This window comes from Strongylocentrotus purpuratus, unplaced genomic scaffold, assembly GCF_000002235.5.
Source record: "Strongylocentrotus purpuratus isolate Spur 01 unplaced genomic scaffold, Spur_5.0 spur5_scaffold_16, whole genome shotgun sequence".
In the NCBI taxonomy this organism is placed as follows: domain Eukaryota; kingdom Metazoa; phylum Echinodermata; class Echinoidea; order Camarodonta; family Strongylocentrotidae; genus Strongylocentrotus; species Strongylocentrotus purpuratus.
Genome location: NW_022145601.1, coordinates 4067587 through 4139675, shown reverse-complemented (window position 1 = coordinate 4139675; position 72089 = coordinate 4067587). Strand labels below are relative to the sequence as shown.

Below are 72089 nucleotides of genomic sequence, written 5' to 3'. Positions count from 1 at the left end.
GCAGTGAAGTAAAAAGTGTTTTAGCTTGTAACAAGTATGCACTTACGGCTGTTCTGTAATTGAATGCTCCGGAGTATAATATAACATAGTGTAGTATATGAACCGACAAGTTCTGAATTTATCTGAGTGATGATATAAATCACCGAGGCTGCAGGCCAAGGTTTGAATATATACAGTAATTGCCTGAGTGAAATTCTGAATTCGGAGAATAAACAATATGTATTAAATATTCATTATATACAATTATGAAAGGGCATTTCTAATCTGACGCCTGATTTTTTCTTGAGTTGACATCCCTCTTGATGAGTTTCATGTAGCCTTACACCCATGTGCGCTGCTAAGACAAAGTAAACAGTGGGTCCGTGCAGTCTAATGAACTTTTGTTTGCGATACTATGCAAAACAGGTTGTTATATTGGTCACTCATGCACATAAAACAAAATGTTGAGTGTCACATGATACTTTCTCATAAGATGCTGTCTAACAAATAACCAGTTTTATATTCCTAAAGACTTAAAGTCACCACTGTATGTCTTATTGTCTTTTAAGGATATGTAAAAACTAAAAAGGTCATGTTTATGCGAGATGACATGTATATGCATAAGCATTGTCGCTGCACGTAAACTATACTGAGCAGTGTAGCTGTATAGGAGTGCTGTCTTGCACCCTCCATAATGCAGTATTGATGTTAGCCAGTGATGTGATGCATATTGTGATGATGCCTGTGATGATATGGCTTTAGACTGCTCCCAATATCTTTCAGCTTCTCTGACATGCTAGTCTAACCACACAGTCAATAAACTATATTTGAAACTTGAACTTAAAGATAAACTTTAGTACTGGTAATGCGATTGCATTGTGAAAGAAAAGGTGTGGAAAGGATCAGAAACAGTTGATCATGTAGCATGTAAGTATTGCTGTGCACTGCAAGGTTCTGGAGTCATCAAAATCATAATAAATTTGACCGAGTCTTGGTAAAGTAACAAGCACTCACATAGAAAGCTATATATGGGACAACACACATGATGTCGGGGCTAGTACTACCTTGATTTCCTTGTCTTTCTATGCTCATTACTCAGCCAGTATACATTTTCTTCCAAAATTGTTTGGCACATGTCATTTATTTGTAATCTTGAACATTCAGTGTAAGTTTCGTTTGATTCTGTGAGAATTTTTTTTTTTTTTTTACCAGTACTGGAGCTTATCTTTAATGCCATAGAGCCTTGAGCCTAGGCTAACTCTGTCAGTCTCTGGCTGTGTTAGGAGCAGCTTCAGTATAGAGTCTATGGAACGCAGAAGACTGTGTAGTCTCACAGTTTCATAATTCAGACCCTCTGTTTCGGATCAAGGCCAACGAGACATCGTGCCTACAGACTAATGGCATCCCCCCATCCAGATGTCAGCACAAATTACGTCTGGATTGATCTCCAGACTTCCCAGAGTTAGATTATTCTCCACGCATCAAAAATAATCAAGTATCGGACATATCCCTGGGGCTATGTCTCCTCGTCAAGCAAGGAGTCACCCGTGCATGAATAAACCATCGTTCAGACTACCCGAATACATCATAACTACCTATACAAAAGTCATAGAGTAATACAATAAGTAATCCCTTTTTTGTGACGTAAAACACCATTACATTTATGTAATGAAACATATAGTGGAGCGCAATTTTGCGCATCATTTCAAATGAAAACTCGCTCAAAAAATATCAGGGTTCCATTCTAGTGTGAGTTGTATCATAAGAAAATTGTATTATGGAGCATGCATTATCGTGAGCCCTCCCTGATGATTGGCCAGATGCTACATGTCAACCGATCTCTTCAAAACTAGCGTTTCTTCACATGTCATATCTTTGTACGATGATGTTTTTCATTCTGCATGCACTCATCCCTATACATACCGGTAATAATAAGAATAATAATATGTCATGTTTACCCAGGGTAGCCTCATTCATACTGTTCTTCCTGAGGGCCCTGCAATCATATATTTTTTTTGTACGTTTCTTTACGTAAGTTGTGTTCACAGGACTGCAGTCTGAACGGACTGTGTCGCGGAGATGGATTGGAGGGGGAGGGGGGGGGGGGGGGGGGGGGGAGGGGGGGGGGGGAGGGGTTGATGATGGTCTGTTAGAAATTCATAGCGGCTCATAGCGATGATGGAAAGGGTAATTGGTTCTGACGAGAATTATGATTTGAATGAGGTTGCATTTTGAAATGTGGCATAGTCTTTGAATGTGTGGGCGATGCAAAGACAGAAGGAAATGCAGTTGATGAATCGCGTCTTTTACTGCATCTATGTTGTATAACTCCATGTGCATTGTATGGGAGTTATGGAGATGAGTGAACGTTGTAGTAAACACTTTTGAGCAGGCTGTGAAGGGCATGTTTTAAACTGAAGCTCTTTAAGCAATAGATTCAATTGATTTCTAAAAGCCAGTAAGTAATTAGCAGATTATTTTAGAACTAGAAATTGTCTTAAATGCTTCTTCTTGAAAATGCAACTTAGAGCAGAGAAAGTATTACGCTTTTTTATCGCCCTGTGTGTGGGTGGAATTGAATTTTGTCTAAGAAGGGGGGTATTGTAAGGAGAATTCAATTACCCTGAATATAAATGTAAATGAGGATTAAGTTCAACTATGCTTAATTTTAATAGTCCACTGATTCAAGGGGCGCCAAGTGTCTCATTCATTATATCATATAATTACTATAATTCTATAACATTTAATGACAAAAGGGCAACAAGATTCTGACATTTCAAGCAATTTATTTTGTATGGGAGTGAACTCTCATCAAGGCTTAACTTCACGGTTACTTCACAAAAGTGTACCGGTACTCCTAAACAAATATCGTAAAATTGTAATCCCTTGAGCATTTTGAAGTGCAATAGGGATTACCATTGCGCTTCTGATGTAATATTTATAATGTAAAAAATTATTTCAAATGAGAAGCAATAACCTCAACCTGTACACTTCCAAATGTGTTTAATGCACAGCCATCATAAGTCCTTTCTTTGAAAGAAAGAATTACATTTCGTCGTCTCGTAAACCCTGGTCGTTAACAAGCAAACCACATGCTGGTATGCGAGGTATGAGAGCTTTTTTAAATGTGTTTTCACATTAGCAAGCTAACGTAACCGAAAGTTATGGGCAACCGGCTTCCCAACCAGCTTTCAATTCGTGATCTAGAAAAATACCCTGAATGCCTACAGCAGGATTTTGAAAAACTACCCTTTTTCTTGAAAATGGATGTACATGTATTTTTAACCCCCTAACGCGACACCGCGTGGACCGCGTCCTACAAAAAACATCCCTCTATATGCGTTTTCTTGGTCACGCATGCTCACAGTATTTGTATTTGACTGAGACCCCTGGGAGAACATTCTAGTTCCATTCACAATCATCCAAACCTTCCAGGATGCTGTCTACTGGAAGATTGCTAACAACTGATGATATAGGAAACTTTGTGCAAATTATCTCCAAAGATTGTAAGATTTGTCTACCTCGATCCTTCGTTTCATTTCTGTGGCAGCAGATCGAGTCATACATGTGTAATAAAACTATTACACATTATGCCACACTTTGATATCTGATATTTCTGGTGGCCGAAAAAAGGCAACAAAAAGATACTAATATATAATAATGATAAATACAGAATATACCCCCAATAAAACAAAAACAAACAAAATAAAACTAAACCTAATTAAAAGAATAACACCTTACTAAATTGTATTGCTTGACAGGACTTGTTGACAGAGTATAATTTTCAGTTTTATTTCAAATTTCTTAACATGGCTTTTTTCCTTTCAGTTCCTTGCTTAAAAGCATTAAAAAACGTTTTTCTCAATATTTTGAAAGAGCTCAAAATATTTTGTCCTGTTGACATGATGGCTTGTGGCATGTGGCTGTGTAAGCTGAAAGCAAGCGGGATTTAGTGATTGTCAAGAGGGAAGACAACAGGGTGAAGAGAGTGAGATAAGAAGGTGATGGCTAGGTCTGTATCCCCAGAGATGTATTGCAAGCAGGCCTGATAAAAACCTGATTTAAATTGGTTTCCCAATTGTTTTATTTTTCCAGAATTTTTCCCGATTTTTTTTCTTCTTCCTGATTTAAAAACCCCCCCAAAAATCTAGACAATTTTTTTTCTTTCCTATTTTATCCTGATTTTTCCGATTTCCCTCTTACTTTCTCTATTCTTCCCTATTTTGCCCTATTTTCCCCCAATTTTCTAACTCGAAAGGGGGGAATGTTGTTAGATGTCATTTTTGCCCCACGAATCTTCTTCTTTTTTTTTTACTCGAGGGGGGCGTGGTTGAGGGGAAAACAAAAAACCTATTTTTTTTTTAGTGCTCACTATCACCCCTGATTGCAAGTCAATAGGTGTGTTTCCATTAGCCCTTACCAACAATCTCAATCTTTGACTTTAGAGCGTAAACCTGTAAAAGGTTGAACTTTTGATCATAATCACCCTGCAAAACTGGCTCTAGAGTCTAGACTGACCGAGTCTTGGACATTCTGGATAATGAAATTGTATGGTTGGTGTGATAATTGTCTGATGTAAGGCTGGAAGACAACAAGTTGAAGAGGGTAAGATGCAAGGTCTGTATCCCCGAGAGATGTAACTAAAATCAATACCGTAGGTGCATTACCATTAGCTCAAACAAGCTTGATCTTTGAGCATTAGATTTAATAGAAAAGCTTGAGCGTTATTGATCAGTATGATCGCACAATTATCTGTTGATACCTGGAATTACTTTTGTTTGCAGTTGTACGATATCCCAAAAGCTATTAAGCACTTGTGTGTCTTCTTATTAGTTTAAACTAGCTATTGTATAGCTTTAGCTTCATCTAGCTGTGATTGTGTGGATTTTCCATGATCAACATTTCAAAAACTTGTGTAGTGAAGACAGACCTCCATAGAATCACAGGATCGATGCAGGCAGGCTTTGGTGTTGGTGTTGCATAGAGGCTTGTAAAGGTCAAGGTTATCTGTGTACCTATGACGTGTTTGCATAGTCCAGGCTCCTAGGAGTGTTGCACAATCAAGAGAAGTGCCTGGATGATCTCATCAAAGACACTGCTGACAGTTCAGGCAAGGGGATGAGTAACAAAGCAGTAATTGGTGAAAAAGAAGGAATTCACTAAATTAGTTTCATTATAAATCTCTTATCTTATCCACTACTTAAGCATCACATTAACATTTACACTTACAGGTACAATGATAAGTTTATTGTTATGATTCTATTTAGTGTATTATTTTATCATTGTACAATCCACCTCTCAGGCTGGGATGTATATTTCTTGTATAAATAAACCATTAATTTTAGAATTACTGTAGGCAGTAATTAAACAAGATGAACACTTTCTGTGGAGTACAATAATAGTTTGAGTTGTACACTGCACTTTTCAGCTTTGATATCTTAGGCAGATAATTTCATTTATAGTGTAATTTCTCTATATTCTCCACTTTAAACAAAAGTAATATTGTTATCTTTTTAGTCTGACTTCTTCAACATCTAATGAAGATAGCATCCAATTGAAGCCAGAAGGGTGTTAGCAGGGGAAAAAATACATGGGGGCTCAGGGCGAAGTAGCCCCCGAAATGCCAAAAAGAGCCCCCGAAAGTCATAAATGAGCCCCCCCCCCCCCCCCCAAAAAAAAAAAAAAATTGCATAGAGTTCAATGCAAAACAAAATAAAGAGTGATATTTTCATGCAAGCAAGCTTGAAAAGTAGCCCCCAAAATGTTTAAAGTATTTTTCCCTGGGTTTTAGTTCTGTGTTATATTGCATGAGTAAATGCCCTTCTGGTTCCAAACAAATAATAAAATGTAGTGTAAGAGTATGGTGTATGTGCTGCTTGCTTTGATATTTCCCTTTCCTTGGACACCATCTCTGTAGACATTGAAAGTGCAGTGCTGCCATCTAGTGGTCTAGAGGAAGACAGTTTACAATTTCATTTTGGAGAATAGTCTGTGCATTTGCTTGTATGATCGATGATAATGGCATTAGCCAATTCAACTACAATATGTATATCATTTGAAATGAAAGACGACATGGGATTGGTTTTTATGTGAAGGATGATAAATACCTAACAAGAATTTTGATATGGACTGGTTGTATTGATGCAGTAGTGTGTTCCATGACAGGTCTGCAGTGTGTTCTATATTTTGAAGGAGAATGCAGACTTGTGAATATGATTTAAATGAGTAATGATTTTAAATGTTTTGCTTTGCATTCCATAATAAGATGCATGATGCATAGCTACCATCTCTACCTGTATTACCAGTGCAAAACTTATTAGTACATATTATGACAGTGAATCTCTGTGCACGACAGATGAAATTATTCATGAAAATTGCTTCTATGCAAATGAAGCAGCACTCAATTCTATCCAACAACTGAGATGGTTATAGCGCCATCTCTTGTCCAACATAGAGATCTGTTATAAAATCTCTAAAATGCCCTTGTCTACCGTACTTGAACTCCATCTGGTAAATTGCAGCTGTTTGTAGACATTCATTGCCATGAGCCGTTTTAACCATTACACTCGGTTAAAGTCGGTTATTGACTCTAACATTTACTAGATCCATGTACCTTTATAAACCCTATTCATGTAGGAGGTAGAAGAGGAGTAAATCCAGATTAAGGCAGGAATAATAGTCGGGGACCCTAATACTATCAGCATCTCACGATCCGCATTTGATGCAGATTTTTTGATCCACTTCAAGACAAGGATTGAATCCGTGTATAACTTAATAGTCTGGACCGGAAATTGATTCTGCGTAATATGAAGGCTATCCACACAACTCAATAGTTTGCTGTATGTTTTACAACAAGTTAGCGGAAAATATTCAGACAGGATGGGATTATTAGGCATGCCATGTGCATAATCCTGGAAACAAATGCACATGACAGATGTGATCAAATCTAGCTGCTTTAAATATGAAAAGTTGCATGATTTTAGGTGCGAATCAATCGGGTATAGCTATCGCTCCAGTCTAAGTTTGGACTCTATTCTCTTCAGCAGTGAATATGAAAGTAATATTGCATGCCTGAGTACAATCTAGCCTAACCAGGTTCCAATGTCGAACCAGAGACCTGCAAAGTCAGGTGGGGATAGTGAACTGGGCTCCCCTAAGGGTCGAAGGTCGAAGCATAATCTGGTGAAGGATGAGATGCAATGCCAAGGGCAGCATTTGACATTATTTGTGGGAGTTTGTTGGCCTGATGTATTACACTCTCTCCCATCCTCTCTCACTCTCTTACTCTCTCTCTCTCTCTCTCTTTCTATCTCAACTCTTCCTCACTTTCTTACACCTCCCTCCCTTTCTCTTTTGTTTCATCTTCACTTCTCTCTCTCTCCCCTCTCTCTCTCTGTCTCCCTCTGTCTCTCTATCTCTCTCTCTCTTTCTCTCTATCTCTCTCTCTGTCTCTCTCTTTTCCTGTATATATCGTCTACCAGTATGTATTGAAGACCAAAAGGGTATTTAACTCTAGGTATGAGTTAAACCCTTCTGGATCTCAGCAGACAATATCAGCATTATGGTATGTTCATCCCTTATACCATGGTCCAACATGTGGTTATACATCTATTTACCGGTAAGGTTCCAGTATTATACATTTGGATTATTCCATGAATAGCAATTTAATTGGTGATGTGACGCTATACTCTTTCTGTAGAAATGTATGACGTCTTTAATATTAACAGAAGTCAACAGAGGAAGATCATTTCTCGGACCAGTAGGTGTAAAAATGGGGAATAAGCTGTTCCTGATTAATTTGAATGCAATTTTATGCCACACTATTCCTATATTCCGAGGAACGCGATATGACTTCTAATGAGGCACTTGACCTGTACTGTTCTGAGACCTTGAGAAATAAAAGATGTTTAAGATCATGGAGGTATATGTGCCCCCCCCCAAAAAAAAAAATAAATAAATAAATAAAAATAAAAAATAAATAAATAAATAAATAAATAAAAAAAAAAAAAAAAAAATATGAACAAATAGGGAAAACAGAAGTAACAAGAAGAGAAATAGCATTGATCTACAGGCTGACGGCTTACTAGTATATTTTTTTGTTGCTACATGTACATGTATTTACAGATCATTTGGACATGTACCCCCCCCCCCCCTTTTCAAAGAATCCTGGATCTGCCCCAATAGATCTCTACATTATATATAGTACATCCTACATTGATCATCTCATTTCACGATGACTACACAAAGTCCGCCTCATAGATCATCCTAAATGAGACATTTATCCCCTCTTATTCTGAGATAGATCTATAGCAGATTTCAGTATTCGTTGCAGTTTTTCCAAACTGACACTTTTATCCTCTCTTATTCAGAGAAATTTATATTGATGTCTGAATTACAAGCACTTGTAGTCCATCCATATTGAGGCATTTACCTTCAGGTATTGTGAGAAATCAGAAAATGTAGTATTTATTTTTTGTCCGGTGCTGGTGAAGTTAACCTTTCTCCTTTACATGATATCTTAGCATGGAAAGTGGGGCGGTTCACAACGATTTACCCTTTTTTGTTGTTGTGTACTGTACGTTACTTGAGATCAAAGTACACTCTGGTACCTGGTACCATGCACCAGGGATATACATACCGTACATGTAGAGGTTGTTATTGATCACTGTCTCTGAAATCAACACTTCCAAGAAAAAGTGAAGGTATTTTTTCATGTAGACGACTTTGGTTCCTTGGTATATCTGTATGTGTTTTTCACATCTTGCCCGCTCATTCAACGTTGATGCTTGCGGGAAATGAGAAATAGAAATAAGAAGTCTGATTAAGTTATTGATCACTGGCCTTGAAATCAACACTTACTTCACGAAAAAGAGAAGGTATGTTTTTCATGTAGACGACTTTGGTTCCTGGGTATTTGTGTGAGTTGTTCACATCTTGCCTGCTCATTCAATGTTGTTGGTTGCAGGAAATAAGAGATAACAATAGGAAGTCTGAATCCAGCTATTAAGGTAAGAATTTGCTTGTTCTTCTTTCGTTTGGAACTGTATTTTTGATCTACAGAACATATACTGATGTAAGTGTATCTTTCAGACCATGAAGACTTTGTGTGATCAGAAAAGCATTGTAGTAAGGTTACTAAATGCGCTTGTAGCGTTTTCACACTAGAAGAACTGCATGTCCCCCAAGCCTGATCAAGAAAAGTTGTACATGTATACTTTACAGTTAACAACAAAATTATTCATACCTTTACCAAGTTTTGTAACGTTTTTAGTATGTGAAAAATTCATTTGTCTTCATTTGTGTTTCTTTAGAATGTGACATACTAAACCTTACATCTAAAAAGTATTCAACAAAGGCCCTAATCCAACTAGTGCACTTTTCATTCTTTAGATACAAAAAACACAACATCAAATTGACAAGGTCTTTGAATTATGCACAATTTACACAAATTGAGTTTCAATAGCAAATGTTAAAAAGAACTTGCAATATTTGTTCCCCTTTAGTTCACGGATGAATGGATGAGTGTGGGATAATGTACATTTGAACCTTCCATCTGAGACAGAGTTCCATTCCCTAGCCATTTGTAGAGACAGAGACAAATCGACCCACTCTTTAACTCATTTCTTGAATGATAGAGGAAGCTCCATGGCAACCGTTTCGACCCACGCGAATTCCTTTTCTTAAGCTTCGATGGATTACGATTAAAGTTCACTTGAAAGAGTATTTGTTTGACTCGATCTCTCAGCCAGTTGGCTACATTTCTTTGTCTCGCCATGTTGCGGTAATTTTCTCTTCATAAGCCAGTGCATGTTCATGAAGCATCTCTGATTTGCCCACTGTTTCCTATCAAGTTTCTTCAAAATCACTGGTGATTGTGTAGGCTGTTGTGGTGTCTAGTTTTCGGAAGTGGTTGGTAAACGTAGCTGGAGTGGAAAGCCAGTGATTTGTTTTTGAGGGAGAAATCATCCAAATAGTTGTGAGTATATTCTAATTGTGCTTTTGTATGAGATATACAGATGCAAGGTGTGTATCTCTCCCAGAATACAATGGTAATTTGTCCTAATTTGCCACTTTATTGAGATTATTACAGTATGTACCTATCTACTGAGAACTAGTAGGGCCTCAATTTCTTTGTTGTTTTTTAAAGATCGTTATGCATGATATGGGCCTATTTGATAAAATAAGACATTTTAGGGGACCGCATGCAGGAAGAATTAGGTAGCATGTGTGCTAGGCTTTCACTATGAACATGACTGACAAAGAAAGCGGACAAAATATACAGTTCCTCAGGTAGACAAAGGAACATCCCTTCACTACTATTATGTAAAAAGGTGAATATGCATGTGACACCTGTTCTACACATTTTTACATAATAGCAGTGAAGTTCCTTTGTCTACCTGAGGAACTGTATATTTTGTCCGCTTTCTTTGTCAGTCATGTTCATAGTGTTTGTTTTTCATGTCAAACCCTGCCTCATGTCAATACCTGTGAAATAAAGCTTGGAGCAAATATCAGTGTAGACTATATAGTAAGTTGTTGGCGGAACACCTTGAGTATTTTACTCCTATCATGCCTCTTGATCATCCTTTATCTTCTCTCTCAATGTAACTGAATGTCAGCTGCATCCTGTATGTTGTTAATACTTGTCCCTATCACTAGTCATTGTAACAATTATTCATTATTATTATTATTGTTGTTGTTGTTGTCTTTGTTGTTGTTGTCTTTGTTGTTGTTGTTATTATTATTGTTATTATCATTCTGCATGCAACATTCAAAAAGAAAATCAGCAAGATAGCACACAATAAAGAACTGAATGTTGACCATCATTCCCAGGTTGCCTGGGAGATGGAAAAAAGTATAACTGATTACTTTACTTTTTATTGTACTAGCATCTTTGTTCTTGTATATAAAGATATTGGTATAAAAAGCATTGTCTATTTCCTCATGGCAATATATCCATGTATCTTATACACAAAGCTCTTTTAGAACAATTTTAAAGTAGATTTGATATCGCCTGTGGCTCCTACAATTAATTTCACTGTCTCTTGCTCTAGTTTCTTTCGTTCTCTCATACTTGTTTAGTAATAATAATGATAAAGACATTTATAATGCCCAACATATCCACCCAGAGGGTGCTCAAGGCGCTTACAATAAGCTACACATCAATTCTTTCTTCACTCTTTTCCTCGCTTTCACTGCTCTCCTGTTCTTCCTCTCTCTTTTACTCCATAGCTATCTGTTTTCTGGCATGTCTGTTGTACTTGTGGTCATGAGTTATCTGAATTTCTTCTTCTTCTTCTTCTTCTTCTTCTTCTTCTTCTTCTTCTTCTCTGTCTCTCTACCAATTCCTATATTTCTCTCCCCCATCTCTGTCTTCACCCTTGATATATCCCCCCCCCTCCCCCTCTCATTTCCATCTTCTCTTCACCATTATCTGTCTCTCCTATTATTTGTCTCTTTCTCTATCTCTCCCCATCCCTGTCTCTGTTTCCTTTAAAACCACCCTCTCTCTCTCTCTCTCTCTCTCTCACGAGCTACATGCAGTTCTATCATTTTTTGCTCTCTCTCTAGCTCCTTATTAACCTCAATACCTCCTTCTTTTTCTCTGTCTTTTTCTCTGTATTTCTACTTGTATTTCTCACTTTCTTTCTGAACATGTAAATATACCCCCTCCCTTTCCCTCTGCATCTCTCTCTATGTATATCTAGGTCTATGTCTTTCCTTCAATAACCCCTCACTGAGACTTCAACTGCCCTTCAGTCATAAATTACATGCTGCTAATGGGCCCACTGCTGACATATTGTCAGAGCTGCGTGCATCCTTTCAATACGTAATCAGGCGGTTTGGTGAGATCAGCCATAAATCACTGTGAAAACGGAGCAAATATTTTATACCATAAGAAGGTTGGGAAGTTGAAGAGCATGGTGTTGTAACAAATCGATATGCCTTGTGAGTTGATAGTGTACCTTCCCATATCGACACATATATCCTGTTTTTTTTTTTTTTTTTTTTTTTTTAATTTGGATGATTTTGAAGAGAGGAAGAAGACAAGTGTATGATTGGAGCATGATAAGGAAAAAAAATATGTCAAAGGGAAGGTAACTAGAACAAGATTTTACATGTGCAAGAGTTGAAGATGTTGAATTAACTCCAAAGGAGAAAAAAGTAGGGAGAGAGAGAGAGAGAGAGAGAGAGAGAGAGAGTGTGAGATGGAGATGGTGTACAGTGGAGGTATATTTTATGATGTCCAATGCTTGTAACTAACAGATGGTCAGTTTAATTTACCTGTTTATGTATACCGGTACACATAATGAGAGAGAAAGAAAGACAGAGAGAAAGAGAGACAAAAGAAGGAAAAGGAGGGGGGGAGGAACTTAGGAAGGAGATGAGAATTATATAAATGTAGAAAGAAAGGGAGGGACATGGGGAAAGACTGATAAATAGAGAGAGAGAGAGAGAAAGAGAGAGAGAGAGAGAGAGTTGGAGACAGAGAGAAAGAGAGAAAAGGTAAAGGAAAGAGATAGGAGGATAGGTACTCGACATTTCTTGCCGGGGTTTGTTATGATACCAGGCTCGCACTCTACATGTAGCTTCCCTTGGTTTGCATTTACTCCAGCACTTCACTAGAGTCTTTAACATCACTTTACTGGATTGATCCATTTCTCCCAGGGGGTAAACTCAGTCTAACCAGCTATCCTGAGGGAAATCATCTTGCAAATAGTACCGCCATCTCTCCTTCAACTCGACCAAATCAACACGTTTGTTTGATTTCAACCACTAAATGCATGACCCCATAGTTCAGACAATGCGATAAAGGGACCCTCAGGTTGATACCTCACATGGTTAGCAGGTAAAGATCATTAAAATCCTGATTGGAGACACATCTTCAGCTGCTTGTATCCCCGCTAAACAATGTATCGTCTCGTTTCTCTCTCCCTGTGCAGATGGTGAAGTATGAGCGCTCATCTCTCAGCGGTGGAGATGACGTTTTTGAAGAGGATCCCTCATCACAGACACACGCAGCCAACAACGGCTCGGCGGCAAATGCCACCAACAATTCCTCGGCCACTCACACTCCGACAGGAAAAATGGAGGTAGCTTCAAACGCCCCTCCCGAGGTCCGCTTCAAGCACCTGAAGGGGAAGGGGGTTAATGAAACCAAATGGAAGGGGCAGTCGGTGAGCGTCAAACTATGGTGGGAAAGGAGCACGTTAGAAAGGATACTTCTTGTTGTATGTCTTCTTCTCTTACTCACAGTCGTCATCGTCGCCATCGTCCTGGCAACCACAAGAAAACAAGGTTAGTTCATCTTTATTTCCTCGTTTTTCATTTAAAGGGAGCTGTCAATAATTTAAGTGAGTAATCTAATTTGCATACTAATGATGGTTATTTCTGAACCTGCGTACAAGCAAGTCAAAGGCGAACAATAAATACATCCCTTATATGTATACTCGGCAGCAATCACTGATACAGAATTCACTCGAGAAAAAAAGATTATACCATTAAACCTAAAACCCTAACCCTAAACCCGACCTTTATTTTTAAAACTCTGTTCCACCCTCATCGTTTCTCTATTCTTTGAAGTTTAAAGCTCAAACCAAGTATCACACAGCAATCATTTTGGCAATATTGCATACAACTCCCAGTGATTGTAACTTTGCCATCATTGTTAACTACCTTGGCAACATCACTCAACAGCCGATCAAATCAAGGTTTTCATAAAAGTATACCAACAACTGTAAGTTTTATGCAACTGGGCCCAGATCAACACAATATTAACAAACTTTGACATAAAAATGCCATTATCAGCTACTGGTAATTTGTTTTTGTTTAGCTGTGATTTGATATGTCACATTTGAAACATAATCTTGGACATGCTCCTACTTAGAATTATGTTTTTGAAATCATCAGTCTTTTAAAGATGGTTGGTATAAACCCTTTCAAAGCGTTAACTTAATTCCTCATTTTTGGGGAAATCTTTCAATCATAATGTGTAAACAAGTCTAAGGAAATGTAATTATCTCATTTACTAAATCATGTAGGGCTGACCACTGTAATATACCTTTAAAGGTAATTTAACACACGTGCAAGCCATTGATAATATAAAAGACATTTCAAAAGCTACTTTTTGTGATGAACATAATATCTGTGGTAGATATCTGACCAAAGGCCTTGTTTTCCATATATTTTTGACCCATTTCCATTAATTCATTACCCCTGTTCAGAAGACTGTCAATCGCTTTTAAAGATTGATGTTGTGTGTCCTACAGACCTTTAATACTTAATCAGCCATCAATCTCTCTCCAAGCTCTCGGAGCTTGCAATATAGGTTTCATATTCTTAGAGGAAAATTTGTTATTATTAATTAAACCAATTAGAGCCCTTTGGTTATGAAATCATATTTCTTGTATGCAATCTTTTTCCATTTCTCTTTTGGCTTTTGCATTTGCTTGCACAGATTTCTCGAAAAATATCTCATACCAATAGCTTTCAAAGGGTCTACTTTATATATTTAATTCTGTTGTTATTAATCAACTCAACTAGTACCTTTGGTTGGGATTCCCATCTTTTTTTTTGAATCTTTTTGCTTGCCGTGCTCTTCATGTTTTTGTTTGTTTGTTTGTTTGTTTGTTGTTGTTGTTTTGTTGTTGTTGTTTTTTTTTTTTTGGGGGGGGGGGGCCTTGCCTTGCCCAGACTTCTAGAAAATTATTTCATGACTTTTAAAGGATCATTCTTCAATCAATCCTGTTAATTATACAACCTTATAAGCATTACAAATCAGTATTGGTTGAAAAGGGATAGGGGTGGGGGGTGGGGGGTGGGGGGGGGGGGGCTGGTGGAGCTGATTTGTGCAACACTTGTGAGTCTCATACCAAAGTTTGAGTATGGGACTATTGTCTATTGAGAGCAAGAAAGGCGTTGACTTCTATACATGATTCTACCTAGTATACTCAGCGGATAATATAACTAGCGTACTGGTTGCAAGAAATATGATTTATGTAACCTAAAGGGGAAACTTGATTATTGAAGTAGAAATCTTGCTCTCAGTTTTCCCCAATTAATCATGAACCAAAGAACATCCCTATTAATAAAGATCTGCTCTTCAAGTTACTGGAATTAAAGGGTTTGCTTGCACAAGCATACTTACCCAAGCATATTTTCATCAAGAACCCCAAAATGTTCTACATCCATTTACTATATATATATATGTTTGTTTTAATATTATTTTCAATTCAATCTATTGTTCCAATTCCTTAGCCGAGAAATGTGTTGGATTTTTTTTTTTTTTTTTGGGGGGGGGGCTGTTTTCAATTTTTCCATCAGAAAATAGAAGAAAAAAGTGTAGTTTTGTAGGAAATACCAAAGAACTATGGAGAAAATAGCAAACAATTTCATTTTTGGCATGTGAAAAACAACCAGGGTCTGGAACATTAAGGGGGTCAGTGTACTTTGCCAAACATAAACCCTTCTTGTTCTTGACATGAGGGTACCTGGCTTGGAAGTGCTTTCTGTTGTCATGTTAATGCTAGCTCTTACAGATGGAGAGGGCCTTGTTTGTTTGTGTACGTCAGAAAGTATAAGATTCTTATTCAATTTCTCTGCCATCAGCATCCACGATGACGTCAGTGCTTTAAACTCCAAATGTCAACTGGGTCTGTTTAATTTTAGCTATTTCTGGGCATTTTGATTAGAAGAAATAAAATAATCTTAGATCTGAGCTTCCGTTGTTGTATTGACATAGTTTCAATCCACCCCTAATATCCAGTACTGAGAACAGATTATACTAGACTTAGATTTGAACTTAGGAAAGGACAGTTCCACTTTAAAGGAACCAGTCAGCAGGTGGGGAGCTAGCTGTGACCCACATTTGTGAGACGGCATTAAGTAAATATCTAGAAATACAGGGAATATGCTAACAAATTCTCTACTATACCGGGCATTATGATTGGAAGTAAACATATATATTGAAGCATTGCCTAATGGAATTGGGTAGGATTTGTATTTCAGCCCATGGGGAATATGATAATTGTTTTTGTTTGAATTTTATTTCTGTATTCGCAAATTAGATGAATATTACATACAAATACAAAAACACATTTTCAGACATTAACAAATTACTTTTAAAAACGTAAAGTAAATAAAAATATTGATAGTTTACACTCTACAATTAACAGAAATTTAAGAATGCTTTAATGAGCGTTATTATGTCACATTCTTAACAAATCAATTCGTTAACAAACTTGACAAATTACAAAACTTGGTCAAAGATTTATTTGTTAACTGTATATCTATACATCAGATATATGATTCATAATTTGAATTTATTTTAGCGCTTTACTGATATTATTTTTCCCGGTCATCGGATTCATTCACGCACAAGGTGCACCATCTCCACTCCCTGGAGAGTATTCCTACCATATGGCCAATGTGAGGGCATATGGTAATTACTAACACAAAGGCTTTATTCATCCTATCAGGTCCCCATTTCTATCATGGGTATGGAGTGGCAAATGCAGATTAATGTCTTGCCATTGAAAATTAGTGCCATGTCGGGGATCAAACCCACAACTTTTTGAATGTTAATTATTAAAGTCAAGTGCTTAAAGTTAACCTCTCGACTGCGACACTTGTAAATAGTTTTTTATTTTTTTATTTTTGTTCAAACATATGAATATTTTTGTGTTGGAGATTTTGTTAACTTCGCTTTTATAAGTCAACTTGTTTCTTCACTGTTATCATCTGTAAATTGATTGAACAGGTATCTTGGACAGCTGGAACTCTTATTATCTTTAAGCAAAAGTCCGTCCTGATATCAACTTCATTTCAATAATGAGAGAAACCTATCAGTGAGTGTTTAAGGAAAATTGACGGGGGATAAGGGAGTTTCGAAATCTGAAAATTGTAATCGATCACATAGAGAGCAACAGCCTGATGATTTCCCTCGCCAGCAGGCTCTCATTTTGTAAAAGATTTCAGAAATTTCCATTTCTCCGTAGAGAATTTATCTTAAATCTGTTCTTGAAGTACTGGAAGTATGTTATCATGCATGTAGATCCCCCGTAAGATATACAGATGAATGCAAAAGTTATCAATATTGTCTGGACATGTGGAGAGTAGATGGCAAAGGGAATCACAAAAAGTCATTGAGTCGTTGAATATGCAGTGAATTAGAAGGAGTAAAACTTTGCATCTTTCTTATTTTTGTCAGATTTGTCTCAAACTTTCATTTACACATGCCTTTAATCATTTTGTATTTCTTTGAATAGAATTGATGTCACTGTCAAGTGTGAACAGCAACCTTAAAGCTATTTCATTCTAAATGTTGTTAGTACATCATGTATGTACTTTCGGATGCTGGGACATGGTAATCAGAGCAAAGCCATGATTTTACCTTTAAAATGAAATTAGTCAGTTCAGGGCTCGATTCTAACAAGCGTCAGGGGCACATGGATGCCCAAAATCTAGGTCCAGATCTCCAAAATTTGGCAATTTTTTCTTGTACATATGAGGCCTGACTTCATCAGCTCGAGTTTTCCTAATAGCTCGCTATTTTGTGATTCGGAAATTAGCCCAAAGTTACAAATCAGGTGTGCGAGTCTTCCGGCTGGTGAAGATGGACCACGAATAGCGGGCTATTTTGAAAACAAGACCAAGATTTCTTGGGATATTTTCTCGACCAAATAGCCCGCTAATTGCAAATGCAGGCTAATGAAGACGCAGATTAGTTGGCTATTTTGAGATTGGGCTAGTTAAAATAGCAGGCTATTTGGCAAACTCGAGCTGATGAGGACAGGCCTAAAGACTGTTAAAATTTAATCAGAACCCCTTCCAAAAGAAATTTGTCTGGAGCCGTGGTCGATTGTTATTGTAGGATAGATATCACCCCCACACTATCACAAAATTAAATTAGATATTCACACCCACACTACCTGTACAATTATCATTGAATGGTTTTGTTCCCTTATTGAGAATTATAAGAAGGTGTGCTTGTCATTCGCAGTAATTTATAAATTATGTCATAAATTATGTATTTCTGTAGTTGCTAATTTGATCATTGGGCTTGCGATGGTACATATTGGAATGTAATATTTATATTGTATTTTTAAATTAATTCAATTTTGAATTAAAGTAATGAATTGATGTGTATATATGGGAATGCCTTGAAGGCTTTGTTAGATGGAAGAAGTGGCAATTTTTTTTTTAAATGAAAGGCATGACAATTTATAGTCTCAAAAGTAATTTCAAAATGTCTTACCTATTTTTTGTTACACTCATTTATTGTAATTTCCATAGTTCCTGTATCCCCGAAGAAAAGAGTAACTGTATGAAAAGTCAGAGGCATTGTTGCCTTCGATGGGCGAGGGAAGGTAATATTTAATTCAAATTGCTAAATAAAAAGTTGTTTTACCATTATGTACATTAATTTTGGAGGTAAGCTAGGATCAAAGGTTTAATTTAAGACCTATTGTTTTTTTAAATTTGTGAGCAATTTTTTTCTTGACCACCCCTCATTTTTAAAGCATAGAAAGTAAATAGGAATATTTGCAAATAGAGGAAGCAACGTTAAAATTATGCAGGAAACAAGTAAGAAAGGGATATTGTACTAGAATCGATCATTCATCACCAGCACAGCTGAGATGGTGTGGGACTGTACTTAATTGCAGCAAGCTCTTTGTAGCGAAACCGCTGTAGAGATGTGGGATGATAGAACCTTGTTCATATTTCATATTTAAAGGGGACCAATTACCAATAAAAGTAATATTTATATCTGTTTTAGTTTCTATTATTGATTAATTTGGCTCTGTATCTACTTGGTATTTTTTCTATCACTTTCAGGGCCCATATATGCGTTACAAGCACCTTGCTTCCCTATTTGTCCATCCATATTCCATAATGTATTTTGTATTGTTGTTCATATGTTTTTTATGGTTATGGTTTAAAAAAAAAATGAATCTTTAATCTTTAATCAGAATAAAGAGCATTAAATACCAATCCTCAATGATTGTTAAAAAACGCTTTCCCACATTGAAGCTTAACCGCAAGAATTCAAATTTAGCTTGAAACTTTTGAAAGAGTTGCTTGAGTTCTGGGAAAAGTTATCAATAATTTGTGAGCCTTTTAAATTCTTGTTTTTGTTTTGGTAACTATAGTGTGGAACAATATCATTAAATAAAGTCCCCTTACAGGAAATATGACAATATAATCAACATTTTCCAATTGCTTCCAGATAGTTTCTTTCACAATGCAATTGCATGACCAGAACTCTACTTTATCTTTAAGTTTGCACTTATGAAGCAGTGTCTTGGAAGTAATTTTGACAAACACTTGGTCATTGTGACATTTCCAATGCTGCTAGGTGTGAAATTCGATTTGCTTTAGTGAAGTCAGAGCTGATTATAAAGTAGCAAAATGAGGGAATTGATGTACACACAGTTGTCAGGCAGTTACAAATGTGCAATATTTAGTACTGCATTGGCTCTATTGCTTTGTCTAGATATTAACATGTACCCTGTATAATTTATAGACATGAAACAAGAAGTGATGATAGAGAGAAAAATAAATTAGTCTTGAGTAGACAAAGACATGAATTCATGAATTTTGGATACATGTACATTTGTGGGTTTTTTGTTAGTAGATATCTTCACATTTTACTTGTGGTATGTGTGGTTTAAAGTACTATTTTTAGTGCAGTCCATATATTGATTGTAAAATGTAAATTTGGCAAAAGTACATCAAGGTTCACGTAGAATGTATGCACATATAGTAGTGTAGTGTTGAATTGATTTGCATTGTAAACTCGCAATCCCAGGTCCCTGCACTATAGTTCCCCTCATGCAATTGCATCAGTGTTGCAGTGTAAAAAAAATGAAATAAATATGAAGGCTACTTTGGGCCAGGGCTATTGTGTTCAGTAATTTTATGCATTAAAGATAAAGTTGAGTTTGGTCATGCGATTGCATTGTGTAAGAAACGTTGTGGAATCGATCAGAAAAGGTTGATCATCTAGCATATAAGTACTGGTGTGTACTGCAAGGTTCTGAAATCATCCAAATGATAAGACATTTGGCCCAGTCTTGGTAAAGTTACAAACATTTTTGTGTGTGTAAAGCATAATGCAGTAAACTCCAAACGGGGGAAGGGGGAATCGTCATGACAACTATAAGAGGCCATTTCATGTGTAACTGAATGGCAGTGGGGATAAAAATTAATTACAAGTAGCTCTGTGTACCCCCTTGTTCAGATTACCAAGATTAATTGTATCACCTAACAAAAACCCTATATCTACATATATATGTCAGTAATAATATCCAGAAGTATCAGAGGTAGTATAACGTTTTTGAGGTGACATACTGTGTCACGTGTAAACAAGACATCTTCATCTCATTCGGATGTATTTGGTTAAGATTTTAGATTTGCAAACCTTTCTTAAACTTCATTTTGTAGTAGCCATTCTTAGCAGGATTCCAGCAGAGTTCAATATTTTGTCTTACTTGTTTCAAATAAAGAAGAAGAAAATAATTTTGTGAGGTTTCACAGCTTAATGTAAAGAGCTGCTAGTCTCTGACCATTCTAACAATAGGCTTTCAATCCTGAAATGTCAGAGTTACTCACATTGTTTTCCTGCAGTCCTTTGCAAATACCATATGTACGGATGGATTCCGCATAATGAATTTATCAAGAAGAAGGAAACGTAGGGGAAAACATATTCTTTTCACTCAATTTCCCAATGCAGAATTGGAAATGTCACTTCCTGACACTAACTTGTCTTTAGAAGTGATTCAATTGAACAAGAAATAGATTAGAAAAAATATCAAAGTAGATCTGTTTGTTGTTGTTGTTGTTTTTGCATTTTCCATCTTCCTTGGATGATGTTCGTCATTGTGGTTTTAACAAGTATATTTAAATTTTGTTATCCACTCAAGATCTGTCCAAGAATGTAATAATGCAAAGAAGTTATATAAAATTTGAGCTGTTCAAGAATTTGGGATACCGGTTTACAATGGAAAAGTTGTAGAAAGTTCTATCTGTTTTCAAACAACGGAAATGATGTTTATTGGATTTTATTGATAAGAAAGCTCATTATTATCACCTGTCACCTTGTATTTTGCATTTACAACTCATCAGCATTATTTTGAACAGATGAATCCATGCAGTAATATATGACGGATTTGTCAGTTCATAATAATGACCACGAACTGTACATATATTAAGTTGCTTTTTATCCATGGTGATGAAAATTGTCTTTCCATGAAAATTTTCTTTAGAATGTCTCTTTAATATCATGCCGACTGTAAAAAAAAAGGGTTTCTTTGAAAGTCTTAAAGTGCTTCAAACCTTTCAACAATTCAACTTTTCAAACCTTTCAAACCTTCAACCTTTCAAACTTTTCAAACCTTTTAACCTTTCAAATCTTTCAAACCATTTAAACCTTTCAAACCTTTCAATATTTCAAACCTTCAACCTTTCAAACATTTCAGCCTTTCAAACCTTTCAAACCGTTCACGCCTTTCAAACCTTTCAAACCTTTCAAACCTATTAACCTTTCAACCTTTTAAACCTTTCAACTTTCAAACCTTTCAACCTTTCAAACTTTTCAAACTTTTCAAACTATTCAAATCTTTCAACCTTTCTACCTTTCAAACCTTTCAAACCTTTCCACCTTTCAAACCTTTCAAGCCGTCCAACCTTTTCAAACTTTCAAACCTTTCAATCTTTCAAACCTTTCAACCTTTTAAACATTTGCTTTGAGGGAAGGAAGAAAGATCCTAGTCCAGGGTCACATAAAGTACAGGCATGATCTGGTGTTCCTGGTGTAGAGTTCTTGTGGTCTATTGGATTCGACTCTGGACTGTGAATCACATGGTTCGCGGTTCGAGCCTGCTGCAGCATTAATATCCTTGACAAGATATCATTTCACATTTGCCACTCTCTACCCAGGTGTAGGAAATGGGTACCCAACTACCCGGGATTGAGAAATTTCTTTAATGCTTGAGCGCATTCTCGTGGTAGCATGGCTTAGGCCAGGGTATGACCGCAGGGCCGTCAGGGAAAACACTTTTAATACTGATGGGGCTTCCCTGGGTAAAGAAGCCACATTATCATTACTATTATTTTTATTCCTTTCACAGAATTCGCAATTTTGCATGCATGAAAACTAATCAAACATTGATCAGCAAAATAACCTGCTCATGCATGTTTTATTGCAAATAGAACAATTTGACACAGTATACCATTCCAATTTCCTTCTTTCTACTACCATCACTCCTCTTTAAATTTAGATCACCATCTTCTCTATATCTAGAGTGGATCTTCAGTTTAAGAAAGGTTACAAATAATGAATCGGCCCGTCAGGGCCAAGTGCACCGTAATATGATCGATGTGTGGTCATTCCTCAAGCATTGGTTTGATTTGATTTGATTTTTTTTTTTTGGGGGGGGGGGGGGGATACAAAAATGAAAAGAAAAAGATGACTAATGACCGGCGTGATAGGAAGTGGGAGCTTTCCTAAATGACTTGATGGCATCAACTGTATATTAAAGGACAGATGTCGCATTCCAGGAGCAGATGGAGAAATAGCAGGAGTTCATAGTCAGTGAGAGGGATAGAGAGAAGGCGGGGGAGAGAGAGGGAGAGAGAGTGGGGGGGGGGGGGGGGAAGAGAGAGAAAAAAAATGAGGGAGAGAGAGAGAGAGAAGGAGGGAAGGAGATAGGGGAAGAGAGTGGGGGATAGGGAAGATAGAAGAGTTACAAAGAAAGGGTCAGAGAAGAGTGAAGTTTGGAGTTAAAGATGATTTCAATTTTCAAGAATTTGCTTAGACTTGCAGTGATCCCCATATAGATAACATCAACAGTTCATATTTAGAATCTCTTCTTTGTTTCTCTTGCCAATTTATATATGTATAATGGCTTGATATTATTGCCATAGTTACACATGAAAGTGAAATTCTACCTAAATATACTGATAAAATGATGGAAAACCTGAATCAGAGGTCAAAAGACAAAACATAATTTTAAAATCTTGTAACTGAATCATGAACAGGAATACGTATGAATTCTGACTCACTGGGGATTTATTCTGGCCTTGTTTCCTTCAGAATTCTAGTTAAAAGACAATTGAAATCTTACTTGAAAACTAGATCAGGAAATGATCTCAGAAGTATACCTAGCTCAAGGTAATATGACGGAATGTATAGAAATTGATCATCATCTGAAAGAAGTGACATTGAATTTCCATTAGACTAAGAGGAGATAAGAAAGAAAATATGGGGATAGAAAATAGAATATGATATCTTCAGAGAAGAATAAGATTGAGATGACAGGGGGAACAGGAAGTTGGAGTACAGAAAGAATTCAAAGAAAAGGTGTGGAGAGAGAGGATATTTGAGGACAAAGAAGAGGACATTATTTTTTTGTTACAATGAGATGAGGTATTTGTGATTAAGAAAAATATACCTTTAAACAAATTAAACCAACTACAAAAGATTGTGAAGAAATATGGAGAAAAATAAATGTTGGAGCAAATTATCCCATTGCAAAAGCAGAGGAAAATGAAAGAGAGTGGATGATTAAGAAGTTAGATGTGGGTTTTACTATTGTGATGTACGGGTATATCAATGTTACCATTTAGATGGGTGTATTCAGTTCTGCTCAGAGTAAAAAAATATATGCAAAAAAACAATAAATAATGAAGAATTTGCTTTGTAAAAATGTACACAGTGTTTAAGTTCCCTTCTGGTTCCTAACAGAGGATTTGAAGATAGTTATTCTTAATTAAGCGTTTTAATCTTTGAAATAAATGTTTTTTTTTCTCTGTCATTTTTTTAGCTCTGTCTGAGACAAGTCAACATAATGGAGTATTTATTTCTTTTGTAGATTGAGTGTCTTAATTGTCTATTGAATCTTTGAAAAATTGCCACTTACAGTAAATGTCTGTTTTTAGTTTCTGCAGAGTTCAGTCCAAAACAGCAAGCTTTCCATTTTAACATTTTTAATTTAAAAAAAAAAAAAAATGTTAGTTATCTATTGAATCTGTCTGTTTTTAGTTTCTGCAGAGTTCAGTCAAAAGTAGCATGCTTTCCTTTTTAACATTTTGAATTAAAAAAATTAAATATTAATCATCTTTTCCCCCCTTTGTTTTCTTTGCAGAGTTCTGTCTAACAGAAGCTTGCATCACAGTAGCGAGTAGTCTTCTGATGTCTATGGATAAAGGAGCCGATCCGTGTGATGATTTCTACGAGTACTCGTGTGGGACTTGGGACAAACACAACCCCTTACCTGAAGGGAATAATAGGTGGAGCACGTTTGGACTGCTGTGGCAAGAGAACAGGCTCGTTCTAAAGAACGTTTTAGGTAAGAGCCTGTAATAGGTAGTGTTGTAGTGTAAGGCGCGTTCAGAAACAATACATAAAGTGGGACGAAATCACAATTCATATGATGAAGATGACTCTTTTACCTGGGGGGGTGTTTCACAAAGAGTCTACGTCAAACTTAACTCTAACTTCGACTTAAAATTATGGAGAGCCATTTGTAGCCTCAAAAGAAACATATTCAAAAGCGAAAATTCAAGTATTTTAGACTTTTCATGAAATCTCCTGTATAATAGAAAATATAAATGATTTGAATCAACATTTTATTCCTTTTAAAATAACTTTTACAAAGTATTTTCATATATGCTAATGGCTTTCCATAATTGTTAAGTTCAACTTCATATCTTTGTGAAACACCCCCCAGGTTGTTAAGAATAAGAAAGCAAGTAGGTAAACATCCAGAAGGACCTATGGCTGTCATTCCTATCTGATAAGACTGGCAAGGAGGTATAATGCCTTAATACCAAAGGGCTCTGGTGCACTGACTTGGGTTTCAAACCTAGGTCTTCCCCATGAAGAGGCCACTGCTCTACCACTGAGCCATATCATGTCTCTTTTCTTTTTCTCCTCTCACTTCCTGTGGCAATTATTGTGACAACACATTTTACGCCAAATAACCACAATGTTTTAACTAAAAAGTATTATGTATCAAATTTAAATTGCTTCCAAACTTGATAATTTATGAAGCTTTTTTATTTTCGCACAAAAATTGTGAAATTCTGATCTTGATTCAAAATCTAATGTTAAATTGTTTATACTGAAGAGCTCAAATGACATTAAAGAAAATACTGGTAGACAAGCTGAGAGTGATTTGGGATCATATGTGATCACTAAAGCTGTAAGCCCTTAAGGACATGTCAAATTGGCAAGACCCAGGTGTCACACTCACCTGTCATCACGTTAAGCCCCATTCTTATTACGAGGGTGGGCTCTTAAACTCGCAACCAGCATTCTACTTCCTGAATGCTCCTGCAAATACCAATTTTTCTAGATGCATGCATATTGCAACATAGTTCATCACTCAAATGTTGTGCCATCCCGAGCCTGTGAAACTAGATTTCTAGCTGATGGTGTCTCAATGGTTATGTCACTGTGATCATAAGTCCTTGATATGTCACCAGTGTCCTTGGCAAGACATTGATCTATATTTGCCACTCTCTCCCCAGGTGAAGTAAATGTGTCTCTGGTAGGAAGAAATTGCCTGAATGCGTATTGTAGCACAAATTCTGCTTTTGATTCTTCCTGATGTGTAGGTCTTATTCAGGACAAGAAATATACCTGCTAAACGATTTTCGTAGAAAATATACATGTAAGATATCAAGAAAGATACAAAAATCAAGGTAGAATCTTGACCACCATTAACAAGTGGTTTTATACATGTATTTGTACATGTTATAGTTTTGGTGAATATGAGTTTCAGCAAATGTTTAATATTAAAGTTGATAATATTCTTTTTGTCCAAACAACCCATCTGCTGCATGATAAACAATTCAGAATTGGACCTGAAGCCAGTTTCCCTCATAGAGGAGTTCCATTACTGGAACTCAAGTGTCCATTAAGCTTTTAAACTTGAACTTTCCAGCAGCAATCCACATACATATATGCCTCTTTTACATATGCCGCAGGAAACGGCTGGGGAAAAACTTCTCAGGCATTACTCTTTATATTTTTGTATATTCTAACTAGGCCTAATTCTAATGCACAGGAAAGTTGCATGCAGGTAGTAGGTACCCTTATTCATAATCACCCCCTCTTGCTATTTATTACATTAAAAGACCCATTGCTTAATACCTCATAAGATTATCTAGTTTCATCATTAATGGCCATACTTTAAATAGCAATGGAAATTTGTGGCGTTTTCATGTACTTTTCATAAGTAGATCAATATACATTTCTACAAAAGAGACAAATTTAATATAAGCATTGAGTTCAAGCAACCTCCTTGCAGACATTCCATACGTCAGAAACGTTTTACATATGGTATACATGTATGTGAACAAGCCTATGCTGGCCACCTTGCCCTGGTTTTGACCCACACCAAAGTGAGTACCTGGGATACTAGTACTTGTCAGGGTCCTTGATTTGTAGGGCTTACGCGGACGTGTTTGATTTGTTACCTAAGTGAAATAGGACGCTGCTTTCCATCAGGGACTAAAGCTCGTTGTCATCGTCGCAGAGAAAATTGGAGTGAAAAAGACGACTCTGTGTAACAATACGGACAGTTAGTACACCGGAGAAGGAGTCTTTATGACGATCTAAGCCGTGGTATCAATGAAAACGTAGAGTTACACGTCTGGTGAAATGAGAAAGGAGTGTCGGGTGATCGATGGTTGTGCTAATCAAAGCATTCACTTTGCGATCACGTTTAATTGGAAAATACTTCCTGGGGATCAATGAAATGTTGAGAGATGAGTAATAGAGATTGCATTTGAATGTTAAAGGGAAAATCTACCCAAGTTGACTTTACATCTTTCTCAGAAATCATTTTAGTAAATCCCCATATGTTTATTTCGTTAATTTTAGGACACCTGTTTTTCCACACTTTATGAAATATATATATATTCTTACATCAATGGTATCAACTACCAAGAAGATACCTTAGCTGGTGGGCCCTGTATTATAAAGAGTTGCGATTGAATCAAATCAATCACAACTTAAAATTTATCACCACTGTGTACTTATGAGATAGGAGTTTCGATTTTAAAATTGCAAGTTGAGATTGATTGGAATCAATCGCATCTCTTTATATGGTGTAACCCAGATTTGCTGTGCGTTTCACTTTCTACTTGGAGAATTAAAACCTTTTCAAAGTAATTAATAGCCTGTTAAAACTGCAGGATATAGACATAACTCATATAAATAAATTTTGTGTAGAGAATCATCATATAGCAAAAGGAACTTACAGACTTGCCAACAAAATGGTATTTATAAAAAATGTTTTTCAGTCAAACCTTTCTATAGCGACCACCCAAGGGAAACACAAAAAGTGGTCTTTGTAGACAGGTGGTCTTTGAAGACAGGTTCCTTTAGGACATGTTTCAATGAGAAACCATTTTGAAGGGAAACAACAATTGTGGTCTTTGTAGACAGGTGGTCACCAAAGCAGGTAGTTTTGAAGAGGATAGTTGACATGACAGCTGGCCAATCATCAGTGTGCGCTCACGATAAACCCCGCCCAGTTATACAATTTTCAAATTCTTTTTCATTTCTGCAAAATTGTTTCTACAGGAACTTTGTGTAAAATGCCCAATGCCTGTTAGAGCTAAAGACCAGTTACATGTATGGTCATGCGATTGCATTGTGAAAGAAACGTTGTGTAATCGATCAGAAAAGGTTGATCATCTAGCATAGATGTACTGCAAGGTTCTGGAATCATCAAAATGATAAGAAATTTGGCCAAGTCTTCATAAAGTTAGAAGTACTGTACACAGAAAGATGTATATGGGACTACACACACGTGCACAACACATGCATTTCATATCTCTCAACAGGCGAGAGATGCACTAATTTACCAAATATATCAATTAGTAGGCGGTTTCCTTTCAAAATTGTTATCATCATGTAATATTCAAAACATATTCTTTCACATGATTGGTAATAAGAGCTTCCATTTTATTTTTTGAAATTGGGGCATTTCCAATACTGGTCTTTACCTTTAAATAATTGATTTATGAGTGATGACAAACCAATTGGCTTGGAATAAATCCATAAATCCAATAGATCCCCAAAACATATTAGTATGGAATTCATAAACAGATAAATGTAAATAATTGCTCCTCTGTGGAATGTATTTATCTTTTAAGTTCATCTTTTTGCTTATATGAAAGTCATGAAAACCTCACACATATTTTTATCAACCGGAGTAATAGAGAGTGAAAGTAACTGTTGGATGGGGGAGGGGAGGAGAGGGGGTGGTTCACAACCAGCACATTTGGCATCCTATAAGGGCCCCCTTCTGATCCTCAACCTAAAAAGAACATTCAAAAGAGTGCAATATAGTAATATCCTTTTTCCAATTATCAACAGATTTATTAAAAGTGTGGGGGGGGGGGGGGTCTTTTGCCCTGGTGTCCCCTTTTTTACAAATATCCTGATCTGCCCTCGGCTAAAGGATGAGTGAAACTCTGACTATCATCCTGTTTGGTGCATGCATGGGGTAAACATGTTTGCTAATAGGATCTGAGAAGTAGGGGATGATATATGGTAATTGATGGGGCTGGGAAAGTCGGTCACTATAAGCTGACTTCAAAGTCATGAACATGTTCTAGTGAAATAACCGCTACTTTACTAGATTCACATTCTCGTGGTACTGGTAAATAGTTTATACAGATACCGCACAAAATTCATGGTTGAAGTTTCAATGTTGTTTTATCTTGTATTTTGCTCAGCGTTGAAAAGAAGTTAAACACAATAGTACTAAAAAATCAATGAATGAAAGAATATATATATATATATATATGGTTTGCATCAGTTTTAGGGGGAAAAAAATATTTGCACCCCAACTTGCTTATTTGTCCATTTTATTGTATATGTAGGAACTGTCATGGGTGTTAATTATGTTTAATCAATATCCTATGTTTACCTCAACCCAAAGTACTTATTTATCACCTCATTTGCAGAAAGATATGTCTTCTATTTCAGGTGGTTTACAATTTTATGATTTCATTAAGAAAAACAGAACATTTGATATCAGATAACAATAGAATTCACTTTTTAGTTTTGGGAGTTTTAATTCATTTATCATCTATAGGGCATTTAAAGAGCAGTCCTTTCAGGAGACATGTTCTAAAATATTCTTTCATAGTAACCAAAAAAGAGAATGGAAAAGCTCACAGAGTAATTTCATCTTCCCCCAGAAATCATTCTTCTTTTTAAAACGCACCCTGTAGTTGACTCACTTTATTATTTATGTACCTTTTAGTGAATACTTGTAGATAAAGCATGTTTCACTGCTGGAGGCTAAGAATATTGCTTAATGCTATGGGAGATTATAAATAGAAGAAATGCCTTTTAAATCAGCATACATGTATGTGCAGATGAATCTATATTCTCTTCACAGGTCTTTACACCCTCTATAAAAAACAAATGCTGGTAGAACATGTAAACAAGACACTTAATCGCGTCATATTTCATGAAGGTCAAGTTGTTTCCCTTAGGGTGCCTATTAAATCTTAATTGTTTGTCACCTCACAGTATGGACGTGTATGTGGTGAGGGTTTTTTTTTCAGTGGCGTAACTACAAGGGGGCAAGCGGAAAGTGCCCCTCACCCTTTATTGGCTTATTGTCACATTGCATGAATATCATGTTGTTTTCTCTTAGGGTGTATATCTTATTAGATCTAATTGTCTGTCACTCCACCCTCCACCCTCCACATAATGTTTGTGATGAGGGATGTGTTAGGAAAGTGCATATTAAACATGCATTATGTTAGAGGCGTAGTTCAGGGTGGGCAACAAATGCTCAAAACAATCCTGCGCATCCTACTACGAAGAGAAAGTAAGAAGAGAAAAGAGAAAGGAAGAGGAGTAAAGGGAGTGTGAAAAAATGAAAACAATCACCATTAAATGTGTTTTAAAAAAGAAGTACATGACCGTATACATTATAGTTTAAATGTTTAGGCTTTTATTGAACCTGATCTGAATGCTTAGCCCCACTGTACTACTTTTAGCTACTTGCTCCCTCTATATAGAAAACAATGCCTAATCAGTGCCTGTTGGTCCTCCATGATCCTCTTTTTCTTATGTTAATTGAGTGCTGAGTTGATGAGACAGCCACCTGTCAGTGACCTTGCTGGGTGGTCTAATCCCTCTGGCCAAACTAGTACAGACAGCCTTTAAGATGTATTCAGTCTTCATGCATATCTATCAAACAACCACATGCCAATTTATTATATCTAGACCAGTTTAACGGTTAACTCTTTTCCACCCAGTTCTGAATCGTGTATTCTGTCAGACCGAAAAGAGCCTTATATCCATTGAGAACTTAGATTTTAAGGCAGCATATCAAAGTGAAATAGCATGTATTATCACAGCTTTTAGCACAAAGGACTGCATCTGACAATTCCTTTTTAATTTGTTTTCCATAATTTTCACCTATTTAGCTATAATAAATTGGACTCTGATACCGGGTATGTGCCTGTCCCCATTTAAAGGTACTAGATATTAAAAACTGGGCATCATTATAGGCCAGGTGTGTTCCTTTGATAAAAATTACAGGTTTGTTTGCCTCTCTATTCAACAAAGCTTTGGAAACAGAGGTAAAGGCACTATAAATCAAGTCTTGAAATATTTTCCTCATCAATTCTTTTGTTTTGTTGAGCTCTGTTTTTCCCCTTGAGATATTTTCCTCATGGAATCTTATAAAACCCATGAGTGATTCCATTCAAAATGTGGACATGCCCAGGTCTTAAATGTGAACGTATATATATGCGCTGTCATGTCGTAGTACCAGGAGGCGATCGGAAGACCGGAGAAAAACTTATTACAAAAACCATCCAGTCGTGTCTCCTCACCGTAGATTGGTGTCACAGTGCATCAAATTTGATCTCGTTTTCAGAAATTATAGAGTCACGTGACCCAAACAATTGGTGGCAGTGCGCTCAGGTAACCGACTTAAAGGTAGCCTGCGTTTGCTCAATTTCTTTCTTCTTTTCGTTTTTCTTGGAAATCAACCCTGAATTTGATATCTTGGGTTGATGAAGTCTACTCCTAGGGTATTTCTCTGAACTTGAATTGATCGTGGATGTGGGTCACATACATTATATATATATATTTCCTTGAAAAACAATTACAGGTGAAGGGCCGATTTATTAATTTACTGTAGTCAGTGCTGTACAATGTACAAGTTTAAGTTATGCATTCAGATTTTTTTTGTTGTGTGTGTCTTTCTTTCTCTGTGACTATTCTGTCTCAGAACTGACATTAAATGGATAAAGTGCAATGCTATCCTGATGTAACTGTAGAATGTACAGTATATAGTCACATTTGCTCTTGCAATATTTTGATTTGATTTGATTCGGTTCATTGCAATAATGAACATGCAGCTGGAAAGCTGAAATTATTCAATTTACAAAGTCAATATACAACACGTTAAACGATCAAAATATGAATGACTAAAACGTACAACTACAAATCATTCATAATGAAACAAAATGAAAATCAAGTATTACATCATCTAAATACATTACAAATATTACATCAAAATCTAAATATATTACAAATATTAAAAACATTAAAAACCTTCTGTGTCATCAAAAGAGAGAGAGAGAGAGAGAGAGAGAGAGAGAGAGAGAGAGAGAGAGAGACGGAACTAGAAAGAGGAATAAAAGGAAGAAGAAAAAAGAAAGAAAAGTTGATCAGAGAATATACAAAAGATTGGAGGAGAGAGGTAGAGAAGGACAGAGTAGAACAAGAAAAAATAGAAAGAGAGGATCGAGAATCGTACAGTCTTGAGGAATGTTTTCATATTTGGTCTGGGCTTTGTATTGTCAAAGATACAGGAATGGGATTATGGTTGCAAATAATTTAAAGTGATAGTTATGGAAAGGATGAAGGTGAGGTGTAGCACTTGGTCAATAATTGAAGTGAGAGACATGCTCTGTGTATGAACTTAACGGTGGAGTAGTTATCACTGGAGCATATCGTCATCGTTCAATTTGCACGATATTGTAACGTTGCCATTTGCTGTCTTCATCTGATATGAACCTAGTGCTTTCTCCTGATAGTTAGATTTTTAACCTTTTTTTATGTAAAAAAATATGCATCTTTTAATGTTATCGGAGCTACACCTTTCAAGTGCACTGCTTGTTTGTAGTTTCTCTTTCTTTGTCACTGTTATCGTATTATTGAACTGTTTTTTTAATGCAGCTTTTATATGATGATGATTTTTTTCTGACTTGTTTTTCAATTACAGATCGATCAATCGATCTTATTTACTGGGTGTAAGCCACAAATATGTTCAAACTATTGAAATGAAATATGTTGATAACAAGAAATTGAAGGTTGGTAGGATGTAAGGCTTGAAAATTTTCTGTGATTCGTGCATGGAGTTAAATTTGCATTTGTTTTGTAACAGAGCTGCAAACAAATATCAGAATGGAATGAAATATAAATATGTATGCACAGTATATCATCTGATCAGAACTGGGAGGTTTTTAAGTCCATGTTCATTTAATTCTCCTCTATCTCCAAACAGAAAATATATTTTTTGTCCATAAAGGTTCTACTTTGGGTACACGTGTATACATGTATATTGTTTAATGATTATTTTTCTCTTTCTTTATTTACAGAAAGTGAGCTGAACACAACGAGCAGTGCGGAGTTAAAAGCCCAGGATTTCTTTATATCTTGTATGGACGAGGATAGTATAATAGAGAAGCTGGGTGCCAAGCCTCTCCTAGACATCATTAATTTGCAGGTCAGTTCAAGCAATTAACCAGGGTAACAAGATTATTAGATTAAGATATCGGAAGTATCAGGCGCTCGATCTCCTCGGGGTAGAGGCAATGCAGTGCAAGTGAATGAAGCGGGTCAGCAAGTTTTTGGAGACTTTTCTTTCTATTAAAGCCCGTCTGTACTAGTTTGGCCAGGTAGTTTCATTGTCATTTGTTGGATTCTGTGAGAATTTATTTTCTATCATTACCAGAACTTAAGGTTATCTTTAAGAAAAACATATCCCCTTGGCAGTCTCAAGATTCAAAACCATGACAGTTGACTTCGAAATACCTTTGTGAAGGAGTGGACATGAATGTCATGAATTCAAGCCCAATAATAAAACCCATAGATCAATCCAAAATGGAAATCAGCAGGTAAATATCAACCCCTTTCTTCATGCTGTTCCGCCTTTCAATATATCCGGACCACATGAAGCCTCTACATAACTCATACATTCTTCTTCGCCATGCTATCTCTGTTTTCCACTAATCAAATTTGATTTCCAACTGGGTCATTCTCGCTGGTGCTAGCAGGCAGGTGGCCATAGGTTATAAACGACGATTATGATTGATTTTTGGACCAGAAATACCAACTTGAGAACCTAATTGGCGATCATCCAGTTTTCTGTTGTCAGTATTTGCCTTAGCATTGTACATACATAAACATGTGCCTGTATGTACATGTATATCAAAACTTGATGTATGTATTTGCATGTATAATGCATAGTAGTAATTATAATGGAGAGAAGTTGGGTTTATCTGTATGGTTTATACATGTTTATTTATAATCCAGTTTTTATCATACTATATTTTTGTAGTCGGTATATTTATATTTGATGATACATTTTCAATTCTACAATAAATGCACACATCACATAAGGACTTACTATTAAATTGATTATTAAAATAGCATTGAATATGATTGTTATCAAAATGAACAAGACTTTAGGAGCACGGATATGTATCCCCTAAAAATTGAAGGATAAGGGACTCTAAACAAATGTTTTGCTAGTTTTTAAATGAAACATTTACAGTCTGGCAGTCAGAATTAAAATTTTAAGTGGTTGCATAATTAGTACTGATGTTGTATGAGACAAACACCAACTCACTGCACTCTTACATGTACAACGACAGAACAGATATGTTGCAATAGTAAGCCTCTATCTTAAAAACAGATAAAGAACTTTTATAAACTTCAAACACTATTGTACATTTTTAGTAGAGCAGTATACAACCTCTTTTATAAGAGGATGAAACTGACATGGATTGTGAAAGGTCATGCCTATGTGTATTATAGAAGCCAAGAAATCAAGGCCACACATGTGCTACTTTATAGCAGCTATTCTATCAAACATACATTATAAGGAGATTGCTTCTGAATGATACACAGCTGGAAAAGTATGTAACCCCCCAAGTGTGACATTGACATCAAAGAGAAAAAAAAGATGACTCTTCGCTACACTTTGATGTTATTTTTTATAGAGGACTATTTTTAGGCAAGGTAGCATGCTCCTGTCAACATTTCTTTGAAGCTAATCTTGAGCTCTGGTTTGGGAATCGTATTTTGAGAGAAAATTGCTATGATTTATTCTGGGTTGTTTATCCTGCAGTAGATTGATTGTTTGAACCAGTGAAATAAAAAAAACGAACACAAATCATCTTCGATAAAAACCAAAACTCCCATTTGCACATTATAAGCACCGGTGTCAGACCTACTTTATATACATACCTTTATTTCCTTATCTTTCTATAATACTGATTACTCAGCCATTATACATTTTCTACCTACATTGTATGGCACATGTCATTTATTTGTCATCTTGAACATTCAGTATAAGTTTTGTTATTCACCAGAACTCTAAATCTTTGAAAGAGATTTTCTTGACTTCCAGAGGCTCTTGCATGACTTTCATTGTTATACAACTTACAAAACAATGGCAATTAGTCTTTCAACCAATCAGAATCTGTTTTTTGAAGGATTGCATTTGACTTGTTGTAGCATTCCGTTTTATCACAGTTTATCATGCAAGAGGCAACAGAACTTTTTAATTCATGTCACTGATTTTGTATTTTGTAAACAATCCCAGCTTGATATTCAAATTTGTATCATCAGAAAATGAGACATAAATAGAGCAGAAAAAGGGTTAATTGATTGTATATGCTACTTCAGAAAACCCAAGCAGTTATGATTTGGAATCCATTTTGCAGGTTTGGTCAGCATCGAGTTCGTAGCCAAAGATCATGCCAAAAAAGGGAAACCCTTGATGAGATAACCAGGAATTCCAGAATTGGATGATAGAGGTACAATGTAGATGGAAGGCTGCTGATCTACTGTGAGAGGCTATTTTGATATGATTCCCGGAAACACAAAATTGATGTATTTTCCTATAGAGAATACTGTATGTGTGTATAATCCATCAAAGATTTGACATTTCATCTGCTGAAAACTAGAAGGACATAAATTCATTAAACACAGAGTTTATGATATTGCTCTCATTCTCTACATACGATTTATCCATTTTAATTGTTTATTTTGCATTGTGCGCCGCAGGAAGCCAGAAAGGCATCGATCAGCTCTCTGTAAAGCATTCTTAGTTTATACCTTTCTTGATTGCAACAGACGAGAGTTACCAGTTATTTCAAATCTTTTGTACAAAACATTTGTCTGTGGATTTCCTACCTCCTTTCAGCCACGTTTAGAGGTTCTTAACTTATTTTCAGCTTTGCTGCCGAAAAAAGAAAAAAAGCAGAATCATTGTAGAATTTGGCAAGGTAAACAACAAAAAAAGAACAAAAAACACTGTTGTTTTTTATAGAAATGGTAATATTAATTTGATACACACATGTCTACATTTTACATTTAATATATTATGTGTGATATCGTCCTTGTTTTCACGAAGTGACGGTAGTGAGGAAAATCGTAACGCAAAGTGAATGCAATTTTTTTTCACTACCGTCACTTCGTGAAAACAGCGACGATATGGTTATATGGTTTAGTATACATTTTATTATAATCATATGTGGTTGATTTCAAACTACATATTGATTAATCTTGGGCGTATCGATTTCCACATCTGCTTCTCTCGAAGCCGTAATATGCAAACGACTGAATGAATCTCTTCTCATTGATTCCACGATTGAATTCACACCTGAATTAATAAGCAGGGTAGAAGCACCTGCAAGGCTCTAATAGGATCTCTGACTTGATTCTTTTTGGGATATTTATTATTTGAATCAGGGTTGGCAGTGTGTGAGATCTCATGTCATGCTATAGGATATCTCATAATGTTGAATGCAGGGCCCTGGGAGTGTTTTTTGTTGTTGTTTAATGGGTGCATAGATAGAACACTATGCACTGCCAGTGGCATATATATCCAGGCTTCTCTGGCTGGAGAAGGAGAGGGGAGGGGGGGGGGGGGGGGGGGGGGGGGGCACAAGTTCTTGGAGCAGGAACAATAACAATAACAACAAATAACAAAAAAGCACCATGATAAAAAAGACAGAAAGAACCTACAATACCAACAAAACACAAGAAACCAAAATACTCTAGCAAAAAAAAAAAGAAAAAAGAAAAAGACGATTAAACAAAAACAACAACATATACCTCTTTGGGAGTACTGAGGCTTGAGAATTTGTCTTTGATGCCCCTTGGGATCAATAAGGGGTTCTGAAGCACCCCTAGTGCCCCCTAGCTTCCAGATCCATAGTTGAATGTCCGCATTGAGATGACATTTTACTGTCTCCTGGTGTGTGGGATGTCTCGCTTTGATATGAAATGCTGATATGATAACCATGATTAAAATGACACCTGATTAGACAGTGTTGTTAAAGCCCATATAAAACAGTGCAAGAAGACATGCTCTAGTTTGAGAGGTTGCCCCATTTCTCATAGCCTAGTTTCTAAGCTCGATTAGTTTTTCTCAGCTCAAAAAAAAATGATGTGTTCACCTTGAGTGAGTCCAGTCTGGAACTATCAAAACTAGCACACTCAGTCAAAACTTAAAGTACACGATGCAAGTTTAAATTTAAGTAGTTTATTCAATTAAAATCATGAAATAATCATGATTAATTGATTGTTACAGGTCTTCAAAACATTAGAGAAACATTTTGAATGGAAACATAACCTAGACAACACAAAGGGGAAATTATATCAAAATAAAAATGTGCATATCCTAGATTACCCTTGGTGAAGCACGAAGAGGGAATCTTTCCCCTCTACTGTCAAGGCTAGCATTAACCAAGGAGCTTCAAACAGGGTCCATTAAGCCACTCATCATGTTCATCATGATTACTTTTTCAGTGTGAACAGCCTTATGCTTACATGTATAGGGTTGAAAGAAATGGAATGTTACTGGTAATCCATTGAAGTTTGGCATTAATATCATCAACATGTGTAGAGTGCAAAAAGTCCTACCTGAGGAACGTGTACTCTTATTTGTGAACCTTGCATGGTCCTGGGTTATTTTTTATTTCAGTGTTGAAATGTTTTTTTACAATAAAGATAAATTAATAACCTCTGTAAAATATGCATGTAAAGAGGTGATAGATACTGGAGGATATATAACCTCCCCGTCCTCCCGGTAGTCAAAATAATTTGGGTGTGATCCTTGAGTTCTAGATCTAAGGCTGAATTATTTTGATACAATGTATACATTCCTTGAGTTGAAGATGAGGGGCTGAAGCGCTGTAATCAGATTCAGCTCTTTGGAGGTGATAGAAGACTGTAATAGTGTTATGTAGCTAGAGTCCAGGTGGGTCAGTGAACTCGATTGTCATGATTTAATAAAAAAGAACTTTCTAGTTGAGAGAAGATTTAATGATAAATAAAGAATTTGGGCACCTTTTGGAAGAGAAGCTTTTTTAAAAAGGAGTTTGAACAATTAAAGTTGGAATTGAAGAAGATGCCTGAATGGTCAAAGTTGCCAATTTTTGTTTATTAATTATAATTTTTTAAATTCTTAGCTTTCTTATCCTTTAACACACTGATTGGTTTTCTCATTCAGCTTTTAATGAAGCAAACCTGTTTTCAACTTGGACTTCTTTTGTAAGATCTTATTCACACATTATATAAGCCACCTAAAGAAATAGTCATGGTAAAATAAAGTGACACTGGCGAAGTGTGCCTCACAATTTTCTTTGCCATGTGCTGCTGACTCTGTTTTTCAACCTCATTTTGGGTATTCAAGTAGACTAAAGATGATCTTCAATATGTTGCAGATTTGTTCTTTTTAATTTTTTCAATATGTCATGTCTAAAAATGCTTTACATCTCTAGAGATTTGTTCTTTTGAATACATGTTAGTATTTAAGAATTAAATATATGAATATTCTTATGATTATTTCTCCTTTGTAAAATGGGGACTGGCTGGAATGCTCCCCAGGGAGTGGAAAATGTGCACACAAATGTGTGCGGTTAAGCCTGAATCCGATGACTGGGGTAATCATATATCTGTAAAGTGCTTAGGCACATCGTTTGATTGGTGTATTTAGCGCTATAAAAAAACGGAATATTAGTATTATTATTATCTTTAATTATACTTGATTTTATTTATTGTCTTCATTTCAGCTAGGAGGTTGGAACGCCACAGGAACATTCAACACAAGCACGTATGATTTCAATCAGACTATCAGAGTACTAGGTACATCCTACAGCGAACAACCTTTCTTTAGTTTGTTTATTGCTGGCGATGACAAAAATTCATCAAGAAACATATTACAAGTGAGTCTATCAATCTGTGACAATATACAAGTGAAACGTCTACTGACATGTTTATATTTCTTTTCCCTCGCTATCCAACCTTCCCCCACCTCTCTTTCTCTCTCTCTCTCTCTCTCTCTCTCTCTCTCTCTCTCTATATATATATATCTTTCTCTCTCTTTATCTCTCTCTCTCTCTATATATATATATATATTTATATATATCTTTCTCTCTCTTTCTCTCTCCCTCTCTCTCTCTCTCTCTCTTGCTCTGTTTTTCTCTCTCTTTATCTCTCTCTCTCTCTCTCTATATATATCTATATTTATATATCTTTCTCTCTCTTTCTCTCTCCCTCTCTCTCTCTCTTGCTCTGTTTTTCTCTCTTGGTTCTGTCTTTTTCACTCTGGGTTCTTCTTCCTTCTTTTCTCCTTGACTTCTCTGCTTTGTTACATGTCACCCCCCCCCCCCCCCCCCCCCCCCCTCTACTTCATTTTCTCTCATTCTTTGATTTAATTGCTCCTCTAATACACTTGCACAATCTTACCCTCCTGAATATCCTTCCTATCTCTGTGTATCTCTGTAATCTTTCCTTTTTCTCTGCCAATTAGAAATCTGTATATCATGTATCATGGTATATTTCATGATCACGCTTCCATTTCAATTTCAATTTCAATTTCAAATTGTCTAGACAATGATAACTACCAAATTAATTAATGTATTTCGCTGTCACTATGAACATGACTGACAAAGAAAGAGGACAAAATATACAGTTCCTTATTCTACACTCAACAATTGCTGTGGTAGAAAAAGGAACATCCCTTCACTGCTATTAAAAATTGTAGAAAAGGGGTCACATCGTCCTTGTTTTCACGAAGTGACGGTAGTGAGGAAAATCGTAACGCAAAGTGAATGCAATTTTTTTTTCACTACCGTCACTTCGTGAAAACAGCGACGACATGCATATTCACCTGTTCTACACATTTTTACTTCAGCAGTGAAGGGATGTTCCTTTGTCTACCACAGCAATTGTTGAGGGTAGAATAAGGAACTGATATTTTGTCCTCTTTCTTTGTCCGTCATGTTCATATTGTGTCTGCATACCTTGTGAAATGCTATTGAATTACTTGACATCGATGATATTTTATTGTGTACATAAGACTATATTTTACAATTTTAAGCCATTGCATTTGATTTGATTGCAAAGAGAACTGGGTTGCCCTTGGATTTAAGCCTATAGGAATAAGAACAAGATTAGATCCAAACAAGTTTATTATAATAAATCATTTAGATTTTGAGAACATTTTTATTTAAACCTTTATGTTTTGGAGTAATTTACCAACCCACAGAATTAGCTTTGTAGGGTAAATACGTGACGTTCTTCTTTGATGCTACATAATAATAGTCATAATATTATGAACGTCAATGGTACAGACCGTATTGTGTAGAATTATAAAGTAGGGCTTTTCTTTGTATGGTGACGGTTAAGTAGTAAGTTCACATCTACTATTGATCATAGATGTAAGGGGCGAGGTCGATGGGAAGGGGCGGAGTGGCAGGTGGTGGTGGGATAGCTGGTGGTGGTGGGGTTGGAGGAAGGGGTCGTGGAGGGTGGGGCAAGGGGTCATAGAGGATGGGGCAAGGGGGTAAGAAGTCTAGCATTATAAAATCATTGTGTGCCGGCCAAAATGGTGCAAATATGAATTTTTGTCTTTTTATATATTATTATATATTTCTATTTGTTTTCCAGATTGCTCAGTCAGGTTTATTACTTCCAGATTCAAGTTACCTCATCAACAAAACAGAGGAAGACCCGGTAAGAGATCAATCTATGTATTATCTGCTTAGCCTTTATAGGTACCTTAGCAAAATGTATAGTAGCACTAAAAGATGCGTCCGGAACATCAAATTGATATTAAAGTGTTCATTAGGACAATGTATATTTTATATTTCAACAACTTTCTCATTTGTTCCCACAGTAAAAATTTCAATTTTTCACAAATGTATAACTCAGGAGGGTCTTTTCTCTTAAGAGGACCTTTAATAATATGTTATCCATGAAATACTTTGAGTAGTACCCCAAGGGAAAAGGCACTTAGAAAAACAGAAATTAATGATATTTTTGTACACACAAATGGGAGAGTTATCCGCGTCTACGTCACGGACTACTGACCAAACTGCCAATTTGAGATTCACACTTATTTCGTGAACCCATATTTCAAACATTCGCAACTCTCTTATTATTGGTCCGATTTATTTCAAATTTTTACCCTTGTGTTTTCTTATTTTCCTGCTTTTATACACATAGGGAGTGTTTCACAAAGACTAAGATCAACTTTAAGTTGGACTTAAATATGGCTGGCCGTTCATGCCACTGTTTTCTCTCACCATTTACTGGCATTGGTTTTTCAAGGGACGTACAAATCATGGTCACAAAATTTAGAGAACTTACATTTTTTTGATAATTCATTATTGAAGGAAAAAAAATATTATCTAAAGATCATAATGGTGAGAGCAAACAGAACAGCCTGCCATATTTAAGTCCAACTTAAAGTCGATCTTAGTCTTTGTGAAACACTCCCTAGGACCTATTACGAGGGTTGGATTGCCCTTTAAAGCTATTGTATAGATATACATGTACTTTGTATGTGACTGTTCCTACTTCCTGGGGGGTGTTTCACAAAGATCCTAAGTTGAACTTATCTCTAAGTTGGACTTAACAATTATGGAAAGCCATTAGCATCCTTTAAAATATTTTGTAAAAGTTATTTTAAAAGGCATAAAATGTTGATTAAAATCATTTATATTTTCTATTATCATGGGAGATTTCATGTTCTTGATGTGGAATTTATGAAAAGTCTAAAATACTTGAATTTTTCCTCTTGAATATATTTCATTAAAAGGCTACAAATGGCTCTCCATACTTTTTAAGTCCAACTTAGAGTTAAGTTCAACCTGGAATCTTTGTGAAACACCCCCCTGTTGTGATGTATAGGCCCCCTGGATAGAGTCATAGAAGATAAATGCTTGTTTGATTGATGTGGTCCACTTTTGATATTACACCGTCAGGTCCAATCCTTCATTTACAGTGTGCATGCTGTTATATGAAATATGAATCCACCATACCGTACACTGTATGATTGTACTGTGATCATATTCAGAATGACAAACCATATAAGAGGAAGTTTATATAGGAAAAGGTGTGAAATCTGTTTGATTAAGATTGCAAGTTGTTGTACGAATGTTTATAATAATAATAATAATAATAATATGTCTTGTTTACCCAGGGTAGCCTCATCAGTATTAATACTGTTCACCCTAAGGGGCCCTGCAATCATATTATTTGTTTGATAGTAGGCTAATTTACATTACATTTTATTCAAACAATTTAGCAAGAAAAGAAAAAAATTATTGTTGCCAATTTGAAGAACATGATGTGATCAACTTACCTCTGAAAATCAATCCTGGAAGGATTAAAAGTGACATAAGTTCACACCACTTTAACTCTTGGCAAAAGGATTCTTTTTTTAAATATACAAAACTGTGCCTTTAGATGTACATACTTTATGTTGAACACCAGAAGTATGTTGACATGGTTTTTTAATGGAAAGTACGTCCACCCTAATATTAAGTTGGTTTTAAAGGACGCATACAAATTAAAGAAACGGGTCAGTGAAAATTTGAGCACAAACCGATTAAAAATAAGAAAGTTTTGATTTTTTTTTCCCTGCATGATATGTCACAATGTTGTCAGTTTATTTTTCACTGATAACAACTTAAAAAAATCAAAAGCTTCCTATTTTTACTCAGATTTTGCTCAGATTTTGCTCAAACTTTGCTCAAACTTTCACATATTTGTTTCTCTCATTTATGTGATTTTATTGAAACCAACTTAATATCAGGGGTGGACTTTCCCTTTAAGTGGAATGAGTTACAGTCAATAAGATGGAGATTGACCATTAAAGAGATGCTGTGTGGTTTTTCTCACCTCACCACATATCTCCCTATGGATGTCTTCACAACCCATTACATTTATTCCCTCTCACCATTATCTATCTGTCTTTATTAAGAAGAGAAGGAAAAAAAGAGGAAGATTGAGATGAATAAAAGGAATTGAAGAAAAGATGAAAGACCAAACAAATGAAAAAAAGCTTTTATTGAAGCGATATGAAGAGCCTTGGTCCATTATCACTCTTCACCGGAAGGGCGCTTGTTCCGACGTCGACGACGATGTAGTCTCTTTCTCTCTCTCGTTCTCCCCCTTTTGTAGGGGCTATGATCAAATTTCAATTTTCATGCTGTAATTTGATCTCGGCTCTATCCAAATGGTATCATTGGTCGGAAAGATGGTAAAAGTGAACAAAAAGAAATGAGTAAGCTGCCCTGGAAGAGGCTCCGATCAAGAAATAAATGAGAAATTGCTCTACATTTCAAAGCGTTACAGATTGCAATGCGGTCCCTGGATAGGAAGAGTGTAGTCACTTTATTTTATTACAATCCAACTGCGCAGTTTTGCTTTTAGTTGTGAGTTGTTCAACTAAGCAGTGCCTATAGCCCTTCATAATTGTGCACATCCAAGGACCTGGAAAATTCATTTGGTCTGTTTGGAGCCAGAAGGGCATTAACTCATATACTTTAACTCAGATTTAACGCCCTTCTGGGTCTGAACAGACTATAGACATATAGGCCTATTATCTTCCGTTTGATTGAAAGTACAATATTTCTCTATTCAGAGCAAATGAAGCAACTTTGACAAGAGAATTCAGTTTTTCTTTTATTATCTTTTAAATGTGTATAATTAAAAACTCACTTGCCAGTCAACCCCTTAAAATATGTCCTGTGGGGATTTTTGTTATTATTTGTATCTTGTAAAATATTCTTAAGTCCATATTCTTTGCATGTATGACATAATATTTATTGTAAAGTTCTAATCTTTCTTGGGCAGTTCAACCTTCCCTCTGAGAATGAGTAGCTCTAACTTTGTCCCCCTTGAAAGAAACCCATTTTAGCCCTGAGGTATATTTGCAATCTCCGCTTAGCACTCATAAAATGTACAGTAGAGGAACGGCAGCCGCAGGCATATGTACGTTGCAGAATTTAAGTAATGGGGAAACAATCCTCAAAAGTAGCTGCAATAGTTTGGGGGCTGATTGATTTTTTTCCTTTCCCATCGCATAGTTAGTGATTTCTGAATAGCATGTACATGATTTCATGGAGTGAAATCCTGAACATTGTAGGAACTGTGATTTTTGTCTTGTTTTATTTAAGTGATTTCATTTTTCCCTTTTGGAAAGACTAGTACAAAATTGAATATATCAAACACATTGATCTCAGTTTAAAGGTAATACAAAGTTTTGGTATGGGGTCATGAATTTGGTTCAAATGAACATAATGGAAGCATATGCGATCCTACAATATTCAGTGATCGTTATCGCAGTTGAAATCGAGTCTTAAGTTAGGAAATTGGAAATAATTAACTATTTATGTTGTATAGCTCCCTCTCAAGGCCAAGATATTAATTAAGCTATAAAACAATGCTTCTTGACTAAAATCGACCGATTAGCTATTCCCATCTGGAAATTTTATATCACAATTACATTTTCTGAGATTTTCATGGTCGCAGCAACTATTGTATGGCCGTAGGCGCTATTTGAAATTCATCAAAATTTACCGGGAGCACCGGTAAATTTGTATATTCAAGTTTTCTCGAAAGCAGAAGCGTTTTAGGGACTAAATTTTCTAGTGCTTATTATTCATCCACAGGAGCATCCAAATATATCAAAATTGAAAAGAATCACTATCCACCCAATTTTCGAAATGTCCCAAAACTTTGTATTACCTTTAAGGCTTAATTTGCCTGAAGTAATTTTGATACGGGCCTGGTAAATTGAACCCTGCCCAGACCAAACATTTTGCTGGAGAGAAAATTAATCTTACAAATTTTCCAGAGGCTTTCAGTTATTTATAAAGAGTTTAACGCAACTTTAATACCTTACTTGTACATATAGATTCACTTTTTTATAGCTATTCCATTGTCCCTCTTTTTTTCCAATCTCATCATTGTAAATTGATTTCTTCTAGACATCAAATGACCAGGTTGCCTACAGTGTTGCTGTTTCATTTGTCTGTAGGGCATACATGATGTTTGAAGAAAAATATATAAAGAGCTTTAGAAGCCCCCTGGATGAATCGCCCCTTGATAACTGCTCTCTAAGATAGTTATTACCGGTAATAATAATAATAATACATAAGATTTCTAAGGCGCCAAATCCACTTGACAATCAAATGCTCAAGGCGCAGCTTGTGCAAAAGATGAAAAACCTGATAAATGTATACAAAAGTGCAATAGGAAAGGTACAGACATGAAAGGTAATGGTAATCAATTATAAGCTAAATCAAACAGATATTTCTTAAGATTGTTTTCTAACACTTCACCAAAACTGCTATTCCCCTTAGGACAGTGCAACCTTTGTAGGTGATTCTGTTTTTTCCCCTCAAACTCTGACAGGTGTACAACTTGACAACTACATGTACCCCTGGCTGACTGTCCTCTAAGATTATTACCCCCCCCCCCCTCCCAACAAGACAAATACCCTTCTTTCGATCCAAATCAATCGCAAGTTGCAGTCTCCTACATACATAGTTGCGATTGATATCAATTGCAAATAAGTTACGATTGATATTAACTCTTTGTAAGACGGGGCCCAGCACATGAAAGGATATCTATTCAAATCCACCTGTTTGTGAAACACCCTAAAAAGATGCACACACAGGGACTGTCTTCACATACCATGTATTACAACTCTACATGTACAAAGAGGCATTCACAACTAGAGGAAAATACCCTCTCAATATGCAATTGATTTTGTTTCTATCCAAATGAATTCAAACGTGACTCCTGTCCACTAAGAAACACCTGCAAGTCTGCGAGTAAGCTATCCACTCCAAATCTACAGGGTTTAATTGTGCTAGGTGATACCTGACACCTCTGTGTATGGTTATAACTAGTTTCGCATGTAGGACTCTACAACAGAGAGGTGAAAGAGAGACACTTGTGTATATCACAAGTTGTTGAGGCAATCAAGAGCTTTTTCACCTTTGAGGCAATCCTCTACCCCAGTAAAAAAAATTATTGTAGGCCTATGCAGTCTGTATCATGTGATTGAGCAATACATTTTTGGAGGTAGAAAGATGGGAAGCTTTGCATTTCATAGGAACATCATGTTTGATATACAGTAGGCTTGCGGGTGCACCATGTGAGAGAGAGAGAGAGAGAGAGAGAGAGAGGGTTGAGGAGTCCTGAAAAGGACTCTGACTCGGTAATCTTTCTTTGGGGTGTGTAGTCCTGAAAAGGACTGTTTGTTATCTTTTTTAGCGCTAGGAGAGGATGAGTGGCTCGACGTTTCGAACACGTTGACGATGGATCGTCCTCAACCCTCTCTCTCTCTCTCACATGGTGCACCCGCAAGCCCACTGTATATCTACATCACCATACAAGCCGACACTTTCAAGCATCATATTTGATGAAAATAATATTATGTTCATGTGTAACACGTATTGCATTGTGATATAAAATCTCTATGGACCTCTAAAGAACTTTGGATAGTATTACCATGGACCATGGTATTAACATGATGGCTTTAGCTCTGACAACCTTAGTGCTTAGTGCATCCAAGGAATAATGACGGTGATAGTGATGATGGTGGAAGTTTTCTCCAAGTTTTCACTGAGTTTCTTCTTGCTTTAACTAAAGTTTTAACTACCGGTAAGTTCCTTCTATCTTCATTCACCAGGTTTTAGCAACATACATGATGATGATCATGATCATGATGATGATGAAAATCATCCCAGAGTTTCTTCTTTCCATTTCCTACCAGATTTTAGCAGCATTCATCAGAATGAAAATGATCATGAAAATAATTATCTTGATATTTCATCGTTTTTATTTTCATGCAGATTTCTGTCTAGCATACATCGTGATCATAGTGAAATAATCATTGATTCCTTTTTTTCTTTTTCTGTCAGAACTTTACATCAAAGTTTTGATAACAATAACTTAATTTTTTTCTTTTTTTCTTTATTTTAGGTTTTAGGAGCATACATTAAGATGATGGTGACAATTGCAAAGCTAATGGGAGCTGAGGAAGAAGACGCACACAGACAGATGAGGGCAGTATTGCAATTTGGACAAGATATTGCAAATGTAAGTTTTTATCTTATTCTAAACTAATACTACAACAACAACTACTGCAGATATTGCAAATTTAATTTTTTGTCCTCTACTACTACTAATACTACTATGAGCACGACCATGACTATGGCTATGTCAACAACTGTGACTACTACTACTACTACTACTACTACTGCTACTAATATTACTGCTCCTCCTCCTCCTCCTCTTCCATTTTTTCATCTTTCTCTTTGATTTTATTGTGCAGATACAATATAAGTATCGCTGTGTAACCTCATAAATGTGTATTTTCATTCTCTAAAGACTGATTATTGGCAATGATTTTAGATGGAAAATTGTCTATGGAATCTAAATATACCTCCTATCCATCCCTCCCTCCCCACCCACCCACCATCTCCTCCACTCTTGTTTTGTTTTGTTTTGTGGCAGGGGGACCTGAGTATTGTCATACATCATGTTTTATGGATCTTGTTTCCAATTAGATTTCAGTCCGAGATACGAACACAGAGGATCAAGACCCTGAGATGCTGTACCATCTCAAGACAATCACTGACCTGCAAGGTATCATGCCTGCTGTAAGTATATCACTATGTGAGGAGATGGTGTATAGATTTGTGGTGGGCATGGTAGCTATCTTGTGTGTTTAGCAGTGGTGGAGATGTTGTGGAGGTTGCAGGGAGGATGATGATGGTGGTTATGATGATGGTGATGATGTTGATGATGGTGATGATGATAATGCTGATGATGATGATGTTCCATCTCAAGAACATATTCAAAAACATCATAGGGTCTCAGAGGTTTTGATTGTTTATTTAAATTAATTTTAGATGACCAGTTCATTAACAATACAAATCAAACATTTACTTCACCTGCACACACCCACTTGCACACACTTGCACATTTTTCTTCTTTTTTCTTTTATTAATTTCTTTCCACTTTTTATTCAGATACTTTCTGAACAAAATCTTTATATGTGACTCTCTATTCCCCTACATTGTCCTAAAACAGCGCCATGTACCCCCCCCCCCTTCCCGGCTGCTATCGACTCAAGCTTCTTTGCTAAATGATAGTTGGCCTCTGCATTTATCTTGATTATTTTTACTTACCTCCATACTTTCAAGCTTTCAATTATGTATTTTTTTAAATATTTGATTTTGTGTGTATTAAGTTGTCACTCTTGACGTAAATCAATTATATTATATACTATTATTGTTATTTGAATGTTTTATATTTGATTTATCAATAAATGCAGAAACATCTGCTAAAAAAAAAAAAAGACGATCACTGACCTGCAAGGTATAATGCCAGCTGTAAGTATATCACTATGTGAGGAGATGGTGCATAGATTTGTGGTGGTCATGGTGGTGGTAGCTTTTCTTGTTGATTTGTGTTGTTGTTGTGGTGGAGATATTGTGGAGGTTGCAGGGAGGATGATGGTGGTTATGAGGATATACATTAAGTGATGATGAGAATGTTCATGATAGAGTTGGTAATAGTAAGAGAAGGTGATGATGCTGATGATGAGGATGATGCTGACGATGGGGATGATGGTGATGATGATGCTGCTGCTGCTCTACCATCTCAAGACGATCGCTAACTTGCAAGGTATCATGCCTGCTGTAAGTATATCACTATGTGAGAAGATAGTGCATAGATTTGTGGTGGTCATGGTGGTGGCAGCTTTCTTGTTGACTTGTGTGTGTCTTGTAGTGGTGGTGGTGGTGGTGGTGGTGGTGGTGGTAGCTTTCTTGTTGACTTGTGTGTGTTATAGTGGTGTGGTGGTGATATTGTGGAGGTTGCATGTGTTGTAGTGGTGGTGGTGGAGATGTTGTGGAGGTTGCATTTGTTGTAGTGGTGGTGGGGGAGATGATGTGGAGGTTGCATGTGTTGTAGTGGTGGTGGTGGATATGTTGTGTAGGTTGCATGGAGGATGATGGTGGTGGTCTGGAGAATGATGGTGGTGGTTATGATGAAATACATAATGTGATGATGAGGATGTTAGAGTTGCTTATCATAGTAAGGGGAGATGATGATGATGATGATGATGATGGTAATGAATAAGGAGGTGGAGGATAATGGGAGGGGGGGGGGGAGAGGCTGGGGTTGCATAGAAATGGCTGTGATGATGGTGACGTAGTCAGTGATGATGTAGTCAATGATGATGATGATGACGATGGTGATGATGATGGTGAGGATGTTGGTGATGAGGAAAATGATGTTGATGATAACGATGGTGATGATGATGATGGTGATGATTATGATGGTGACGATGTTGGTGATGAGGAAAAAGATGTTGATGATAACGATGCTGATGATGGTGATAAAACTTGAGTACTGTATAGGCCATAATTGTGTTCATGAATTTGGAGAATTGCTGTAAGGATCATAATGTAAAGAACACGCAACAATTAGCTAATACCATTGTTGCTAGTATTATCATTTTTAAAGGAGAAAAAGAAAGAGAAAAAAAGCATCTCTAGAAAAGAATGCATAAAAGAGAGAGGTTAATGATAGAAATTAATGGGAAAGCTAGGAAATAGAAACAATCAAAGGGCCTAAAATGATTCAAGATTGCAATACCAGCATCAGTTCTTGCTACATGTTTACATTTTAATGAGGCTATCTACTTCACCATCATCGTGGAGAAAACAAAATAAAAGCTGGCAGTTGACAGCACTACCTATTAACACAGCATCCCATTGAGTGCAAGGTCAAAATGTGTGATGTATGGAAGGATGCGTTTTCCCTAGTTTGCAGGCACATACCCTTGTCAGGCGTTGTGCGTAACAGAGTCTGCACGGTGAGACTATGCTGATTGCACACCCCATAAGCTCTGTACTTCAGCTGCTCTGGATGATACCCGAGACTGACAGAGCTAGGCTCTGCTCAAGGCTTTTGAAAATTATTGTAAAGTGTTGAATTAGAGACTGCGCTCGCAGACTAGCTTTGCCCTTTGGACGTTCCATTTTACCAGCATTTTATCCTCCTGTCCGCAGGCATGTCAAAAACCCTAGACATCTTGCCTTAAATGCCAAGGTTAGACTGGCCTGTCTCTACGAGTGTAAATAGATGGAGGGATAAGGGCAATTAGATGGTGTTTATTCCCTTTCCCACTTTATCAATTGCCAAACGGGATATCTCCATAATAAAGTTGCCTGAAACAGTGTGTTTTTGTTTTGTACAACTAAATATTTATAATATTTCTTTTTCCCCCCCTCTCCTCTCTCTCTCTCTCTGTATCCCTCCTCCTTCTTGTTCTTTTTTTGTATATCTCTCTTATGTATACATTTTTTCCTGTTTTGTCTCACTCTGCTTATTCTCCCTCTACTTAATGATTGATTTCATCTGTCTATCCACTCTTTATCCTCTGCTCTATCTCTCTCTCTTTTATCTTCTTTCTCTCTCTCTACTTCCTACTATCTTACCTCTCCATCTTTGTCTTACTCTCTTCTCTTTCCTCTTTTCTCTTCTGCCTTCTCTCTCTCTCACACACTCTTCCCCCTCCCTTTTCCCATCTCCCGTCTTTTCTTTCAATTTCTCAAACACCCCCTCTCCTTCTTTTGTTCACCATTTCTTTTGTTTTGTTCACCCCCTCTCTCCCTCCATCCCTTCCCCATATTTCTTTCTTCAATTTCTTAACCACCTTCAACACTTATCTTCCCGATCTCTCTCTCTCTCTCTCTCTCTCTCTCTTGCCACTTGCATCTATTCTCTCTATCCCCTCTTCTTCCTTATACCCTGCATCTCCCTCCCCCACCCCCTCCTTTCCCCCCTTTTGCTCCTTCTCTTTCTTCTAACAGATAGACTGGTTGAGTTATCTTCAGTTCCTGTTTAACGGGACAGACATTGAAATCACCAAGGATGAACCCATCGTAGTCTACGCACCGGACTTCCTTCAAGACATGTCCAACCTGATTCTCTCCTCAGATCCAATGTGAGTAGTCAGAGTCCCCACTTTCACCCGTTACAGGCTGGTGTAATATCTATGATATTATTAACAGTAACAATAATATTGCTCCATGTGGAAGTCCAAGTCCAAGAAAATCATTGCCGAAGGGTTCTAAGCCTAGATTGGGTCATCTTCATACTTTTCCTACATGGACCCAATTTATCATTATCGTATCATTATTGTATCTACATTGTATGGATAGGATTATACAGCCCCAAATTGGGGACATTCCTGTGACTTGCATGATGTGACCGATTTGCAGGTGATTTGGCTTTTACTTCAACAGGAAGGCTAACCGTTTCTTGCCCATATGACCTGTTTTTTAAAAATTACAATGTAATGTTAGGAAAATGAATTTCTTTATAATATGCAACATCATGTACATGTTACAATTTACATAGCAGTTGGGTCGTATTAATTTACAAAGCTATTCACAAGTCGACTCTCTCATTGTAACAGAGTGGTTCACAACTACATGATCTGGCGTCTGGTCACCTCCCTAATGAACCTACTGAGTGCTGCTTTCAGGCAAGCAGACCATGACTTTGATCAGGTGCTGTCAGGCAAACGCAGCATCCCGGCCAAATGGAGGTTCTGTGTCTCGGACACGGATGCTAGCGTCGGGTTCGCCTTGGGGGCGCTCTTCGTAAAGCATGCGTTTGAGGGCCACAGTAAAGCAAAGGTGAGAATAGACTTGGTACTCATACATGAAGCTCAATATTAATTTTATTTTATTGAAATGGTCAATCAAATATGTTAAAGTAAATTTTCCTAAATAAGTCAAAATGTTGGCCTCCTCTCCTTCTCAGCTCTCTATATGGGAGAGAAAGTCATCAGTGGCTAGTGGTATGATGTTTTCACTACCAGGTATCTTTGTCTTTTTGTTTGTTAAGCAGATGGGATGAACATGTTGAAGAGGAACCATCCAGTTATTTACCATGGATGTTGCTCCCATCCCCTTCCCCTATATCTCTTTCTTTCTCTCTTCTCTCTCTATCTTTTACTTTCTCTCTCTCTCTCTCTCTCTCTCTCTCTCTCTCTCTCTCTCTCTCTCTCTCTATATATATATCTATCTCTTGAGCTTTTTCTAATCCTTCACAGTACATACTTGAGGTAATGGTCTTGCTCTTTGTTTAATTCTCTCTGCTAAGCTTCTGATGGCAGATGAAGTAAAATTTGCATTTATAAGGAATCGTCCAGATCTACCATGGATCTCTCTCTCTCCCCCTTCTCCCCCCTCCCCCTTCTCTCCCTCTTTCTCTCTCTCTCTCTCTCTCTCTTTCTCTCTCTCTCTCTCTCTCTTTCTCTCTTTTTCTCTGCTCCTCTCCCTGTCAATCTCAGCTTTCCTCCCTTGCCCTATAGTGTTAATATGTACAAAGATCTAACTACAACATATCTCTCTCTGTGTTTGTTTATTAGGCTGATGAGATGGTAGATGAAGTCAAGTCAGCATTCAAGAGGAATTTACCAGATCTGCCATGGATGGATGAAGACACAAGGGTAGCAGCTAAGCAAAAGGTAAACCATCCCTTATATCATCTTTATACTTTATGTTATACAAATATCCAACCTTTATAATGTTCCCCAGGGAGTGGAGATTGTGCATACAGTGTGTGCGGGCAAGTAATGAATCCGATGACCAGGGTAATAGTGTATTTGTAAAGCGCTTAGAGACATCATTGATGTATTAAGAGCTATATAAAAGCTGAATATTATTATTATTATGAAACAATTTACAATGACAGTATGCAATATAATGGTTAGAACCCCTAGGAAGCGGAATTCTGTTTCTAATCCGGGCACCGTAACAAAAATTGAACAAGATAATAAACATAAATATTCAAGGTAAAAGACTTGCATAATACAACCACACACATACACACAAACATTCATAAAGAAGGTTTTGCAGAAAGAATAGAAGTATAATAATAATGATATGCCATACTCACATATCATAAATATGTTCCTATGCACTGTAATGAAGAGAGGGAAAGAAAAGAATATAGAAGTTTGAGATTAGGTCATTAGGGAACTTAAATGTACTGCTTTGAGGGGGCATGGTGAAAGCTATTGCTCAAGGTGATCTCAAAACTGTACTGTGACCTGAGATGGGTAAAGGATTAGATCGGTCATGACAATGGAGATGCACATTCAATAGACGTTTACTCATAGTACAAATCAGCATCATTCATACCCCGGTATATCATTCATCCATTGAGTCCATTCACTCTCTGCTAATGGCAATAACAGAGAGCAATCCAAATTGTATTGTGGCGGACACTAGTATTAATCTAGAAAGTGTCAGGAAAAGTCATTAAGTTGATTATATTATGTGGTTGGACAGCTTGATGTTAAAGAGAAGCATTACTTTTAGTGGAATTATAGGACTCTAGTCTAGGCAGTTCATGAACTTGACAGATGAAGGTTTTGTTGAGTTGAAAAGACTCATGTATATTACACTTTTTTTTTTTTTTTAATGCTTTGAGTGTAAGGAAAGCCTAGTAATAGAGAATTTTACATAGTAGGGGATAAAATAGAAAAAAAGTTATGTGTGCATTTCATTTTCTTATTTGATCCAAGACTCTCATTCTATATCCCTCTCCCCCCCCCCCCCCCCCTCTCTCTCTCTCTCTCTCTCTCTCTCTCCTCTCTCTCTCTCTCTCTCCCTATCTCTCTCTTTCTCTTTCTTTCTCTTTCTCCTCCTCCCTCTCTCTCTCTCTCTCTCTCTCTCTATCTCTCTCTTTCCCTCCTTCTTTCTCTATTCCCCCCTCTCTCTCCCCCTCTCTCTCTTCCCCTCTTTCTTCCCTACCTTTGCACTTTTCTTCACAGTCTTTCCCATTTCACACTCCACCACACTCAACCATTATTTTATTACTCAAATTTGAAATACCATCCATTTGATATTGGCCGCTGACCCCGTTTCATTAGCAATAATTGTGTTCCGAGACCCAACGAATGAGACTGACCCCGATTCACCTGCAATAATTGTGTTTTGAGACCCAACAAATGAGACTGACCCCGATTCACCTGCAATAATTGTGTTCCGAGACCCAACGAATGAGACTGACCCCGATTCACCTGCAATAATTGTGTTCCAAGACCCAACGAATGAGACTGATCTCTTTTATTTTGTTACCATTCTGTCAGGCCAATGCCATCATTGATCTGATTGGTTTCCCGGACTACATCCTCAACCCTGAGAAACTGGACGCATCTTATGCTGAGGTAACTACCATTTTTCTTCCTTCTTTTTTTTTAATGAGAGGAGTAAAGTTTTGCACAGAAGGTAAATGTGCAAGGGAAAGATCCCCTACCGTAAATTGTTATGCTCTGTGTATACATATACCGTTGTGAGTTTGAATACAGAATAAAGAGAAAAGTGACTTTATGGCTTGCAGAAATCATTTGCTAAATTGAGCCAATGATAAAAGTCTTTTCCTCCCTTTTTATTTATGTACTTTTTACCTTTACAAATTGCAAATATATCTGCACAACCCCAAAGTACGAAGATACACCAACAACATGGTGGCCTGTACTTCAACAGAAGAAGAAGAAGAAGAAGTGAAACTAAGTATAAAATGTTAAATGTATGGGCTCTCCACAAGTAAAATATCACTGTTTCATCAGTCATTTCGACCTGCTTTAGTTTTAATTAAGGTCTCTTTAATCATTTAAGCTGTATCTTTGCGTAAAAGACTGACTGTAACCTGAAGTAAGAGTGTAAATATCTCCTTTCCTCATATATTAACCCATTGAATACTGGATTCTCTCTTCCCCATAAGCTCTAAGACATGAACCACCCGGTTCCAGTAGACAAGGGGGTCAACTCATATTCATCTTTTTTTATCTCCTTCACTCACAGTTGGAGCTGAATTCCAGCGAGTATTTCATGAACAACATCCGAGTTCTGCAGTTCCATGTCAAACGGCAGCTGCAGCAGCTGAGGAAAACAGTCGATAGAGGACAATGGGAGATGACCCCACCCCAGGTCAACGCTTACTACGCTCCCCAGAAGAATGAGATCGGTAAGAAAAATTTGTCCAATTTTAGCCTGTAATACTTCATGTGAAATACAGGTGATTGAAGTACAGTCAAACCTGTCTATAGCGATCACCCAAGGGCAACACAAAAAGTGGCCTTTGTAGACAGGTGGTCTTTGTAGACAGGTTCCTTTAGTACATGATTCAATGAGAAACCATTTTCAAAGGAAAACAACAAATGTGGCCTTTGTAGACAGGTGGTCACTAAAGCAGGTTTGACTGTATTCAAGTTTTTCATAAAAGAATGGGTTACTAAAGAGTCAAATGTCAGATTTGAGATTGGTAAAAACAAAAGCCCATATACTGTCAAGAGCAGCCTAAGTGAGACCTGACTTATATTTACATGTGACTGACCATTAATTGGTACCTATTGCCTTGTGCAAATTCAATGTGTTCAAACAAGCAACTAGGCAGTGAGGTGTGACTGATTAAAGGCAGGTTTTTTTTACCAACATTGCTACCACTGCTGATCCTTTGTTGAAAGCGTACATGGAGCGATTTCCGGTTCTTTTACCCAGGCATCATCAAGCACACATACAGAACTTGAGACAGTTGTTACTTTATAGATGCACACATGTTAAGCCTATATATTGCACCTGTTCCTATCAAGAGAAGAAATAGAAAATGCTTTATTTAGTGCAAAGTACAAAGACATGATGCATATGGCTGATTCAGTGGAAGGTCCAGAGAGGGGTGGGGGGGGGGGTTTCCTAAGATCCTAAGTCGATCCTAAGTTAGAATTATGGAGAGCCATTTGTAGCCTTAAAATAAAATATATTCAGAAGTGAAAATTAAGTATTTTAGACTTGTTATATATTCCACATCAGGAACATAAAATCTCCTTGATGATAGAAAATATGAATGGTTTGAATCAACATTTTATGCCTTTTAAAAAAACTTTTACAAAATATTTTCAAAGATGCTTATGGCTCTCCATAATTGTTAAGTCCAACTTAGGATCTTTGTGAAACACCCCCCAGGATTGTTGGAAGGGGAATGGAGGAGGTTTGCCGGATGGTGACAGATGCACAATAAGGGGGTTACATGGGGTGACTGGGGCAGAAGTGTGTATTAAGTACAGGCAAATTAGGGGAGGGGCATGTGGATACGCCATTGTATTTTTAGTACAAACATTGAAATTCCTGGGTGAGATGTGCTGCCCAAGGCAGGAGAGGGTGAAGATAGAGAAAACATTAGGCCTGTTTCCATCAGCCAAATATCCCGCCATTTGAACTATCCCAATCGCAAAGTATCTAGTTAATTTCAGTCTTCATCAGACCGAAGTTGCAATTAGTGGGATATTTGGTCAAGATAATCATCCCAAGATATCTTGGGCTAGTTTGCAAAATATCCCGCTATTTGTCCGATGCGTCTTCACCAGCCCGAAGACTCGCACTTTGCGCGAATGCTGAGCAAAATAACTCGAGCTCGAGTTTCGAGGTTCAAGTATATAGCTGATGAAGACACTATTTGTAACTTCAGAATTATTTCCTAAATCAGAAATTGCAGGCTATTTGGCAATCTCGAGCTGATGAAGACAGGCCTATTGATGACTTCTGCTATGACCGCTCATCTAATGCACATTATCAGCGGAAGATTGTAGGAGGTACGGTTGTTTTGGTTTGATGGACCATAAAACCTTTGATATTGGAGCTCCACTAAGAGCGGAAGTTATGCCAATGTATATGTAACCTTTGACCCCTAACACAGCTGTCGTAATGGTGATTTCACACTTCACAGTCAAGGGGAGAATCCTCTAAGAGTGCTTTACCCCTTTGCCTACCAGAAACCTATGGGAATGAGAGAATTCAGGAGTGAATGGGTTGAAACAACATAAGAAACTAGGACGGTGTTGAAAGAATAGTCTCATGAACCCATACCACAAGTGCTTGGAATGTCAAGCACGGTGATGTTGAATGATGCTGAGAGGAATCTAAGAGACATGATCCAGAGACAATTGCTCTGCTCTTTTCCCCCTACAGTATTAAAAAACTGAAAAATACCACAAAGCACAGATGACCTACTCTATTAAACCAATTTGAAGTCTAAAATATTACACTAACGTAATTGCAACCTTTAATGAAATAAGGCTGAGCCTCATATCAACAGAGCACCGTTGAGAGGCAAAAAGGAATTTTTCCTTTTGATCCAATTTATCTGTTATATTTTGAGATGTCATGTGTTAATGCTGTAAGATATTTATTTTCCTGTATGTCTACCTGTGTTTTATATAATGTACATGTATTTGAAATGTTGTAGATTCTAATGTCTGTACTACCGGTAAACATGCACTTCTTTTTCTGGGCCCCGTCTCACAAAGATTTGATATCAATCGCAACTTATTTGTGATTGATATCAATTGCAACTATGTACATAAGAGATAGGAGACTGCAAACTTGTGATTGATTGGAGGACTTGCGATTGATTTGGATCGATCGCAACTCTTTGTAAGACGGGGCCCTGGTGTGTATTTTCATGGCTGTCAGTTTTTACTAGCAAACCATCATTAAGTTACTTGAATTGCTCTGTGAAAGAATTTTAAAAATCTTGCATTTAATGTTAAAGAATAGAAGACATCAGAATTTGGTACTGTGTTTTTAGACTAATCTATAGCAACATTTTCTGATAATTTATAGCCAGAGTCATTAATTGTAATGGGATTCATGTTGTTTGTTCTAATGTCTTGAGATAACAATGTTCCGGTCCCTTTGATATTTCACCAAATTGATGCACTCCTTCACTATTAATGGTCTCATGAATGATGTTGCTAACCTGCTATTATGTTGTTAATGTTGAGATCTTATGCGAAGATGAATGTAAACATAACATAAATCTTCTAAAATATTTTTTACTTTGCTTTTAAAACAGTATTCCCTGCTGGCATCCTTCAAGCTCCGTTTTATGACAAAGATTATCCAAAGTAAGTAAACGCTCTTATCTATCTTCAATTTTATGATGCTTGAGAGAGCATTAGTCTACTGACATACCTACCAACCCTTATGAATAATCTGGAATCCGAGTTTTAATTTTTTTTTGTTCTAAAGCAAAACTAAGCTTGTTTCATCATGTGCCGCGATTTGATAGTTCACGTACTGCGTGCATTGAATGGCTGCATGATCGAGCAGCAAATTTGTATTCGCTTTTTTTTGTACAGATTTACCTCCTATTGCCAGATACACTGCCTCTGTATGTGTGAACGCCTATTAAGGCTACGGATTTCTTATTTTCAAAGGCATACCGTGCTAGAAATTCCTAAATCTTATTTTCAAATGTTGGCAGGTATATGCACTGATGTCTCACAATACTTTTGGATGAAGATCCCATTCTTTCAGCTTGCCGAAATGAAGAATTAGACAAGCAGACGTTGATTCCGAGACATTTTCCTTTGACCTCATTTTGCCACACAAATAATCTACCTGTGCCACATGGTATTGATCATGGGATACATATACATACATGTATATCTCTATATATATTCATACTTCATACTAATGCACAGACATGTACTGCACAAGATAAGTCTCCAAAGAAGAAGACATGCATATTATTCTACTTCAGTGCTGTGGTACAGCTAGTGTGCATGTACAGTTCATGTATATTGAAAAATGCCAGTTTTCCTAGAAGAACTACAAGTATGTATGACTATTATAGACTGAATCAAAGTAAATGAGCTTGAAATAATAATAATAATAATAACAACATTTATAATGCACACATATCCACCCCAAGGGATGCTCAAGGCGCCTAAACAAATTCGGAAATTATTACCCATTATTGCCATTGGTTGCTCTAGCATTCCAAGGAATTTATTCCTGCCAGGTACTCATTTTCATCACCTGGGTTGAGTGTGGCAAATGCAGATCAATATCTTGCCAAAGGACATTAGTACCGCGGCGGGACTCGAACGGTGGACCTTGTGATCGACAGTCAGGTGACGTCCGGTGACAGTCCGGGGATAAGTTGTAAAGCAAGGTATATACGTCTATACCAATGTCAGAATACCATATACAGAAAATAATGTTATGCGCCATTTTCTCCTTTTCGGTAGATCTTTGAACTTTGGTGGAATGGGTGTGGTCATGGGTCATGAAATCACCCACGCTTTCGACGATGCGGGAAGAGAATACGATAAGAACGGCAACCTTTACCAGTGGTGGAACAACGATACCATTCAGAGGTTTAACAGACAAACAGAATGCATGGTGGATCAGTACTCTGAATATGACATATTAGGAAACAAGGTGGGTGTGAAGTTCATTAGAATGACAAGCAGTAGTGAGCTTAATCCTAATGAGGCCGGGGTATTTGAGATCTGTCTAGTACCAGGCGGGGGCCATTATGCCCTCCCCCCTAAGATCTTTGACGTGAAACGGCCGATCGGCGTTAAAAATGTGTATAAAATACTATGGTACATGTTTTGTAAATTCAATTTTTTGAAAAATTCACTAATTTGCATATTTATGGTAATTTATGCAAAAAAGGTCATACAATTCACATTTTTACCCATAAATAATATATTCTTTATATCTAAGCATTCTTTTTCACGACAAATTCGTTAGACCATTTGGAATAATAATACAGCAACAAAATTTGGAAGAGCCAGGTTATCCCTTATGTTATCTCTTGTTTTGATATCTGTTCAATCTATCTGTTCAATACCAATATATTAATGTTACTTTTAAAGGACATTTCTACATGCATTTCTATGAAGCTCTTAACATATTTTTGTTCATTATACCCATTCTTTGTATACCAATAAATATTATGTGTACTGCTAAGTGCTATATCTATATAGTTTATTATTCCAAATACATTTTTTGGTTTTGTTGTATCAGCGGTCTGATCTGTATTCTGAAAAAGCACCTTTAAAAAAGTCAATCTTATTATTATTATTATTATTATTCAACTTTTCTATGTTCTCACAGGTTAATGGGAGGAGGACGTTAGGAGAAAATATAGCAGACAATGGTGGATTAAAGTCAGCATATCATGTAAGAACCTTCTTGTACTCACATTTTTTCATTATAAGAACTATATAGAGCTTATTCTAGAACAGTCAAGGAGTTGATACTCATTCAAAGATAAAATGACAAGCTGACGTCTTTTTAAATTGCTACACCTATTTCCCCACCAACTATTATTTGGAAAGCGGTGATGCTGATGAATTCGGGCAACTGCATTTTCTAACGATTAAACATCTAGTTGTATGTATAAATAAGTAAATGTACATGTAAGTTGCAAGGTAATGATTTTAACAGTGATCTATCTTAAATACAGTGAAACCTGAATATAAAGGCCCGTATTCTGAAGCCATGTCTAAGTCGCGTCTAACTAAACAACTGTTTAAGTCCTGTCTAAGTTGTGTTTAACTACGAAGTCGTTCTTAACTTTAGTCACGACTACTGCGCATGCCCAGTGGGCGTTAATTCTGATATTCCCGCTGACGAAAGACCCAATGCGCATGCGTGCGCGCACCGGATGAATAATGTGATCGTGACGTCATGACTAGACTACGTGTACTGTATACGTACTATACTGCACTGGCGCACAGTACAAACACACTAATAATATCACTTGTATCACTAGATTTCTAAAGAGAGGTATATAATTCTAAATAAAGTATTACCCAAGGTAGCCTCATGAGTATTAATACTGTCCTACCCAATGGCTGTGCAATCACATTTATTATTTGTTTTATTGATGTATTTGTTTGGCAGGCATATTTAGAGTGGATAAGAGAACATGGAGAAGAACAACTGCTTCCTGCACTTGGATTAAACCATAAACAGCTCTTCTTCCTTGGATTTGCACAGGTAAGGCAGGGGCGCAACCAGGATTAATAAAGGGGGTGGAAGGGGATGGGGGGGGGGGGGCTCAACTGCTTCCTGCCCTTGGATTAAACCATATACAGCTCTTCTTCCTTGGATTTGCACAGGTAAGGCAGGGGCACATCAAGGATTAATAAAGGGGGTGGAAGGGGGAGGGGATTACGAGGCGTGATGACTCAGTGGTAGAGCAGCGGTCTCTTACCGGGAGAAAACCATAAACAGCTCTTCTTCCTTGGATTTGCACAGGTAAGGCAGGGGCACATCAAGGATTAATAAAGGGGGTGGAAGGGGGAGGGGATTACGAGGCGTGATGGCTCAGTGGTAGAGCAGTGGTCTCTTACCGGGAGAATACCATAAACAGCTCTTCTTTCTTGGATTTGCACAGGTAAGGCAGGGGCGCAACCAGGATTAATAAAGACTTAAAGACATCAATCCTCTGCATGCTTTCTTAACAGTCAGGTTAAACAAACAAAACAACCAACTTATTGGAAAGCTTATATTGTATGATTTAGTGACAATTGCTATAAGGAGCAAATATCACTGGGGTAAATGTTTCATCATATCTGTCTGTAGACTATAGTTCTAGGAAAAGGTTTTTATACTTTTTTAATTTGCAGCTTAAACAACGAAATTGTAATAATGACACTAAACTTTTTTTATAGACAAATTATAGTTCGTGGACAATGAAAACATAATTTTGATATTGGAAATTAAATATTGTGAAAAAAATATTTGTAAACTGTATGTATTCAAACAAATATAAAACTCATTTTGATTGAAAACTGCTCATCAAAACATTTTTAAAAATAGATAGTATATCATAAGCCACTATGATTCATTTTCTGGATGTTATTCTTGGTTCAGGTTTGGTGCTCAACCTCAACTCCACAAGCAGCAAGGTTACAGCTCCTCACAGATGAGCACACACCACCAAGATACAGGTAAGTGTTGGAACTACCATTTTGGAAATGAGGTTTCTCCTAAGACACAATAGACCATTTTCGTAATGTAATCAAATCTAATGCATAAATCTTTGTTAAGTGCAAAGTTGATAAATTATTTCATTCACCTGTTTCAAATAAATGTATCTCAGTAGTCAGAATTCAAATTGCATACATTAGTTGTTGCATTGTAGGACAAACATGATGGCTTGAAATTGAAATACAATAATTCAAAACAGGTGAATGGAATAATCTTATAACATGGCACTTAACAAAGATTTATGCATTAAATTTGATTACATTACGAAAATGTCCTATTCAATATTGATACAGTGAGATATGTGTATAACTGCTGAAGGATAGAAAGAGAAACAGTCTGTATACTAAGGCAGGTGGATTCTGTGCCCTTACTGTAGTCAGTAAAACCCACCATTGATATAAGTGCTGAACAATTTGTTTGGACTAGGATTTTCTTTCTTCCTGAAACAGATGGCAATTATCATCATTGGACTGCTAAAGTCTAGAATGAATCAAAGGTTATATACTGCCCTCTAGTGATGAGTTGTTTTTCTTTCTTTTTTTCTTTCTGGTATAGCACAATTGGTTAGAAGACATGTGTTGATTCTGATACTGTGTATTATTTGTATTTTTTGATGAAGTACATGTAAGTATGTATCAGCAACTGACTTCATTACTATAGAAAAACACATCCAGAAATGATACAAAAGTGGAAATTTTGCAACAACATTAATGTTGTTACTTAGGTTTATTGTATTATACTATATTTATTTTGGCTTTGTAATTATTTTAATCTTTTGAATTTTCCTTTTTCTTAGGGCAGATTCCATTAGATTTTTTCTTCTTGATTTAATGGTGTTGGAATTATGGTTTTAAATTACATGTTTATTTATGTATGCATATAGTTATTATAAGCCAAAGTGAGTTGGGCAAATTTAGTGTCAAAATCTGCCCTACATTTGAAACCCCCCCAAAATGTAATAAAAGTGGAAAATCAAACCTAAGGTATGGCAATTGAATAAGAGAGAGAGAGAGAGAGAGAGAGAGAGAGAGAGAGAGGGAGGGGAAAAATAATAAATTTTTGGCAAGATTATAGGCCCTTTGAGACCCCTCCCTGCAAATTACACATACACACCCAGCTCAAGTTCATAGGGTTAATTTGCAATTGGCAACTTGTCAGGAAAAAAGGCGAATGATTTGTTTTACATTCTATTTCTTGCTGTAAATTGCTTTGCTAAACTTGGTTTATGGATGTCATTAAAAGGAAAGTTTGATCACCACTTGCTGCTTCTCCTGAAAATCCCCCCCCCCTCAGATTCTTGCTTTACTAAGTGGATAACCTTATGATCATCGTCACAGTCAAGTAAATTATATGGGTCACCTAAAGTACAGAGTTTATTCTTCTCTAGGGAATATGTGTACCAGTTAATTGCACTGTTGGAGGTATACTTACCGAGGTCCCAAGCACACGCCCCTCTTCTCCTTTTCTCTCTCACTCACTCAGTTTATCTTTTTCTTCTTGTTTCTTTTTCTCTCTCTTGATATTTATTCTATATCTCTTCCTATCATCATCTCTCTCCCTACTTTCCTCTCCCCTCCCCCTCCCCAATCTCTCTTCCCTCTATCTATTTACATGTCTTCCATGTGCCTGTTCCTTCAATCTCTCTCCTCGTCCTCCTCTTCCCCCTCCTCCCCCTCCTCTTCCCCTCTTCCTCTTTCTCCTATTTTCTGTTTCCTTAAATGCCCTGAGGTATATATATCTTCCTTCTCAAGCCCCCTTCTTCCCCCCCCCCCCTCCTCCCCTCTCTCTCTCTCTCTCTTTTTTCTCTCTCTCTCTCTCTCTCTCTCTTTACCTTAACACTATTTTTTCCTATAATGAAACTTCCAATCTGTGTGTTAAAAGAAAAAGTAGGCCTATATCTGATTCCTCTCATCATCATGTAATACCCACATTTGTTTTGAAAGCATTTAGGGGAGCATTTTTGTAATATGATTGATGTTTCGTTCTTCATGTGACCTTTTAGTGACACATCGCGTGTATGGGATACGTAGATATTCCATAATAATCTAAACGCAGTTCAAATATGGAGGGCTGATGTTTTCATTAAGCGTTACATTTCAGTTTCGAAAAACAGATAAAATGTGATGTATGAAATCCTTCTCTTTTTTTATGTACTCAATGGTTTCCTTCGTGAGTTATGTTTGAATGTTATAACCTACGTGTATTGCAGTGTCTCAGTTTACACATATCTTTACTATAAATCAGTCATGCTTGAAAGATGATGCCGCTTTGCTACATATATTTATAAATAGAAGTTTTCTTGATAGGCCCTAGTTACAAAGAATGTTAAACGGTGTACGTTATTTTGTAAAGGCAGTTGAAGCCAGCCAAATTCTAACATTTCACATGTTTTATGTATCTTATAGTTTGTAGATTGAAATAGCCTACCGGTATTCCGTTTTCTTGAAATTCAAAGTATTTGAAAATTGAAATTCAAAACAGGTTTGAAGATCACACTAATATGATTGTTTCCATCATCATGCACCATCACAAAAGAAGAATTGTGATTGAAAACTTCTCCGACAAAATCAGTGCTTCCTATCCCCTTTTATTTTCACACATTCTCCATATCTGCATCTATATCTGCATTTGTCTTTGCTGCATCTTATGTGAGCGTGCCATAAGACTGCATAAAACCCATTTATGATTTACTATGATTTTGTTCATCAGTGAACTCCCTAATTCTATTTCTCATTGTCGATTTCTGTGTTTCCCTCTTCGTCTCCAGGGTGATCGGGACGTTATCAAATTCAGAAGAGTTTGCAGAGCAGTTCAAATGCCCCGTTGGGTCACCGATGAACCCCAAAGACAAGTGCGAGGTCTGGTGAGGTCATCCATCACAGAGGTCAAAGTTCAGAGGTGAAGACAGCAGGTGCACCGTACATAAACCTGTAGATAAATGTACACATGTTCAATCACAGTATGTATGGTCCTAGCACTGTACACTTGTATGTATATTATCCTGTATTTTTCTGCAAGATCTTTGACCCCCACCACCCACCCCAAAAAACAAAAACAAACAATCTTTCTTCCAATCATCATCGAGAAAGAAGAAAAAAAGTGAATCTAGATGTTATCCTGGTGCTTAACGTTTATTGACATCTTTTAGTTTGCAAGGTACCCAGCGGTGCTGAAAAGAATATAGGAAAGAATTTTTTTAAATTTGTTTTTGACTTCGCTTATATTATACGTTATCATGCCAAATTGCACAAAATAAACTGTATCTGGAAATTTAAGTAAGATTTAAGAAAGTTTTTACTTTTTTTATTTTCTAATACCAATAATCCATGAAATATCTGTATTATTACTTTCCTCAAACTGTCAGCTTTACTTTCCTTGCATAAGTATGCTGTATTAATTCATGTAAATATAAAAACCCACTTGTACTCTAAGCTTATACTGTAACATGAAAATGATAATTCATGGTAGTTTATGAAGTAAAAAGAAATATAAAATCAGGATACTTGTTATTTAGTACTCATATTCTGTATATCACATGCTGTAATGAATGAAAGGTTATATACCTCTGCTTTGAAGCCCCTGCAATGTGCCAACATGAGAAAGACAAGATTTAAGATGTTAATAAAGATCATGTGACATTCCTCCTTTACCGTACTTCATATTTGCAACAATGCCCTATTTTTGTTTTTGTAATTGTTGATTGATTCAGCAGTTCATTGATGAATCGTAAACTATAAACTGTAATCTACTGCTACATTGACTCCCCATCTCTCTCTCTCTCTCTCCCTACCTCTCTCTCTCTCTCTCTCTCTCTTTTTTCTTTATCCCACTCTCCCACTGTCCCAATCTCTTTTCCCAAATCCATTACCTCAGTAAATTCTATAGACTCAAAACAGCTTGATTACTGGTATTTCAAATTTCCAATCTGTGTTCCCCATGTATGTTAGCCAGTAGCGCTATATTTTGTGCTCTATCACATTAAGTTTTGAAATTCTCCAACAGACTATGTTCATGATCACTTTCATCTCATTAGGTGCACTAGACAACCAAATTAGACCAATCTTCCTCTTTTTGTATAAACTGTATATACACACTACTTGTAAATAACATGCACAAATTGTGAATTACCAATCAACTCCTTCAAATTAACTAAAAACGTTGACATTCATAAGTGTGAAGACATCATCAATTGAAATTCACATGAACTTGTGGTACGTGTAAGATGAATACTGTGACTGTTATATATTTAGTTTAAAAGTGAAAAATCTCTTTCTTAAGATTCATATCTGTATGCTTGAATCTGAATGTTTCCTTGGTTATGTCAATCATTAGTACTCGATCCCTTCATTTTGGTTTTAAATTCCTTGTTGAAATAGAAATATTACTTGGATGCTGTACTTGATGTTTCATCTTGAGAATTCTTGTTTCCAATGAAAACTGAATTTTATGTTTACTTGAAAACACCAGCAAGGTTGTTTTGCCATCTCGACACCCTTGAATAATTATAAACATGTTGTCCAATCATCCCATGAGTGTATATGAATGTCAGTTTGTGTGAGTTTGTTTATATTTCCGGGTATATGTTTTCTGATCTAAGAAACATACTAACTTACCAGTGCAGAGTAATTTTATTCCATTTTTTAATCAAATGGTTGTTACATTCCTGGAACTACAGATCTCCTTAAATTTCAAAGGAAAATGATCCAAACTATTCATTCACTCATTAAAATAAAACAAAAGAGCGCTTGTCATTCCAATTTTCTTTGAATGATGGAGTGAAGTTCCATATCCAGAGCTCAAAATGTTCTTTGGATTGCAGAGCTTGAAAAAAATATTCCTGAAATACATCAAGGCTGAATAAGAGACCAAGTTAATCTGCTGAAAGCCCAAAAGATGTTTTATATGAATTAACGCCTTTTTAGCTTTCAGCAAATGATAAACTAGCTTCAACAGTAGATCTACAGAAAAGGATTGACATCTTATCACTTTTTTTATGTTTTTAAAATAGTAGCCTATATTATCGTTATGTTCACCCTGTACCTTAAAGAAATCTGACACATTATAATCCAGTTTAGTTTTAAATGAGTGACACGGTATTGTCTTTTTTAACTGAACTTGAGCGAAAGATAACTTGCAATAGGAAAACTCTTTTGCTGTTTGGAAGTTTGTTGACACAAAGTTGGTGAGACGGTATGTGGAAATTATACAGTTAAACATTTGTGAAAATTGTAAATTTTGTACAGAGTTGTGTAAAATTTTTATCATATGATCATTTTTGTTTCCAGTGTAGGATTTTTTTAGTATGTTGTAGTAGAGTAAATGTTGAACATGATGAGAATTGCCACATGGGTATTCTGTACATAGAACATATGGGCATGTTATTTGAAGTCAATTCTCTGAACAAGATACCTTTATTATCTGTTGAGTGCCAGAAGGGAATAAAAACCTTTTGACAATAGAGCTAACTTTCTTCTGGCGCTCTGCTGATTGTATCTTGTATCTATGGAAATGCTGTCATATGTGCATGTGAAGTGAAGATGAAAAAATATCAAATATATATTATATATCTCAAAGAATATATCATCATATGGAAAATGTTCCTATTAGTGTTGTTACACATATTAACGTATAACCCGGTTTACTATCTTTTTATGTGTGATATATAGTATGTAAGCATGGATTTATTTTGCTATGAAATTCAATATATTGTTACGTAAGTTGTCACAGCTGAATATCTCTTGTAATATAAAAAACTGACAAAGATAGAAAATGTTGTTACATGTACCTCTCAAATGTGATAGATTTTTATTTGTAATCTTGAACGGTATTCGAGTAGGAGCTCACTTGTTGGCATGGTGACTTAGCTTAAAGATGTTCAAAAAAATGCCAATGTTCTATTTTTGGTCAATGTTTCTGATGCAGACATTTTTTCTTCTCCAAATTAATATTTGATATAGCAAACATTTTCTGAAAGGCAGGGAGAATATATCAAGTGTTTGAAAAGTGTTTGTGTTTTTTTTTTTTACTTAATCATTCATTTTGAAGGAAAAGAGGTTGAGAAAGCAAAATTTGAGAATGATATGATTTTTTAAAAAAAATGATTAGGTGAACAGCTCAGAAAGCAGTGTAGGAAACAGAAGTATTAGCTGAAAATAGTATTACTTGTATCTTGTATGATGTTTCTACAGCAGTGGTATGCATGGTTTCACTATTGCCTTCAGAGTACCGTACTTTATATTTTGCGCCTTTGCCCTCTCTTTCCTTCAATCCTTCTTTCCTTTTAACATTTTTATTGGGATGTACCCCTTATCGATCTGCTGTCATACATGTCGTATTATGAATGTTTTGGGCTTCAGTATTTTACCATGTTTTACCCACTGCTCCTTAAAATTCCAATCAATTAATATGCAAAAGTTAAGTACCGGTAAGATATGTACAAATGAAAGAAACAGTACTGACTATTTTGATAGGTAATGGTGAAAAGCGAATACTATTTTAAATTGTTTAAAAAAGTACCTTAATTGGTCAGTTTGCTTGGTGTGATTTTAATGACATTTGCAAGACTCATTTCTTCTTTACATACATGTACTAACTAATCCAGCAGTCCTTTCTTATAAAACTCTTTTTTTTTTGTTGGTGTAAATTAAAGGTATTAAATGACTTGCAACTCCAATAAATCAAAGCAGGTCGGAGAATGCGTCACTTGATGAGTTTCAAACTCTTTCCAATATCTGCTCCAATTCTGCGTTTATTCGTTAATTGTTTATCACTGCAGCAGTCGACATCCAGATTTAGACTCCATTTGCAAATGTCATAGGGACTATTCTTATCTCCATGACATGTGCATAGACTGGAGACCCAGCTTTACCCGTCTCTTTTTGCATTAAATATTAAAACGCGAGTGACACAGCTTCACAAAGCCCACCAATCGTAAAAGGTCAGAAACGGATAACAGTCCTAAGTGTAAATCCTATCAACTCGATCTAAAACACTGGAGGCTGACTTACCATTTCACATTTCCAAATCGCTCCCGAGCTCCGTCATGCCTCTCGAATTACCCCCACTCAATGACGGGAGGGTGTCAATAAATATCTTTGGAATGAATTTGACGTAGTATCTATCTCTCTGTGGATAGTTTTTCTTTTAGTAAACATGAGCTGTAGACTAGCTATACCGTGGAGGATTGTAGCGGTAACGGAGAAATCCGCTGGGATTGAAACTCCTTGATGTACGTAAACGCTTTTGCGATTCACACTGTCTCTGAAAATTGTTAGTTTGGACTGGTTAAAACTACGTCATCTTCCTGGTTCGAACTCTTAAACGCAAAAGTAAATACTAAAATAGCTCAAGCAAGATGTACTTTTAACCAAATCGCAAACGTAATGACAAAAGAGTTGTTTTTAAGAAACGTAAATATCACACTCCTCGCTAAAAACAAGAAAGAAGTCGTATTATCATGTTATGTTGTTTGGCGAAGTACAGAAGTTGACCTTCCGAAGAGCATAACTTGTTTTTTGTTGTTTTGATATTGGTATACGTATGTCACTGTATGAATGTGAATTAAACAGTTAACTTGTTTATTGTAATTGGGGAATCATATCATGTGTTGAAATGTCAAACATGTGAAAATCCGAAGTTTGTGAAAAAATACATCATGCGTGCCAATACGATACCATCTTAAAAACAGTCACTTAAAATACCGCCTGAGTACTAAAGTAGAGGATGAAACAAGCTAGTTCAATCCTTTTCGAGAAATTATTTTTTCATTTTACTTCAATTAAAAGATAATACTTACATGTATATTTCTCCAGGAGATATGTACGGAGAAGTATGACTATATAAACGATGAACTTCAATCAATTAAAGTATGATTCATTCAAAATATGTGTTCCTGTTGCTTGCTATATTCGAATGAACATGTTCTTTTTATTTGTAAAAGCTTTTATATTTCTCACTCTCTCCTTTGGGCCAGAAATACTTGGATCTTTAAAGATTCGTTACTAGCAAGTACTAGCAATTTTTAGCATCTTAATTGTCCATATTTTACGTGACTCAGCTTAACTTTTAAAACTGTTTATATAAAAGAATTGAAGGTGGTCTGATATATTGATTGTGGTTTAAATATCTCAATATTCCTACTATCCATCCAACCGAACGTAGTACTATATCATGGCGTATGGGCGTAAGTGACATCAGTAGATTTTTTTGTACTTTTTGTGACATTCCTACTTATTGTGTCAGCTTTTATCATGTTACTCAGTTTGAATGCAGTTGTTTCTTATTGTAATGGACTGTCTATCTGTTTTAATAAATTATTGATGTGCAAAAAAAAGAGGAAAAGATCTCGTTTGATATGTGTGATATGTGTGATATGTGAATCTCAATTTCGTTATTTTAACTCGGTTTTTTCACGTCACAGAGTTTTTTCAAGCATTTATTATTCCTTAAGTTTTTACAACTCTGTTCTGTTCTTCATTTTGCACAATTTTTATTCTTGTTATTTCTTCATCTTCTCCTACTCCTCCTTCTTCCTTATCTCCTTTTTCGTTTTTTTTTTTCTTTCCTTCACTTTCTTGCTTATCCTCCGTCTCCCCTCCCTTCCGTTTCCTTTCCCTCCCCCCTCTTTCTTTTTCCCCATCCCCCTCCCTCTTCCTCCATCCCTGCCCCCCCACCCCGCCTTCCACTAAAATCGACCCCTTTTCTCCAAACCGCATACCTCGCGTAGGCGGCGGCGATGCCCTGGAAGATCGGATAAGCGAGATGCTTTTAACCAGTCTCGTTTCTTATCAAATCTATTTCAATTGACGTCTCTCTTTCCTCGGGCATTCCAACACCCTGCGCGGTATAACCTGAAATGAAATCGTAAGAGGATCTTTTATCTCTACTTGTCATAGTAAATAAATCATAATCGCTTTGAAACAATCCCATCCCCACTCAACCGATCAGACATCAAAGTATATTTTTGAAGAAGGAAATTATGAATTTAAACTCAAAACGTATGTCGTGCGTTCGTTTATCTTCCCCCGGAAAACACACCATTGTCATGTCTGATTTGGATATATTTTATAATAAAAAGAGATATCGTATTTCTGTATATTACCCAGGACGATTTGAGGGGGGTAACTGCCTTTAGGTAGATGTAAATGATATACATATCTCTTTCTGAGATTTACAATTATGATTGAAATTGGCAGAGGGCGAAATTGATATCACTTTAGACTGAAGACATGACCTATTTGGGTCAGAACGGATACCAGGGTGTTGGTGACGGAATGAAAAATCATCAAAAGCTAAAGATGCAGAATACATCGATCTATTGTGAAAACTACTATATTTCTCTATTACTAAAACCATTCTCTCCAGTAATTTCAGAGAGTAAGGGGTTCGGGGTCCTTAAATTCTAAACTAAAATGAATTTCACGCAAAGTCAAATGCGTTTTTAAGGGGGAGCACTATAAAGATTCCACGACCACCAGAGAAATGTTGTTCTCTCTTTTTTTCTTTTCTTTTTTTTTTTTCTTTTTTTTTGGGGGGGGGGGGTATATCACGATGGCAAAGACTTTCAAGAAATCAACCTATAAAGGCAATTTCAATTATGAAATGATCCGATAATGATTTTTGTAGGCAACAAAATATGCGCTGTTCCCTTTCTTATTCTAGGGGTGAGGATGTGCCCTTCCACCGCCCTCCCTCCATCCCGATCACAACATCAGTGTCATTACATTGATGCATCGATGAAATAGTGTAAATAGAAGAGATATAAATAATGCCAGATTCAGAAGTATGTAATTTGTAGTTTTTAGTAAATTGACTACTTAAAGGAGCTCAAACACATCAAGTTTGACATAATGTTGTGTCTGTTCACTCTGTTATACTAACATCTAATTTTGTATCAAGAAGATGTCCCTCGGTAGCTTGCTCCGTTTTCACAGCGGGTGTATATTGCTATCATACGGATGCCCCATTTGTATTTCAAATTTCTGAGTATGGAGAGAGAGAGAGAGAGAGAGAGAGAGAGAGAGAGAGAGAGAGAGAGAGAGAGAGAGAGAGAGGGGGAGAGGGGGGGGGGGGGGGGGGATGGGGAAGAGGAAAGAGAGAGAAATGGAGGAAGAAAGAGAGAAGTTGGAGTAAAGAAAGATAAGGCAAGGAAGAAAGAGAGAGAAGAGGTAAGGGGACGAAGAAAGAGAGAAGAGGAGGAAGAAAGAAAGATAGAGAAGGGGGAAAGAAAGAGAGGGAGAATGGGAGGAAGAAAGATAGAGAGAATGTACACCAAAGAAGGAGAGGGGATGACAGAGCGGGAGTAAGAGAGTGTGAGAGAGAGAGAGAAAAAGGGAAAGGGGGAGGCTGGTACGAAAAGATAGAAAAAAAGAAATATGGCAGTATTTATTTTCAACCCTTTAGGTGGTGGTTCGTTGTCAGTTTCACCTTGTTACCCGAACCAATCTGCTACCCTGGACAATTGGATGTTCAAACTGATGTCAAACTTCCATCTCCATTAACTCCTTCCACCCCGGGAAGAAGATGACCAAGAAAGATACTAATAAAATGATGATGGTGATGGTGATGATGAGAACTGAAGAAAGAGAAGATAGAGAAGATGCAGTAGAAGAAGAAGAAGAAAAGGTAGA

At 36.6% G+C, this 72089-nt stretch overlaps 1 protein-coding gene across 1 annotated transcript; it reads left to right on the top strand.

Moving 5' to 3' along the window:
* Positions 1-12905: 12905 nt before the first annotated feature.
* On the top strand, positions 12906-69794 carry LOC594281 (endothelin-converting enzyme homolog). The gene is made up of 18 exons (XM_011677128.2): positions 12906-13278; positions 24126-24329; positions 32635-32762; positions 38344-38496; positions 40223-40288; positions 46559-46675; positions 47146-47238; positions 50464-50597; positions 51072-51294; positions 52032-52130; positions 53760-53837; positions 54475-54637; positions 57521-57572; positions 58701-58893; positions 59578-59643; positions 60370-60465; positions 61345-61421; positions 64229-69794. Exons 1-18 carry the CDS (start codon positions 12924-12926, stop codon positions 64326-64328), a joined length of 2397 nt encoding a protein of 798 aa, XP_011675430.2. The 5' UTR covers positions 12906-12923; the 3' UTR covers positions 64329-69794.
* The last annotated feature ends 2295 nt before the right edge of the window (positions 69795-72089 follow it).

Excerpts from the sequence above, each read along its gene's own strand:
- LOC594281 (XM_011677128.2), top strand. The coding sequence starts at position 12,924 with ATGGTGAAGTATGAGCGCTCATCTCTCAGCGGTGGAGATGACGTTTTT. Across the intron at positions 54,638-57,520 it reads TCCCCAGAAGAATGAGATCG|TATTCCCTGCTGGCATCCTT; the intron begins GTAAGAAAAATT and ends CTTTTAAAACAG. Across the intron at positions 59,644-60,369 it reads GATTAAAGTCAGCATATCAT|GCATATTTAGAGTGGATAAG; the intron begins GTAAGAACCTTC and ends TTTGTTTGGCAG.